The sequence below is a fragment of the Oncorhynchus mykiss genome, chromosome 16, assembly GCF_013265735.2.
Source record: "Oncorhynchus mykiss isolate Arlee chromosome 16, USDA_OmykA_1.1, whole genome shotgun sequence".
Taxonomy (NCBI): domain Eukaryota; kingdom Metazoa; phylum Chordata; class Actinopteri; order Salmoniformes; family Salmonidae; genus Oncorhynchus; species Oncorhynchus mykiss.
In genome coordinates, this window is record NC_048580.1 from 58,674,583 (window position 1) to 58,742,905 (window position 68,323).

The 68,323-nt window shown below is 42.4% G+C and overlaps 1 pseudogene; it reads right to left on the reverse strand.

Moving 5' to 3' along the window:
* Positions 1 to 1,155: 1,155 nt before the first annotated feature.
* LOC110491123 lies at positions 1,156 to 55,757 on the reverse strand (annotated as a pseudogene).
* Between the last annotated feature and the right edge of the window lie 12,566 nt (positions 55,758 to 68,323).

Genomic DNA, 68,323 nt, shown 5'->3' on the forward strand with positions numbered 1-68,323 from the left:
ACAAAATTGTAGACCTGCACCAGGCTGGGAAGACTGAATCTGCAGTAGGTAAGCAGCTTGGTTTGAAGAAATCAACTGTGGGAGCAATTATTAGGAAATGGAAGAGATACAAGACCACTGATAATCTCCCTCGATCTGGGGCTCCATGCAAGATCTCACCCCGTGGGGTCAAAATGATCACAAGAATGGTGAGCAAAAATCCCAGAACCACATGGGGGGACCTAGTGAATGACCTGCAGAGAGCTGGGACCAAAGTAACAAAGCCTACCATCAGTAACACACTACGCCGCCAGGGACTCAAATCCTGCAGTGCCAGACGGGTCCCCCTTCTTAAGCCAGTACATGTCCAGGCCCGTCTGAAGTTTGCTAGAGAGCATTTGGATGATCCAGAAGAAGATTGGGAGAATGTCATGTGGTCAGATGAAACCAAAATAAAACTTTTTGGTAAAAACTCAACTCGTTGTGTTTGGAGGACAAAGAATGCTGAGTTGCATTCAAAGAACACCATACCTACTGTGAAGCATGGGGGTGGAAACATCATTCTTTGGGGCTGTTTTTCTGCAAAGCGACCAGGACGACTGATCCGTGTAAAGGAAAGAATGAATGGGGCCATGTATCGTGAGATTTTGAGTGAAAACCTCCTTCCATCAGCAAGGGCATTGAAGATGAAACGTGGCTGGGTCTTTCAGCATGACAATGATCCCAAACACACCACCCGGGCAACGAAGGAGTGGCTTCGTAAGAAGCATTTCAAGGTCCTGGAGTGGCCTAGCCAGTCTCCAGATCTCAACCCCATAGAAAATCTTTGGAGGGAGTTGAAAGTCCGTGTTGCCCAGCAACAGCCCCTAAACATCACTGCTCTAGAGGAGATCTGCATGGAGGAATGGGCCAAAATACCAGCAACAGTGTGTGAAAACCTTGTGAAGACTTACAGAAAACGTTTGACCTCTGTCATTGCCAACAAAGGGTATATAACAAAGTATTGAGATAAACTTTTGTTATTGACCAAATACTTATTTTCCACTATAATTTGCAAATAAATTCATTAAAAAAACCTACAATGTGATTTTCTGGATATTTTTTTTCTAATTTTGTCTGTCATAGTTGAAGTGATGAAAATGATGAAAATTACAGGCCTCTCATATTTTTAAGTGGGAGAACTTGCACAATTGGTGGCTGACTAAATACTTTTTTGCCCCACTGTGTATACTCTCTCTTAACAAAAAATGGATTCAGTGGTCATACTCCACAAAATCAATATTTAGACATACCCTTGATTGAAATAGACATCTTCGTGTTAACAGTAGCTGACAACTAGGTCATCCAGGAGTGTAGTTTGTCAAATTCCTGAGTTAAAAAACATATTGTTGATTAACAATACAAATCTTCACGGCAGAAATACACACTGTATTTAAAAAGCAAAACTACATGTGCAAAGCGAAATGGCAGTATAAATCAGTTCACCTTTGCAGCCTCTCAAAATGAAGTATTAGTCTGAAATCAAGTACCATTTTTTTTTTATTATTATTCTTTTTTTTTGAAATCAGACCATTTATGCTTCGCACACATAGTCTGTTTGTGTCCTCTCGTCGCCTCCTTTTTAAACAGGTCAGAGGTAATCGAGGGGAGGAAACAAAAAATGGGCTTGTATGAAATGAGACTCCATTTACAGGAGAGGAATCCCTAAATATGTGTTAAGTGTTAAAAATACATTTTGCCTGTTGTGCCAGACATTTTATAGAGGAGTTGCGTAACAAAGAGGAGCAAACTCCTCCATTCACCTTTAACAAATATAGTGACCACTTTCCCGGTTTCCGGGTCACGTCTGAGAGGAGGAAGGACACACACAGCCCTACTCACTCTGGAAAATCCCTACTTGCATTTAAGAAGAATTGTCAGTCACATGACTAAGTGAAAATTTGACTTTGAGTTTGCCCCTATTTAAACAAACCACACATACTTTTGAACACCATACATCTGACAGAACTAAACAGTAAGATCCTCTGACATTCTCCTGAGTGACAAAAGCACCACTTCCCAATCCCATGTAGAATTAAAGCCGGAGATGATGTCAGAGGCTGGCGTGGGTACTAATGGGATATCTACTGGGAATAATAGTCTGGGGAGAAGAGTTGTGGCTGCTCATTGGGTCCGGGGAGGTCATCTTGTGGACGAAGGAGTTTGAGGTGAAACCTGAAACAGAGGTGTGAGTGAAGCACAGCTGGCCAAATAAAAATGTTGAACAGTACTGAAACTCAAGTATTTTCAGTGGAGCAGAGAGTATATGAGAGCAATGAACAGCTGTAATCAATGTCTCCAAGCAGCTATTAACCAAATGAGCAAAACAAGATTGCCAAACACAGACAAAATAAAATGTAAATGTATGCAGCTACCACTCTCTCCATTAAATTGTGTTGCCTATTAGAAAATGGTCAATTGAAGCAAACACTATTTAAAAGCGGATAAGTTGCCAAACAAAGTAAGCCGTCATCTCTTTAACAAGTTATTTCCTATACAATTCAGCAGAAATTCCATCTCAAATTTATACTAAGCCCATTAAGAAATTTGGTACTAATTACTTGTTTTTTGCTGTACAGCCTAAAGCGAAGGAATTGCATTTCAAAATATTTAATGGTTCCTGACTTCCCTGAACAGTTGCGTATCACGGGGACTATTCAATGCTATTGCAGTCCGCCACAGGATGTTTTTGTGCTGTCAAGGGCAGTCAGATCTGCTAAATTGTAATTACTTTGCTACTATGGCCTGTTTATTGCCTTACCTTCTCATGCCATTTGCACACACTGTATATAGACTTTCTTTTATTATATTGTGTTATTGACTGTACGCTTGTTTATTCCATGTGTAACTCTGTTGTTGTTTGTGTCGCACTGCTTTGCTTTATCTTGGCCAGGTCGCAGTTGTAAATGAGAACTTGTTCTCAACTACCCTACCTGGTTAAATAAAGGTCAAATAAAAATATGTTCTTTGGGAGAATTCCTTTGGCATAGATTCAAGTTTGATCACAATAACTATTTTGTGCCACAGAAATTGAAACATCATTTGTTTTTCCTTTGTGCTTGTAGAAACAAATTCTGGAGTGACATGCATCACTGGTTAGAAAAAAATCTTTCCCATATCCCACTTTACTAAAGATAATGTAACTTTCGGTATAATAATGGAAAATAATAACGTTACATTTCTATTGAAAGTTCTACTTATTTTGTGGTAAATTTTATATTCATAAAAATGCATAAAAACACAGCCTTTGCTTTGCTTTTCAGAAATAAATGTTTAAATACTTTGATTCATTGGAATGTATAAGGAGAAAAAAGTTGGCAAAAAGACTCCTGAAATTGATTAATGAATGAGTTGTGAGATATGTTGTACCCCTTGTGTGCTCGGTTTCCCACTGATTCTATTTGAATGCATGTTAGGAGCGGCAGGTAGCCTAGTGGTTAGAGCATTGGACTAGTAACCGAACGGCTGCAAGATCAAATCCCTGACAAGGTAAAAATCTGTCGTTCTGCCCCTGAACAAGGCAGTTAACCCACTGTTCCTAGGCCATCATTGAAAGAATGTGTTCCTAACTGACTTGCCTAGTTAATTAAAATGATGCCTTATTGTATTTGTACATTGGTAAAACAAAAACAATTTAAGACATATTGTAAAAAATGACAGGTTTCTACCTGAAGGGTAGAGTGTTACAATCTACTGCAAAGATAGCCTGCAGAGTTCTATCCAGGTCTGTACCCAAACAATTTGAACTTCTACTTTTAAAAATCCACCTCTAAAAACAAGTCTCTCACCGTTGCCGCCTGCTATAGACCACCCTCTGCCCCCAGCTGTGCTCTGGACACCATATGTGAACTGATTGCCCCCCATCTATCTTCAGAGCTCGTGCTGCTAGGCGACCTAAACTGGAACATGCTTAACACCCCAGCCATCCTACAATCTAAGCTTGATGCCCTCAATCTCACACAAATTATCAATGAACCTACCAGGTACCACCCCAAAGCTGTAAACACGGGCACCCTCATAGATATCATCCTAACCAACTTGCCCTCTAAATACACCTCTGCTGTTTTCAGCGATCACTGCCTCATTGCCTGCATCCGTAATGGGTCAGCGGTCAAACGACCCCCACTCATCACTGTCAAACGCTCCCTGAAACACTTCAGCGAGCAGGCCTTTCTAATCGACCTGGCCGGGGAATCCTGGAAGGAAGTGGCAACTCAACAATGATGATGATGGCCGTGCCAGCCAGTAGAGCGAAAATGGTGAAGAACATCATCTGGTAGGGGTCTATGAAGCGCTGCAGGAAATGGGCTCCCTCCATGGTAACCACGGGAGCAGCAGCTGGAGAGTGAAGGAGGACAGAGGGGTGGGTGAGACTAAGACCTGACCCTGCTCAATGCTCCCTTCTAGCCATTATGAACTTGGTCTTTGTAAAGCAGAATCCCTTTTGAATGTTTTGATACAACAACTACACAATGGTATGGTGCTAGTTGGAGCTGCAGAGAAATCCTAATGTGCTCCATTTCTCCAGCCAATTAACACCTAATGGCTTTATGGATGGCTGGTCAGAAGATGCAGGGTTCACACTGCAGTCTCCTGCTTTCCTACTGATGCAGTAATAATACAGCTCTAAGATGAGATGACAGGCCTAAACATTTTAAAGAAAAGTTACCCAAGTCTCAAACATTTGGGAAGTGTAGTGTCTAGATACTTTTCCCCCTTCTACACCGCATCTTGCTACCCTGCACCATCACAGCATTAAGCCATTAATATATCTTTAGCCCTGTTCCACTCAGAGATGACGTTGCTGACCTTGCATGGTGGTGCTGGGGTCAGCCACGTGGATGAGAGTGACTGGGATGACGAGGGTGTGGCCAGTGGATGAGCTGGTTATGGAGATGGAGGCTGCAGCCTGGGGGTCCATGGCACATGTACTTTAAGAAACTGGGGAAGCTGTGGGACACCTCTCTCTCCTGAAATGAGATGGACAGAGAACTGGACGATACCTAACGGACAGGAGGAGATGGTGGGTGAATCAGCGGGGTTATAGAGAATTAACATCCAGTGCCAAATGTTTTACATCCCTCATTGTCCATCATTAATTTCCTTTCTCCATTTTTATCTCCTCTAAAGTGTGATGAGACCCATGTCAAAGGTACTTTATATGAAAGTTGATTGACATCCAGACCTTCAGGCTGTCGAGTGCTGCGGCGGGGCCGTAGACGGTGAGCTCTGAGCTGGGCTGCAGGTTTATGAGCAGCAGCTCTGTCTGGTCAGAATTTAGGCCTGTCTCAGAGAGTATGCTTGTCCTCTACTATCAGTTGTTTGGAGAAAAGGAGCCCATTCAGCTGACTATATTATCCCTACACTGTTTATGGCCTTCAGTGAATTAATTTCATGAGAGTTACAGGTATTGATTATTCCCTAGTAAACACTACTTCCTTGCCCTCTTTGCCACTCCACACACACACCAGCTGGCCCACTGTGGGTTTAGTAAATCCCTGCATGCATTTTCATTGGATCTAATGGGCGGTTAATGATGTGGAGGTCATTTCCATTATACATAAGTAAACTGAAACTTAGAGCAAAGACCATACAGTGAACATATTGGCCAACATTCACCACATCATTCTTGAGGCCTAACAGGTCCTACCGGTACTGGGATCGAGGCTGGTGTTTGTGAGGTAGACGTCGTGTGCGGAGAACTCGACAGCGTCACTGGTCAAGCTCAGAAGGCAGCTGACGGAGCTCTCTGGGTGCAGCAGGGCGATGGACTCAGTCTGGGTCGAGGAACAGGAGCCTATGAGCTTGTTTCCATTCTCTCTGGTGGTGAGCTGTCCCCTGCTGTCCTTGTCCCCCCTCACCACCTCTGTCCTGGTGGCCCCCTCCACCACTACCTGGCACAAACACACACAGGGAGGCACAACACTGGCATCTCTTGGGGTGCATCTCAATGCAATGACAAAGGAACAGGGCTGGTAAAAGCGATTGCAGGGGTTGCCTCACCTATCCTGTGATGTGGCCCTTTACACTCGTACCAGTATACAGGTGGAAAATGGCAGATTTGAACACTGATAAATGGCTAAATTGGAACACAATGACTGTACAGTATCATGCGATACATGACGTCAGAGCTCAGGCTCTGCACTTCACAGCACTGTATGGGTTTCGACTGACAGCTGTTCTGAACTTCACCACCGAGCACGACAAGTTGCTCCCATCCCTCAAGCTAATTGGGCAACTTTTGCACATTTGTTGTTGTCTGAGTGAGGGTTGCTGTAAATGAAGAGGACTTGATGTATTTTGAAAGACGAGATGTGGAAGATTCTAATACAGTAAATAAACGCTTTGATGTCATTCAAAAGCCAAACACCCGCGAGTCCAAATGTGTCAACGCCTATGATCACTTTGTTTGATGTACAGTTACAAGATGACACACCCTGGGTTGTTCTGAACAGAATGAGCCTATTTGTCCACTGTGAACTAAATCTGCAGTGGAACACGCACCTGAATGGAGTCATGGCTGCTATGTGCACCAAAATGATGATCTGTTTCTCTGAATTGCCTTGTAAAAGCCTAACACTAAGATTGTATTGTATATTGTAGCTAGTCATGAATAGGCTTTCAAATGATGCCCACCTGACCCAGATTGTGATTTATAAATGGGCTGTTTTTAAATTGAGTAAAAAAAAAAAAAAACGTGTGTGATGGCAGGGATGCAGGGGTTGTATTCCAAACAAAAACAACTAGAAGTATGCTTGCTGGAGTTCCCCAATGGCAGAGCTAGGACCTCAAAAAAGCACCTTCATAAAAGTGCATTGAAATTACTTAGGAACTGGTGCACACTTTGGTTCTCTACTGTCTAATAATTTTTCCATAATCTCCAAACTGTTCCCTTTTAATTCCTACCATGCTTTTCATATTGTCTGTAAGAAACATTTCAATTTAGCCCTATAGGCCAATTCCCGCAACGTAAGTGAACAGCTGTGCATATTCATTTCAGTGTTCAGTACAGCAACATGGTATCTGTTAACATCTCCATTCAGAGTCATTCTCCTTTAAAATGTCATTACTGAGTTATCTACTGAGCCAGATAGCATCCATCTAATCCACACGGATCCTCCTCAGCCATTCACTCCCTGCTAATTGGGAAAGATTCATATGTAAATGCACAAAAGGCCTGTAGTAGCCAGAAGGAGGGAGCTGCCTGGAAAAGACAGACAGACTCTATCTATGTGTTTGTGTGAGAGAGAGAGAGCTCAATATCAGAGAGGAAGGCTGGGCTAGTAATGAATCCTTACCATGCTGCCTGCGTCATGTCGCTCTGCGGAGAATTGCCACATAAGGGGAGGGGCATCACACACATTACACCACTATGATCAACATCTACACATATTTAGCAGATGTTATTGCGGGTGTAGCGAAATGGTTGTGTTCCTAGCTCCAATAGCGCAGTAATATCTAACAATTCACAACAATACACAAATCTAAAAGTAAAACAATGGAATTAAGAAAAATTGAAATATTAGGACGAGCAATGTCAGAGTGGCATTGACTAAAATACAGTAGAATAGAATACAGTACATCATATGAAATTAGTAACGCAGTAGGTAAACATTATTAAAGTGACCAGTAATTCCATGTATATGTATATAGGGCAGCAGCCTCTAAGGTGCAGGGTTGAGTAACTTGGTGGTAGCCAGCTAGTGATGGCTATTTAACAGTCTGATGGCCTTGAGATTGAAAAACAGCTTCTGTCTCTCGGACCCAGCTTGCGGTGGGCAGACCGCACCACCTTCTGGAGAGTCCTGTTGTTGCGGGCGGTGCAGTTGCCGTACCAGGCGGTGATACAGCCCGACAGGATTCTCTCAATTGTGCATCTGTAAAAGTTTGTGAGGGTCTTAGGGGCCAAGCCAAATGTATTCAGCCTCCTGAGGTTGAAGAGGCGCTGTTGTGCCTTTATTCACCACACCGTTCTGTGTGGGTGGACCATTTCAGATCGCCAATTTCTGGTCTGGGTAGGTTTTAATAGTCACAGTGGGAACAACATCCCCTATACACTTCCTGATGAACTCAGTCACCGTGTCCATGTATACATCAATGTTATTATACAAGAACATGTCCCAGTCCATGTGATCAAAACAATCTTGAAGTAAGGATTCCGATTTGTCAGACCAGCATTGAATAGACCAGTGCAGTTGTTTGATGGCCATTGTGGTATCAGCTTGAGGGGGAATATCCACAGCTGTGACTATAACCAAAGATAATATTCATTGGTAGGTAATACGGTCGGTATTTGATTGCAAGGGATTCTAGGTCGGATGAACAAAAGGACTTGAGTTTCTGTACGTTATCATAATCACACCATGTTTACTTAATCATGAAACATACACCACCGCCCTTCTTCCCAGAGAGTTCTTTATTCTTATATGCAATGTACTGAGAACCCAGCTGGCTGCATGGATGGGGACAGTATATCTGGAGAGAGCCATGATTCTGTGAAACAGAGTATGTTACTGACCCTGATGTCTCTCTGGAAGGAGATCCTCGCCCTGAGCTCGTCTACTTTATTGTCCTGAGACTGAACATAGCGAGTAATATACTCTGAAGTGGTGGATGGTGTGCCTGCCTCCTGAGTCAGACCAGAAGTCCACTCCAAATACCTCTTCTCCGCCGGCGTCTTGGAGCAGCCTCTGGGATAAGTTAATTTTCCCTGGGGGGTGTGTGAACAAAGGATCCAATTCAGGAAAGTAGTGGGATCAGTTTGGACTACACACTAAAATAACCCCTCTATGGAAAGGTGAGACTCTCACAAACACATCAGTTGTTTTGCTCTAGGACATCATCAGGCCTCACAAGACTCGTCTGAATATATGGAGACTGTTTAGTGCCAAAAATAAGGGGTTAAATACTAAAAAAATCCTGATCTGTCTTCTACCTCTCAGATATAGGACAGACTCTTCAGAACAACCTTCTGAAGGGGGGGGGGGGGGGGTGTACGACTATCTGTTGTTCCATGTAGTGAATCTGTTGTTCAATGCATTTTTATTGGCTAAGAGCAGCAATGCCCAAAATGATGTCATCAAATAATTTTTGTATATCTTTTTTTGATACTACAAGGGGTCTTAAAATTCCAAATCTAATAGCAAAACGATCCTTGGTATGACTTTAAAACACTTCCATATAGCTTAGTAGTATCTCCCCCCTCCCCAGGCTTAGAATCTTGTGGGTGCCATGGTGTACTCATTTACTGTAGTTGTACTGCTGCAGCATTCAGATAAACGGACTGCGGCTGTGCAACGTGCAGTCACAATCACACAGACACTCTTTTTGTTGTACTCAAACAGCAAAACACAGACGAATCCCAGTCTTTCCACTTCTACATATCTCAATGTCCTGTACGGGTCAATATCATAAAAAAGGTACACCCCATACAGAGCATTAGAATGTAATTCAGAAAATCAATACTAGGCAGGGAGTCACTATTTACAATGTTTACTTTGCTGAGGGGCTACAAGAACTGATTGAATAAATGCATTCTGAGAGATTTAAGTATTAAATTAAAATGTTCTGTTCCACTGGTAAAGGCAATGGAAAGACATTAGTTTGAGGAAAGATGGAAGAGTTCGCGACAACAAATCACTCAGAGCAGCTTTGACACTACTTTTCCAGCTCATGATGAAAAAATGATGGCTCCACAGCCTTGGTCCACTCAGGTAACAGCCCTCGAACCCTACCATCCCATCTTAAATTGTCTGCCTTGCTGCTTTTCCCCTTCCTGTTTGCATTTTCTTCCCCAATAAGTACACATTCTGAATCCTGTACCTTCATATCTCAAGTACAAGTTAACTTTATTATCCCAAAAGTGGTAAATTAATTTGACTTTCAGATCTGCACAAAATAGTATTATTGTAAGGTCCTTAGTAACTTGAAAATGAATACCTTTAGGGAAATAGACAGAAAGCAACCATAATTAACCAGAACTAAGAAGTGTGAATTTACGGGTTGGTGGTGAACGAGCGCAGGGAGTTGTGACTGAAGGACCATTCCGGTGTTAGCATGGAGGTGAACAGTGAAAGTAGGGACCATGCCCAGAGGAATAGCAGACAGGCGGTCTCTGTGTAGAATTGGACTGGTGCTGAAACGCAGGTACGACACTGGGACCACCTGGAAAACCACAGAAAGGAGCAAACCTTTTTATGCGAGTAAAGTACATGTTCTATTTTTTATTTTTTTATTACAGGCCTGATGGAAACAGAAAATCTTTCGGCAAACTTTCCAAATGTCGACAAAACACGCTAGAAAACGGTGGGATATTTTTTAGTTGGTCAAATGAATTATGCGAGAAATGTCGGTGGAAACGCTTTTATGGGCAAATATTGATAGAATAACCATTATATCGAAGTAAACTTGGAGTCACACAGTGGCATGTATAGTGTAGTCCTCTCCCACTACGACTCAGGAAACCATGCAGTTTATTAGGCTACAGACTAAATAAGTTATAAACTTCAGAGTGGTGACAGTGCAAGGTGATGAGCTTGATGCTCCTTTCCAATAAATATCGATGGTCTTATTCTGGTGACATGATAATCGATGCTTGGCTGCAGTTTGTCCATATGAATAATCTTATCATGTAGGCTATTTGTGCTCTCTAGCCAACAGTGCACAGACAGCGGTGTTGGCTAGAGCGCACACTTGCTATATAACGCAATATTTTAACTTGTTTTATTCGGTACATGGGAATTTAACCGCAAAAGGTATTTTTCTGTACACTACATCATCATACTCAGCCTTTTATCTGCAACATATTGCGACACTTGCAATAACATCTGCTAACCATGTGTATGTGACCAATAAAATGCAATTTGAACCAGTCAATTTGATGGAAACATCTCATGGGAAAATCTGCATAAAAACTATATGCACATTTTTGAATATACAGTTGAAGTCAGAAGTTAACATACACTTATGTTGGAGTCATTAAAACTAATTTTTCAACCACCCCACAAATTTCTTGTTAAAAAACTATATTTTTTGCAAGTCACTTAAGACATCTACTTTGTGCATGACACAAGTCATTTTTCCAACAGTTGCTTACAAACAGATTAACTCCAGTGGGTCAGAAGTTCACATACACTAAGCTTCTGATAGGCTAATTGACATAATTTGAGTCAATTGGAGGTGTACCTGTGGATGTATTTCAAGGCCTACCTTCAAACTCAGTGCCTCTTTTATTGACATTATGGTAAAATCCAAAGAAATCAGCCAATACCTCAGAAAAAAATTGTAGACCTCCACAAGTCTGGTTCATCCTTAGGAGCAATTTCCAAACGCATGAAGGTACCACGTTCATCTGTACTGTTACGTTCCACAGTTTCTGTGTTGTGGGTTTGTATGTATACATTTCAGGATGGCTTCCTGGATCCCCCAAACAGCTGATTGGTCGGCCCCATCAACAATTGGAGCTGACCCCGCCCTCTCATCAGATACAGCTGTCTGCAATTACAAACGCCTTCTCCAACTGGATAAAAGCCTGTGTTCCTTTGTTAGGAGGGAGAGCTTCTTTGATGTCCTGTGTTGGTTGTTGCTCAGAGACAGGTTTTGTAAAGTATTTTGTAGCCAGTCCTGCTGAGGTATGTTTGTCAAAAGGACTGCGTTTTTGATTATTGAAATTGTTCACTTTATTTTAGTAATTATTCTGTTTCTATAAGGCACCTTGGGAGTGCTTAGGCAAGAGGCCTGCGGGCACACATATACCCGTAGTATGTACTCTGTCTATGCACACTAGGTAAGACTTGGGCGGACCACCCCCTGTAGTTTGGTTAGCGCGCCTGGTGGTGTTAAGGTTTGGTAGGTAGGAGAGAGGACTAACTTACTCTCTTTGGTTCCGTCCAGCCCCTTTTCCCCACATTACCATGTTAAGGAAATAAATTCCCAGTAAACTGTAATATTTTCTGCCTCTGTCATTCTTACCCGAACCTACAATCACATACCTCTTTCACTCCCAGGGGAGTTGAGTGTAGCAGGGTGTTGCGTTCCCTCCTCCAAGAGGCATGCGTAACATAATTGGGGCTCATCTGGGATGATCATTAAACCCACCAAACCCTGCTGCTCTGAGCTCTCTGTGTGGTGGTTGTGAGTTTGGGTGACTTGTTTAGTTTATGTGTGTTCAGTATGGTGCTGTGTACAAATTGGCTGCCTCAGCCATCTCCCAGTTTGAGGTGCCCTCTGTTGATCAGTTGGTGGGTTTGCGGAAAGTAGACCTTTGCACTATAGCCGACTATTATGGACTCTTCGCCACTGAGAAAGCCCTAAAGGCTGAGCTTGTGGTGCTAGTCAGGGAGGTTTAGTGAGAAAACAAATTCTCGTTGAAAGATGAGAGGGAGGCTTCAGGAGAGGAGACGGGTAGACCTTCCGATGCCGACGCGGAGGAAGGGGTTGCTCATACCCCCTTTACATTGCCCGAATTTGACCCTTTATCTTCTGCTTTGGGTAGTTCAGACGGGACTGGCTCCAGTGACTCCATAACCTGCCTGTCATCAAGCCCACTTCGATATTACTTCAAATATTGCTTTAGTCCCTCCATTCCAGGAGTTGGAAGTTCATTCCTATTTCTCTACATTTGAGCATGTGGCCGCTGTGCTGCATTGGCCGCCCCTGTTACAATGTAAGTTGTCTGGGAAAGCCCAGGGAAGTAGTAGCTGCTCTCTCCCTGGAAGACAGTTTACAGTATGATATAGTTAAAACAACTGTTGTGGGCTTATGAGTTGGTGCTTGAAGCTTAGACAGCGCTTCAGGAACCACAAAAAACCCTCACCGTACATTTGTTGAGTTTGCAAGGGACAAACAGTCTCTGTTTAAATGCTGGTCTTCAGCCAGCAAAGCTAACACCTTTGATATTCAGGAGTTGCTGTTGGAGGACTTTAAAAGCAAGCCCTGATAGAATTGTAGTTAATTTAAATGAACAAAAAGTGGCGACATTGGCCCAGGCAGCAGTGTTGGCAGATGAGTACGCTTTGGTGCACCTCGTTTTTAAGGCCGAACGATTGTCATCAGTGCCTAATTCGGGTCGCTTTTCCTCTAACAACCCCAAGCCTTCGCACGAGATACGTGAATGTTTTAACTGTCACCAATAGGGTCACGTGATTGCGAACTGCCCGGTTTTGAAAAATAAACCAAAACAGTCCCTGTCACCATCCCCTAAATTGAAAAGTGTGGGTTTAGTCCAGTCTTTGGCTCGTCCGTTGGACAGAGTTATTGATTCTGCATTTGGGAAACCGGATCCTATCTATGCTCCGTTTATCTCTGCCGGGTTGTGTTTCCTTAACTGAAGAACAAGCGGATCAAAAACCTATACAAATCTTACGAGACACCGGGGCGGCAAATTTAGTAATTGTTACTGATGCTTTACCCTGGTCCCCTGAAACAGATTGTGGCTCGCATGTCATATTACAGGGTATAGAGACAAAACCCGTATCGGTACCATTACACTGGGTCCAATTAGTGTAAGACTTGGAATCAGGAGGTTTACGTGTTGGTGTAGTGTCTACACCGCCAGTAAAAGGAGTCACATTGCTACTACGGAACGATATCGCTGGTGGTAACGTAGTAGTAGTAGACAACCCAGAAATCAATACAGATGATAAATTGGTTCAAGCGTTTCCCCATGTTTTTCCTGCTTGTGTGTTCTACCTCAACAATCTCACAAGCTGGGAGATGTGGTGGATTTGTCTAGTTCCATTTTTGAGAATGTTGAGGTAGAAGACAATGCACAGAGTATTCCTTCTGCAATGCCGACGGTTTTTACCCCCGTAAAAACTAAGGCGGGGGAAAGCGAAATCGCGCCCCAATTAAATGAGTCTGTCACCCCCAAGAAGGTGATTGAATGTCAAAAGGGAGACACCAGCCTTCGCAAGTGTTTTGCTTAGGTAATTTCCACTGAGGAAGCTAAAACTAGAGAGACCGCCTACTTTATGGAAGCAGGAGTTTTGATGTGTAAATGGGCAGCTCATGACACCGTCAGTGACTGGAGTGAAGTGTGTCAAGTGGCTGTTCCTACACCGTTCCGACAGCAGGTGCTCTCCATCACCTATGACCCGGCGTGGTCCGGACATTTGGGGATTACGAAGATTTATAACAGAGTCCTTCAACATTTTTTTCTGGCCAGGTTTGAAGTCTGTAATTTTCATCAACTATGACAGACAAAATGAGAAAAAAAATCCAGAAAATCCCATTGTAGGATTTTTTTATGAATTTATTTGCAAATTATGGTGAAAAATAAGTATTTGGTCACCTACAAACAAGCAAGATTTCTGGCTCTCACAGACCTGTAACTTCTTCTTTAAGAGGCTCCTCTGTCCTCCACTCGTTACCTGCATTAATGGCACCTGTTTGAACTTGTTATCAGTATAAAAGACACCTGTCCACAACCTCAAACAGTCACACTCCAAACTCCACTATGGCCAAGACCAAAGAGCTGTCAAAGGACACCAGAAACAACATTGTAGACCTGCACCAGGCTGGGAAGACTGAATCTGCAATAGGTAAGCAGCTTGGTTTGAAGAAATCAACTGTGGGAGCAATTATTAGGAAATGGAAGACATACAAGACCACTGATAATCTCCCTCGATCTGGGGCTCCACGCAAGATCTCACCCCGTGGGGTCAAAATGATCACAAGAACGGTGAACAAAAATCCCAGAACCACACGGGGGGACCTAGTGAATGACCTGCAGAGAGCTGGGACCAAAGTAACAAAGCCTACCATCAGTAACACACTACGCCGCCAGGGACTCAAATCCTGCAGTGCCAGACGTGTCCCCCTGCTTAAGCCAGTACATGTCCAGGCCCGTCTGAAGTTTGCTAGAGAGCATTTGGACGATCCAGAAGAAGATTGGGAGAATGTCATATGGTCAGATGAAACCAAAATATAACTTTTTGGTAAAAACTCAACTCGTCGAGTTTGGAGGACAAAGAATGCTGAGTTGCATCCAAAGAACACCATATCTACTGTGAAGCATGGGGGTGGAAACATCATGGTTTGGGGCTGTTTTTCTGCAAAGGGACCGGGACGACTGATCCGTGTATAGGAAAGAATGAATGGGGCCATGTCGTACCGTGAGATTTTGAGTAAAAACCTCCTTCCATCAGCAAGGGCATTGAAGATGAAACGTGGCTGGGTCTTTCAGCATGACAATGATACCAAACACACCGCCCGGGCAACGAAGGAGTGGCTTCGTAAGAAGCATTTCAAGGTCCTGGCCTAGCCAGTCTCCAGATCTCAACCCCATAGAACATTTTTGGAGGGAGTTGAAAGTCTGTGTTGCCCAGCAACAGTCCCTAAACATCACTGCTCTAGATGAGATCTGCATGGAGGAATGGGCCAAAATACCAGCAACAGTGTGTGAAAACCTTGTGAAGACTTACAGAAAACGTTTGACCTCTGTCATTGCCAACAAAGGGTATATAACAAAGTATTGAGATAAACTTTTGTTATTGACCAAATACTTATTTTCCACCATAATTTGCAAATAAATTCATTAAAAATCCTACACTGATTTTCTGGATTTATTTTCTCATTTTGTCTGTCATAGTTGAAGTGTACCTATGATAAATTACAGGCCTCTCATATTTTTAAGTGGGAGAACTTGCACAATTGGTAGCTGACTAAATACTTTTTTGCCCCACTGTATATGTTCCAGGATGGCTTCCTGGATCCCCCAAGCAGCTGATTGGTCGGCCCCATCAACAATTGGAGCTGACCCCGCCCTCTCATCAGATACAGCTGTCTGCAATTACAAACTCCTTCTCCAGCTGGATAAAAGCCTGTGTTCCTTTGTTAGGAGGGAGAGCTTCTTTGATGCCCTGTGTTGGTTGTTGCTCAGAGACAGGTTTTGTAAAGTATTTTGTAGCCAGTCCTGCTGAGGTATGTTTGTCAAAAGGACTGTGTTTTTGATGACTGAAAATGTTCACTTTACCTTAGTAATTATCCAGTTTGTTTCCAGGGGGAAAGGAAAGGCACCTTGGGAGTGCTTAGGCAAGAGGCCTGCGGGCATACATATACCCGTAGTATGTACTCTGTCTATGCACACTAGGTAAGACTTGGGCGGACCACTCCGTGTAGTTTGGTTAGCGCGCCAGGTGACGTTAAGGTTAGGTAAGTAGTAGGTAGGCAGGTAAGGTAGGAGAGAGGACTAACTTTGACTTTCTTTGGTTCCATCCAGCCCCTTTTCACCATGTTAAGGAAATAAATTCCCAGTAAACGGTAATATTCTCTGTCTCTGTCATTCTTACCCGAACCTACAATCACATACCTCGTTCACTCCACGGGGAGTTGAGTGTAGCAGGGTGTTGCGTTCCCTCCTCCAAGAGGCATGCGTAACATGTATAAACACCATGGGACAACGCAGCCGTCATACCGCTCAGGAAGTTGACACATTCCGTCTCCTAGAGATGCACGTACTTTGGTGCGACAAGTGCAAATCAATCCCAGAACAACAGCAAAGGACCTTGTGAAGATGCTGGAGGAAACAGGTACAAACATATCTATATCCACATAATCTGAAAGGCCGCTCAGCAAGGAAGAAGCCACTGCTCCAAAATCGCCATAAAGCCATACTAAAGTTTGCAACTGCACATGTGGACAAAGATCATACTTTTTGGAGAAATTTCCAAAATGGCTTAAGGACAACCAAGTCAAGCTATTGGAGTGGCCATCACACGCCCTGACCTCAATCCTCTAGAAAATGTGTGGGCAGAACTGAAAAAGCGTGTTCGAGCAAGGAGGCCTACAAACCTGACTCAGTTACACCAGCTCTGTCAGGAGGAATAGATCAAAATTCACCTTATGTGGGAAGCTTGTGGAAGGCTACCCAAAACGTTTGACCCAAGTTAAACAATTTAAAGGAAATACACTCAATTAGTATTTAGTAGCATGTAAACCTCTGACCCACTGGGAATGTGATGAAATAAATAATTCCACTCTTTCTGACATTTCACATTCTTAAAGTAAAGTGGTGATCCTAACTGACCTAAAACAGGGATTTTTTACTAGGATTAAATGTCAGGAATTGTGAAAAACTGAGTTTAAATGTATTTGGCTAAGGTGTTTGTGAACTTCAACTGCATGCATAAGAATCTATAGCCAATTGGATGGAAATCTAGCTATAGACAGCAATGTAAGAGAATACACTTAGACCAAAGATAAGTCAAATACAAAAACACTCCATCTCTCATTTAATAGTCTTAAAATGTGATGCCATTGGTAATGACGTTATAACGCCATGAAGTAAGACAACAGCATCAACATTTATAAACTTTGCTAAAAAAGTTACGTCCTCTGTCAACTGTTTTATTTTCAGCAAACGTGTAAATATGTGTATGAACATAAGATTCAACAGACAAACTGAACAAGTTCCACAGACATGTGACTAACAGAAATGGAATAATGTGTCCCTGAACAAAGGGGAGGTCCGGGCTCGTCGCTGGCCATGGCAGAACACTGACATTCCTGTCTTGCAGGAAATCACGCAAAGAACTTGTAGTATGGCTGGTGGCACTGTCATGCTGGAGGGTCATGTCAAGTAGAGACTGCAGGAAGGGTACCACATGAGGGAGGAGGATGTCTTTCCTGTAACGCACAGCGTTGAGATTGCCTGCAATGACAACAAGCTCTGTCCGATGACGCTGTAACACGCTGTGACACTGCCCCAGACCATGACGGACCCTCCACCTCCATATCGATCCCGCTCCAGAGTACAGGCCTCAGTGTAACGCTCATTCCTTTGACGATAAATGAAAATCCGACCATCACCCCTGGTGAGACAAAACCACGACTCGTCAGTGAAGAGCACTTTTTGCCAGTCCTGTCTGGTCCAGCGATGGTGGGTTTTAGCCAATAGGCAACGTTGTTGCCGGTGATGTCTGGTGAGGACCTGCCTTACAACAGGCCTACAAGCCCTCAGTCCAACCTCTCTCAGCCTATTGCTGACAGTCTGAGCACTAGTGGAGGGATTGTGCATTCCTGGTGTAACTCGGGCAGTTGCTGTTGCCATCCTGGACCTGTCCCGCAAGGTGTGATGTTCGGATGTTCCAACCCTGTGCAGGTGCTGCTACGTGGTCTGCCACTGCGAGGACGATCAGCTGTCCGGCCTGTCTCCCTGTAGCGCTGTCTTAGGTGTCTCACAGTACGGACATTGCAATTTATTGCCTTGGACACATCTGCAGTCCTCATGCCTCCTTGCTGCATGCCTACGGCACGTTCACGCAGATGAGCAGGGACCCTGGGCATCTTTCTTTTGGTGTTTTTCAGAGTCAGTAGAAAGGCCTCTTTAGTGTTCTAAGTTTTCATAACTTTGACCTTAGTTGCCTACCGTCTGTAAACTGTTAGTGTTTGAACGACTGTTCCACAGGTGCATGTTCATTAATTATTTATGGTTCATTGAACAAGCATGGGAAACAGTGTTTAAACCTTTTACAAATTATCTTTGAAAGACAGGGTCCTGAAAAAGGGACGTTTCTTTTTTTGCTGAGTTTATGAGATACGGTAAACTTATGATATGGATAGAACTTGAAGTTCTTTAAACTAAATAAAGCAAACTTAATCCAGAAATTGTGAAAGACAAAAACGTTACATGTACGAATGTCAGTTGAATGCATTCAGTTGTACAACTGACTAGGTATCCCTTTCCATTGATCTATTCATGGATTATAGTGTACTATGTTATTTCTCATTCCTTGCACTGTGTTTATTTGCCGTAGGGACAACAAAGATTCATAGAATTGAAGTAAGGGGCCACTGGGTCTCACTTTCACTGCGAGGACCAGTGTTTGATTGACACCGAAGGTCTCCTGTGAGGTCACCAGCAGGGAGGAGGAGCCAGTGAGAGAGCCAGAGGACAGGAGGCCCTTCTCATCCACTTGGGCGATGGTAGCCTGGTTGGGACAATCCAGTACCGGGTACAGAGAACATACACCGTCCCTGTTTACACACACCATGGGAGAAGACACCAGCGTTAGTAGACTTGTATCTTCTGGAGACAACTCTAATGGTTGTTTTAATAGTCAAGAGTAGAGGATATGGTGTCATTTGAGATGGAATCTAAGAGTTCATGTGTAGTGTTCAATGGAAAATGTTGTGTTCAAAGTGTCTTAGGTTAAGACAAAGGGGTGTTGGGAGACCCCTCTAACATTACCTGCTAGTCTGGAGTTTGAGCCCAGAGGTGGGAGCCATCAGTATCTCCTTAGCCTCCATCGCTGGGTTAAGCATGTGCAGCTTGTCATAAACCTTGATCAAAGGGAAGAGTTGAGAGCAATGAGCAGAGGTTTTTACCCATCCTTTGATGTTTGGGTTTTTGTGACACGACATAGTATAATGCAGTTTGAAGCAGGATGCACGACTCATCTGTCCTTATCACTTTACAAAGTTAACTACCACAGAGGAACTCAAGGACCACATTCAAAACTTCAATGATTCAGACTTCTCAGCATGTTGTTCTCTCTTGCAATGTTGGTTCACTTTCAGTTTGTTTTTAGGTGGGAGGGAACGCAAGGACAAGCGGAGGTCCATAAACAAGCACTATAAACCAAACCAGAAATATATGAGCCGTGTCATATATTTCTGAAACGGTGTGATCCAGCCACACAGAGTGATCCATCACAATGCGGTGTCCTGGGCTGAACCCTACATCCGGACCGCTTAGCTAGCAGTACTGCTGACTTGAATTCATCCCCTGACCTAGGCCAACAGGAGATTGGGATCTCTGGCCAAATCAGTCAAATAAGTACCAGGGAGAAAAGAAAACCAGCAGTATGTCGGACTTGGTATCTGCCTTCCTCTGGCATATTATAGGTATCTGAATAAGTATAGTACCTGGATCTGGAGTTCATCAAGGAGTTCATCCCTCTAGTTGTCCAGCCTTGGTGTCAGTGACCTTTAGGACCACCTTGATGCCGGTTCTTCCTTTAGTCTTCCCTGTCACACTCATCGCAAAGTTATGCTCCGGTTGGAGCTGGACGGAGGCCTGAACAGAGACGGGGGTTTTATCAGTGAATGAAAGCAGAAATAGAGTTAGAAATATCAGATGTTGTTTCTCTAGTGAAGGTGGAGCAACATTTTGTCCTAAGTCAGTCACTCTGATACAAAAGAATGAGAGGAGCTCAAAACAAAGACGTCTTATCTGACTCATCTATAATTGTAATCATACCAGTATAATTGTAATAATTTCCCATTATACCATTCATGGCTTCTTGTGGATTCAGTTGAAAACGATGGTGCTTGTGGACCCCAAATGTAATTTCAGCAGCCCTTCGCCACTCATCAAGGAGAAAAACTCTAGATGAAAAAGTGCTTCCCACCTCAGCGTGTCGTGATTGGAGTTCCAGGATGTCTCTCTTGGTGGTGGTCCAATGGAAGGTGAGGCCAGGCAGGGCGTTCCCAAATGAGAAGGGGGTCTGACTGCTGCTGAGCCCTATGACATATACAGGCATCTGGGTTAAGGGATAGGATGAGTCAACTCAGAGCAGGTCACAAGTCTTAATAGTCACAATGTCATGCATCTTTCTTGGATTGAAGAATGTCCTGTGGACACGGTCAGAGACAATTTGAGATTACAGTTAATTTGTCATGCGTTACCTGTGTCCCAGTCTTCATTCTGGTGATAGGGGCTTGGATGCGAATGGCCCTCAACTGCACAACTTCAACCTCTACTTGATCCTGTTCATAGAAAACACCAGCATAGAATTACATCACTTTCAATTTGTGAAAAACAGGATTAAACACACATTGTGTTTCAGCTGATGATGTACAGGTATTTTACATGAGACACCAAGTTTCCCAGGCTCGGTATCGACAGCTTGAATCAGTCCTGTCACGGTGACGTTGCCAATAGCGACGCCCCTGACGTGATCTATGCCGTTAACGGACGCAATCTCCTCATTGGCCATGGAGAAGAGGATGTTGGACTGGGGCTGGGGGCCACCCTCGGATGTGATCTACAACATGGAGAGATGAGGTGGTGTGTGTGGCTGTGTGTGTGCCATAAATATGCAGACTATCCGTTTCACATGACTGGCCTTGAGAATACCGACAGCGTGTTCATTAACTCTAGTCAATGTGAGGTCTTTAAATTGCTCAAGTCAATCAAATCCTCCATGGTCTGTTAGAATAATCAACACTGGAGAATTGGAGATTAAATCAACATGTCACTCACAGGGTTTGAGTATACCAAACATTAGGAACACCTTCCTAATATTGAGTTTTGCCTCAATTCGTTGGGGTATGGACTCTACAAGGTGTTGAAAGCGTTCCACAGGGATGCTGGCCCATGTTGACTCCAATGCTTCCCACAGTTGTGTCAAGCTTGTTGGATGTCCTTTGGGTAGTTGGCCATTCTTGATACACATGGGAAACTGTTGAGCATGAAAAACCCAGCAGTGTTACAGTTCTTGACACAAACCTAGCATCTACCACCATACCCTGTTCAAAGGCACTTAAATATTTTGTATTGCCCATTCACCCTGAATGACCCCTATCCACAATCCATGACTCAATTGTCTGAAGGCTTAAAAATCCTTCTTTAACCTGTCTTGTCCCCTTCATCTACACTGTGGATTTAACCAGTGAATCAATAAGGGATCATAGCTTTAACCTGGATTCACTAGGTCAGTCTAATGGAAAGAGCAGTTCCTAATGTTTTGTATGACTTAATGTTCAGCAATTAACTGGCATTTGGAGAGCTTCACAAATGACAGGAAGATAAATTAGCATTTGTTCCAACAGGTAAGCTGGAAAGACCTATTAGAAAGCATATGGAGATTCAAATCATCTTCACAACTGGAAATGATCCAGACATGATAAGGGTTTTGCAGAGGCCAGGGTTTTATCACAATAGTCCATATAACTGTAGAATCCAATTTACCTGGATCATTGCTCTGGTTATCAGACATTTTCCTGGGGATCAGTTTGAATGGTGGAAAGACCTAGAAAGACCGAAACAAATGACTGTCAACGACGTCATACACATGATTGGACAACAATGTTGAGTTATGTTCTTATGAAACCCTCCTACCTCTATTTTCTGAGGAGCAGATACAATCTTCCTTTCAGTTCTGTCTACTAGCATAGCAGAAACACTGGTCTGTCCAATAGCTAAGCCTTTGACCAAGAATATAGCGGGGTCCTTCTCTGAGAGATCTGACAATGCTCTGGGGTAAACACAACATGAATGGTGAACTCGATGTCAACTTCACTGAAATGCAGGCATAATATACGTGCTGCAGTGCATGCAGGAGTAATTCTAAATCTGTTTTTCCACGACCAGTTGCACAGACTGAGGCAATGTGACGGTGTGTGTTTATTTGCTCTAAGAAGAGAATATAACTTTATACTTATATGATTCAATCATGTAACCGTGACTTACTGCAGAGAGACGATGTCAGAAGTTACACTGAGTTTCAAATTCATAAAGTGGAAATATTTGGACAGGAAGGGCTTCTTGTTGTCATCCAAAACCCTGACATGGGCTCTCACAGATTAACCAATCTCCACCTGCAAGAAACAAGTCAATGTTGTGTTACTAGGAAAAACACTATTTGGGGGATCTTTTAATTTAATTTAATTTAATTAGTAACTTACATTAAACAAAGTATATAAGCAGCTACACTCATTCAAATTAGTTTAATTGGCATGAAAGGATCAACCAACATTCACAGCATCTTAATTCTATTTCCATTTCCTGAATACACACTTCACAGAAAACAAGGCTGTCCTGTTCCATGGCAAACCAGTGATGCACAACCTTTGGAATTTCAGCATGACACCATTTATTTATAAGGGCTAGTCATACCAGAGAAATGTGAGAGAGATAACAGGGATTACAGTCAAGCCGGGTGTCTGCCCTGCAGGATAAAGTATTGAGGCTGGCCACTGACCTTGTCAACCACTCGGACATAAACCTCCAGGATGTCTGAGATGTGGACCATAGCCGTAGCAGGGGCTGGGAAGGCCAGGCAGAGGTCATGAACCATCACCTGCACCGTCCCCGGCTGGACTGGAAGCACCTGGAGAGACCACAGTGATTAAAGGTTTTATATGACATGTTTTCACTGAACTTGTCTTTGTGTTAAAACAAAAAAGGCACAAGGATGTCCTGGTGCTTTCATCAATGCTGCATTCATTCAGAGTATCACGTCATTTACAATAGCATTAGAAAGTCAAATGTTAAGGGACCAAAAGAGGTGTAAGACCTAGGAAGGCAGTTATACAACATCACATCAGACAAATATGTAACCATGGTATGCTGATCCTATAGAAGTACATTCAAAAACAGAGTGATATGTTCAGCAGCATTGTCATTCTGAGCGTTCCATGTTCCAGCAGATCCCTGGGCCTCTTGGTGCACCACGTATGCTATCCCTCCAATACTGGCGTTGACAAAGAAATACCCAGATCCCTCCCACAGGGCCAGGTCAGCCTGGAGGACACAGCAGGAGAAGCCATAGATGAAAACGTGATACCACAATGGACAAGATGCCCAAGGCCCATCGCAGTATCAGCTGAAATGTACTGTAGCCCACGAAGTGTAACATCAATACATTGTGGTTCACATGCTTTTCACATCATAGGTCACAAGTAATAATAGTGAGATAATCCATGCTGATAAAACCTTGTGATGAAGGGCCACTGAGTGTAATATTTCAAGGCATCATAATCCAGTGCTATCAGCTAGATGGTATCTGTGAGCCGTCAGTGATACGGAGGGAGACTGAATGAGGGGTTTACATGGCAGGTAGTGACCTCAGTAAGAGGATTACGGAGCGTGAGACGGGTCAAAGGTCAGACAGGATTAAGATAGTAGTGGCCAGTGAGGGAAGAGTGGAGGCCCATAGAAATGGGATACATGGAGCAGATATCACTTTTGACAGTGACGGATGGGATGGGTCACATTGTTTTCTGTCAGCTCTATAACTTACATTTCTATCTATTTCTTCTGAACATTTCACACAGGCCCCAGTTCTTACCCGCACGTTAGGGTGGTTGTATATGGTGACGGCTTCAGGACTGACTGTCAAGTCCTCCACCAATAGGAGCTCCAGAGCGACTGAGACAGGGGTCAGAGGGTCAAACTGCCAGAAAGAGGGAGATAAAACAGGACGGGTGCCATGGTTACAGGTGTAAATGTCATGCCAACAGAGTAACAACAAGATGAGATTACCCTACATGACGGTGTTCTTACAAAGTTGAGTTCTGTTGTGAAAGTCAAGTGAAATCATAGTGTTAGTGTAAACGGCAAAATAAATATTATATATAATATTTGTACAGGTCTTTGAAGATCTGGCTTTTGCCTATCGTGTCTTGTGTAGTTATCGCACCCTCTAAACTGATTAAAAGGTTTATTTTCTGTGGTCACAGAGACAGACTTATTCAGCCAATGGCATTCTTCCATTAATTTATTTGAACCTTTATTTAACTAGGCAAGTCAATTAAGAACAAATTCTTATTTACAATGACGGCAAACAAAAAGGTCTGCTGTGGGGGCTGGGATTATTTTTTTTTTTAAATGTAGGACAAAACACACATCACGACAAGAGAGACTCCACAACCCTACATAAAGAGAGACCTAAGACAACATACCATGGCAGCAAGACATGACAACATAGCATGGTAGCAGCACAACATGGTACAAAGAGTGTCCATGATTGAGTCTCTGAATGAAGAGATGGACATAAAATTGTCCAGTTTGAGTGTTTGTTGCAGCTCGTTCCAGTCGCTAGCTGCAGCGAACTGAAGAGGAGCGACCCAGGGATGTGTGCACTTTGGGGACCTTTAACAGAATGTGACTGGCAGAATGGGTGTTGCATGTGGAGGATGAGGACTGCAGTAGATATCCCAGATAGCCAGTCACAGGAGGAAGTGAAAAATAATAAAAATGAACGAATGAGTTGCTTGTCTAACCACATAAGATAAAAGGTGTTGTTTCTCTGCTATAGGTTGTGTTTCTGTCTTACCGGACTGAGAACCGTAGCAGCCTCAAGGTGGCTGTTACTGTTACTGTTATAGCAGCAATCCCAGACTGGTGGTGGACAAGGACCGCCTGACGACCTGACAGACAAGATGACATTTCTGTTGGCCAAAGCTATTAAAATAGCCTGCAAAAACCTGGTATTTTAGATGAAAGAATAACGACAAAAGAAAACAAGGATACCATCATGAGCATGATCAAAGCCGTACCATGAAGTCTCTTCTGTTTGTTGCTGTCCTCTAGTAGTTCCAGATCCATAGGCATGGTGGGCTCCAGGCTGGCCAGGGACACCTTGGTTGACTCCCAGATGATACTCAGAGAGCTGAAGTTGTCAAACTTCCTGCCTTGCTCACCTGTTCTCCTATGGCTCGACAGGTGGCTCTGACCCAGTGCCGGAGGTAGCTACGGGAGGTGGACCCGGTCAGAGCCAGCCTAACACCGTTGTCATCCTCAGCCTTCAGGTTCTGGAAGAACTTGGAGGGCTCTAGAATCCATGGCTTGGGGCCGCCCTCAAACAGCATGACCTTAGAGGAGCCAAGGGTCACCAAGACAACAGAGGCAGGCTTCACAGCCTGGACAGGACAACAGGTAAAGCACAAGTTAGTGAATGGAGAAGTGGTATATTTTGTAAAGTCAAATTATATTTCATGAAACACATTTATTGCTGGTCTGCCTCCACATTTGTTAGATGTCTTTCAGATAAAGCCCTGAGGTCACTGCCAATTGTAAATGATTCAACTCCAGGAGGTTTTTCAACCCTCTCTGGGGAGAGTGGATGAATGTGTTAAAGTCAGACAGCCAAACTGGGTCAAGGAGGTAGACAGACAACATGGTGAAAGGTTGGTAAATGCTACAATATTTATGAGGGAAGCGTGAACTGTCAGAGCCGAGCCGTAGTTCTCGGAGTAAGAGTAAGGACAAGTCTGCCCAACTTGTTTTTCTTTACATCCCAAAATAAAACAACTTCCTGTTAGTGTCCTGAACTCTGTCTTAGCATGCACTCAGGTTAATGGGATGAAAACCCATGGGCATGGAATACAGCATGCATGACAGAATGATGCATACATGGGAATGGAGATGGCGTCTCCATAATGACTCTTAGCTTGACATAAATGGTCTATTCTATGGCTGAGTTGACATCAATTCCATTACAGTGCAATACTTGAGACAAAGCAGCAGGAAGAACTAAATCAGTGTATCCAGTACATGAGGGCATAATTACAAATGCACAGAACAGAGGAAACCCAGAAATAGGTTATTTAACACAAGCTCATCCTTGCTCTTCTGTACTGATTGCAGAGAGAGAAAGAAAGTGTGTGTGTGTGTGTGTTGTATTGTAAAAGTGTGTAAGTGTGAAACGGTTTGTGTTTGTGTGTGTGTGTGTGTCCCAATCTTGCTGATTAAGAGAAAGGCTAATTGCTGCTCCGGGGAGAGTTGGCGAGGGGAGTGACTGGAGATCATTGGGCAGACTTTAGACAGGATCATTCACAACACAGAGCACAGGTAAATGACCACTCATCAGGGTGTGTAGGTGCATTGGTTAAAAAAAATTCATAAATACAAAAGTAGGAAACACAGAAATCTTCCTCCGTATGATGCATTTAGCGTCTTATGATGCAAAATGCATTATACGGAGATGATTGCTGTATTTTGAAAGATACATGTCTTGAATACTTGATTGCTGACAAGCAAAACATATTGGGACCATGTCAACAATAGACTAATGAAACAAATACCAAAATACAGTCTTTGATTGGAATTTTCCTTTAAAAAACACTATTTTTGTGAACAAATGTTTCATTTTATCATTACAACAATGCAAGTAGAAACGTGAAAATCGTTTTTGCGAAATCTGGTGCAGCTCAAGTCTACTACATAACCCAGAATGCAATGCTCTCTCTCTGGGCTGGCTGCTAGCTAGCTAGAAAAAGATGGCTACACACAATAATACCAAAGTCAATATAAGCATGTGAAGTAGCTAGCTTAGCTGTAAAAATCGTCTAAAACTGCACTATCAATTTAGGAGTCTTACTCACGAAGTTCAACTTGCAGTTTATCTCTGTTTACTGAGCTATAAACGGCGTCTCTGCCCAGTGCAAGAGCACAGTAATGCTGCTTTCCCACAGAGATACTTTTGAGGAGATGGGAAACTCCATTAGAAACATACTAATGCCCATCATGTATGTTACCCATGAGTCATCAATGGGCCACACAGTGGCAATGGGCCACACACATTCTTGGACAAGGAGAGCTCTCCTTCAATGAGTCAATTGGGCACTAGCTCAAAAGCCGAACAATAGCATGAATTCTGGGAACAAGTTGTACAACATTGCAAATATTTTCCAAGATGTGAGATAATTAACTTGTTCTCTATAATATTGTATAGCCTTGGAATCGTGACATTAGGTACTTTCGAGGAAAATAATCAGGTTTCTCAACTCATACCCTGACTTTGAGAAGGGATTGCGTGACGATTATCTTAGCAACCGTGTGACGAAGAATGACAACATGAATGTGATCGGTCGACAGTCAGTTGGGTGGGAAGTTTCTCCATTCTTTGCCCAATGAGATTCCCATCTCCTCCTTTCTGTAATATCTCCGTTTCCCACAGACAGGGGAACCTGTGACATGGTACTTGGAGAAATATGTACCTTGTCTTGACGATATAAACGGATGGATGTGTTCTAGACAGTATGCCCAAACCATCTATTGGCTGATTTGGCAATCTGGAGTACAGGTAATCGTTTTAAAAGCCTGAAAAGTGATGTTATTTCCCCCAGCGACTACAATTATGTAGCTATGACGCGTTCCTACACGGTGTCCAGATTTTCACAGATGGACCACTTAGAAGTTAAATCATGGGGAAATGTTTTATTTTACCCACTGACAGAACATAGGCTTTCACCAAATTGACAGGAGTTTCATGATTTTTTTATATCTGGGAATGGATACCCCCTTTAACCTTAAGTTTCTTTGTGTGTCTTCGAGAGGGGAAAAGATTTAAGTAAACCAATATGAAATCCATGTGTGTGAATAGGCCATGCTCTCAGGTACAGGTTGGGGGGTATAGACTCACTTTGAGTGGTGGGTAGGCAGCGATGGTGATCTTGGCACTGAGGTAGACATCGCCGTGGGTGTAGCTGACCGTTAGGGCTGTGTGTCCTGTGGCTAGAGCCTGGGCCCTTACCCCACTGCAGTGGTTCTGCCCTGGAGCCAGTCTACCTGTAGGGAAGGAAGGAGGGAGGGGGAGAAAGAGAGAGAGAGTCTGGCTGCAATCCCAGTCCTAGAGGACCAAATTCTGCCATCTTTCATACACATCTCTTATCCAACACAGACACACAACCGACAACAACATGTCCCAGGCAAGCAATAAAATGTATCAAGGAAGGCAATTGAAGTGGTAGATCTTATGTTCCTCCGTGGATCAAGAGTTACTTTGAGGGAAATTAAAACCATATTGCCAATATGAGAAGGATAAACTGACCACTACAGAGGGTATTTGTGAAGGCTCTGCCCCTCAGCTAGGTACATTTAAAAAATAAATAAAAAATGTCATTTAGCAGAAGCTCTTATCCAGAGCGACTTACAGGAGCAATTAGGGTTAAGTTCCTTGCTCAAGGGCCCAAGGACAGATTTTTCACCTCGTAACTTTTTACGGTTAATGTTTGGAACATGTTAACATCGACTAACTAGTACAGTTGATGTAAGATATGTAACTATACAATTCACTGCATTGACCAGTGATCCTTCACATCCTGTAAAAATTAGTTAGGGGAGGGCTATACGGTCTCACCTTCATGGTTCCATAGTGCATTGGGTTGAGGGCATCACGGGCGTATACCACACTGACGCCAATGTCACTGACGGTCGTCATCACTCCTTTCACTGTCACCGTGGCAACAGCTAGGTTAGAGGAGAACCAGCTGAAATTCCCACTGCCTCCAGCTGCCTGGGACACAATGCAACATGGGTAAATATTGACACAGAGTCTGTAATACATCACATTTCGAGAGACACTCCAACTTGTATCTGTCACTCTAAGCCAGTGTCTGGCCTTATACAAATTAGTAGGTAATTATAAGAAGTAACGAAAGAAGATTCACAAAATGTCTAAATATAAAATTATACACAAACACAGAACTTGACAGAAGTGAAGTGTAATTCATTGTGGCTGATGTGAGATTCTTCAGCATGAGTTCCAACAGAAATAACAGTGAACATATGTTATATTTAACAGGGACAAATACCTGTATTGTGTACTGGTAGGCTCCAACCTTGGGCTGCCATGGAAATGTGAGGATACTGGGACTGAGGACTGGGTTTGCCAGCTCAGACTCCTCCATCCTAGAACACAAACACAACCTTGTTACGACATAGCCAGGCTGTTTCTAACTGATGATCATGATTTCTCACAATTAAATAAGATAGCATAAAGTATTACAGTAAGAAAAAAATCTGCAAATAAACTAATCCAAGGTTTCTACAAAACTCACTTGATCCACTACAGATTTGAGTGTAGCATCAATTAGTGTTATCCCGTTGTTCAAAGCCTTGACATGGTGGTAGGACCCATTCAGGGAGGACTCTAGAATCTCAGAGTACTCATCTGGAAACACAGCTTCGATCCGGATGTTCTGCAAGCACAAACCATCAAGATAGTAGCATTTAAAAATACTGAGGGGAATGAGAGTGAAGATCTGTTTTAAAGGCCCAGTGCAGTCTAAAAGCGTGATTTTCCTACGATTTATATATATTTCCACACTATTAGGTTGGAATAATACTGAAATTGTGAAAATTATGATAACGCCCTTTTAAAATGTAAGAGCTGTTTGAAAAGAGCGCCTTAATTTCTGGAGTTTTGGCCCGCCTGGGAACATCACCAGGCGGTAAATTAGTTAATAGACCATTAAGAAAGCTCTCTGCCAACAACAGGAAATTTTCCTTTTTCCCCCTCCACACTCAGACCACTCCCAGACAGTCCTAGCAAAATTCTTGCTTGACAAATTGCTTATTGCTATGAAGCCATTGTTGTGTATTTTTGACCATTTTAATTGAAAACATTCACAGTACGGTATCTAATTGTTACCCAGAAATCATTTGATATTGAGATTTTTAAAAACAGCTGCATTGGACCTTTTAAAGTGTGAGAAAAAACCTAACCATTAAAGAGAGGACAGGCCTTACAATCTGGCTAAGATGATAACATAGAAAATCCATAAAACATATTCAAAATCTTCCTTTCCAGTATTGGAATGTCTCCCAGCTATAGTTCAGTCTACAGTTGATTAGACATCAAGAGGGATATGCCAAACAAAAAATCTAGTTTCCATTTTATAAGAGGGAGAAGACCAGGGAGCGTGACAGTGTTTTGACAAATATAACAGACAATGGTGTAGAATTAAGACAACTTAGGCTGAGCTTACATCAGATAAGTAAATCCTACTGCTTGACTTGTCAAAAACTTCGATAAGGATATCATACACTCATCCTGTTTCTAGAACCCAGCTCTCTACAGGATTTATCTTAAATCCTGGTAGTAAAAGAGAAAAGCAAAACAAGTGATCATTTGAACTGAAACAGGATATGTAGTTCAGAAATCACTCAATAACTGACAATGGTTTACTTTAAATGCTTCACTAATGCACAAGGATGAACAAAACGCATGCAACCATACCCAAGCATCCCGGTTCCACAACATACCCTGTTGGGCATGCGAGACACCCATTGCATGCGAAGGCCTGAGCAATTGTTAAGGACAATAAAGTTAGGTTATACAAAGAGGCATACAGGGACCATTTTAAATCTTGTGTTTGTCAAATGCACAATACAACCTGCTGGGATAAGTCTTAAGTAGTGAGCTTTAGCTAGACATGTTCCCCCCCAGACTGTCAAGTCCTGTTATATTACTGCCTGTCTCTGCAATCCACTGAGAATTACATGAGAGAATGGAACACTCAAATTACAGTGGGGAGAACAAGTATTTGATACACTGCCGATTTTGCAAGTTTCCCTACTTACAAAGCATGTAGAGGTCTGTAATTTTTATCATAGTTACACTTCAACTGTGAGAGACGGAATCAAAAAAAAATCCAGAAAATCACATTGTATGATTTTTAAGTAATTAAGTTGCATTTTATTGCATGACATAAGTATTTGATCACCTACCAACCAGTAAGAATTCCACCTCACAGACCTGTTAGTTTTTCTTTAAGAATCCCTCCTGTTCTCCACTCATTACCTGTATTAACGACACCTGTTTGAACTCGTTACCTGTATAAAAGACCACACACTCAATCAAACAGACTCCAACCTCTCCACAATGGCCAAGGCCAGAGAGCTGTGTAAGGACATCAGGGGTAAATTGTAGACCTGCACAAGGCTGGGATGGCCTACAGGACAATAGGCAAGCAGAAGGCAACAAGTGTGAGAAGGCAACACGAGGTGAGAAGGCAACAACTGTTGGCGCAATAATTAAAAAATGGAAGAAGTTCAAGATGACGGTCAATCACCCTCGGTCTGGGGCTCCATGCAAGATCTCACCTCGTGGGGCATCAATGATCATGAAGAAGGTGAGGGATCAGCCCAGAGCTACATGGCAGGACCTGGTCAATGACCTGAAGAGAGCTGGGACCACAGTCTCAAAGAAAACCCTTAGTAACACACTACGCCTGTCACGTTCTGACCTTTATTTCTGTTGTTTTGTATTTATTTAGTATGGTCAGGGCGTGAGTTGGGTGGGCAGTCTATGTTTGTTTTTCTATGTTTTGGGGCAGTTCTATGTTTTCGGCCTAGTATGGTTCTCAATCAGAGGCAGGTGTCATTAGTTGTCTCTGATTGAGAATCATACTTAGGTAGCCTGGGTTGCACTGTTTGTTTGTGGGTGATTGTCTATGTTGATGGCTTGTTTCAGCACAGGTCTCATTTTGTAGCTTCACGGTCGAATTTGGTTTATTGTTTTTGTTACTCGTTTGTATAGTGTTCAGTTTTTCTTGATTAAAGATTTGCCATGGACACTTACCACGCCGCGTATTGGTCCTCAGATCCATCTCGTCTCTCCTCTTCGGATGAAGAGGAGGACGGCCGTGACAACGCCGTCATGGATTAAAATCCTGCAGCACACGCAAAGTCCCCCTGCTCAAGCCAGCGCATGTCCAGGCCCGTCTGAAGTTTGCCAATGACCATCTGGATGATCCAGAGGAGGAATGGGAGAAGGTCATGTGGTCTGATGAGACAAAAATAGAGATTTTTGGTCTAAACTCCACTCGTCGTATTTGGAGGAAGAAGAAGGATGAGTACTACCCCAAGAACACCATCCCAACTGTGAAGCATGGAGGTGGAAACATCATTCTATGGGGATGCTTTTCTGCAAAGGGGACAGGACGACTGCACCGTATTGAGGGGAGGATGGATGGGGCCATATATCGCGAGATCTTGGCCAACAACCTCCTTCCCTCAGTTAGAGCATTGAACATGGGTCGTGGCTGGGTCTTCCAGCATGACAACAACCCGATACACACAGCCAGGGCAACTAAGGAGTGGCTCCGTAAGAAGCATCTCAAGGTCCTGGAGTGGCCTAGCCAGTCTCCAGACCTGAACCCAATAGAAAATCTTTGGAGGGAGCTGAAAGTCCGTATTTCCCAGCGACAGCACCGAAACCTGAAGGATCTAGAGAAGGTCTGTATGGAGGAGTGGGCCAAAATCCCTGCTGCAGTGTGTGCAAACCTGGTCAAGAACTACAGGAAATGTATGATCTCTGTAATTGCAAACAAAGGTTTCTGTACCAAATATTAAGTTCTGCTTTTCTGATGTATCAAATACTTATGTCATGCAATAAAATGCATATTAAATTACTTAAAAATCATACAATGTGATTTTCTGGATTTTTGTTTTAGATTCCGTCTCTCACAGTTGAAGTGTACCTATGATAAAAATTACAGACCTCTACATGCTTTGTAAGTAGGAAAACCTGGAAAATCTGCAGTGTATCAAATACTTGTTCTCCCCACTGTATCTAATCATTAATCCCTACATGCACACCATTCATGGTACACACCATTCATGGTACACACCATTGCATGTCATTACATTAAAATGAACCAGTGGTTCCCCAACTTTTCACACGGTCCCTCTTCCATCATCGGGGAACATCCCACGCACATTTATTTTTTGCCATTTAAAAACTAAATTCCTGCAATTCTACACATTTTGTCATGGGGCAGATATACAGTGGGGCAAAAAAGTATTTAGTCAGCCACCAATTGTGCAAGTTCTCCCACTTAAAAGGATGATAGAGGCCTGTAATTTTCATCATATGTACACTTCAACTATGACAGACAAAATGAGAAAAAAAATCCAGAAAATCACATTGTAGGATTTTTTATGAATTTATTTGCAAATTATGGTGGAAAATAAGTATTTGGTCAATAACAAAAGTTTCTCTACTTTGTTATATACCCTTTGTTGGCAATGACAGAGGTCAAACGTTTTCTGTAAGTCTTCACGAGGTTTTCACACACTGTTGCTGGGTATTTTGGCCCATTCCTTGGTCCATGCAGATCTCCTCTAGAGCAGTGATGTTTTGGGGCTGTTGCTGGGCAACACAGACTTTCAACTCCCTCCAAAGATTTTCTATGGGGTTGAGATCTGGAGACTGGCAAGGCCACTCCAGGACCTTAAAATGCTTCTTACGAAGCCACTCCTTCATTGCCCGGGCGGTGTGTTTGGGATCATTGTCATGCTGAAAGACCCAGCCACGTTTCATCTTCAATGCCCTTGCTGATGGAAGGAGGTTTTCACTCAAAATCTCACGATACATGGCCACATTCATTCTTTCCTTTACACGGATCAGTCGTCCTGGTCCCTTTGCAGAAAAACAGCCCCAAAGCATGATGTTTCCACACCCATGCTTCACAGTAGGTATGGTGTTCTTTGGATGCAACTCAGAATTCTTTGTCCTCCAAACATGACGAGTTGAGTTTTTACCAAAAAGTTATATTTTGGTTTCATCTGACCATATGACATTCTCCCAATCTTCTTCTGGATCATCCAAATGCTCTCTAGCAAACTTCAGACGGGCCTGGACATGTACTGGCTTAAGCAGGGGGACACGTCTGGCACTGCAGGATTTGAGTCCCTGGCGGGATAGTGTGTTACTGATGGTAGGCTTTGTTACTTTGGTCCCAGCTCTCTGCAGGTCATTCACTAGGTCCCCCCGTGTGGTTCTGGGATTTTTGTTCACCGTTCTTGTGATCATTTTGAACCCCACGGGGTGAGATCTTGCGTGGAGCCCCAGATCGAGGGAGATTATCAGTGGTCTTGTATGTCTTCCATTTCCTAATAATTGCTCTGTTTGAGGTTGTGGACAGGTGTCTTTTATACTGATAACAAGTTCAAACAGGTGCCATTAATACAGGTAAAAAGTTACAGGTCTGTGAGAGCCAGAAATCTTGCTTGTTTGTAGGTGACCAAATACTTATTGTCCACCATAATTTGCAAATAAATTCATTAAATATCATACAAAGTGATTTTCAGGATTTTTTTTCTTCTAATTTTGTCTGTCATAGTTGAAGTGTACCTATGATGAAAATTACAGGCCTCTCATCTTTTTAAGTGGGAGAACTTGCACAATTGGTGGCTGACTAAATACTTTTTTGCCCCACTGTATATATTTTTTTTTAAGTTTTAAAGCTAACTTCCTGCAATTTTACACATTTTGCCATGAGTGAATCAAACATAACAAAATCAATGGGCTAAAAAACCTAGCTTAAAAACATTAGCTGACATGGACTAGTTGATCGGAACATTTCTTGGAAATAGCTCTCCAAGCAAGGTCTGCCATGACCAGAGGAAACCTGCTGATGCAATTTATTGTATTTTATATTTGTTTTAGTTGCTGCTAATTACCAACTAATGTTATAGCAGTGTAGAGGAGTCTCAGACCTAAACTAATCAAGATCATATGAAGTGTATGTTGTCTTAAAAAGGACTCATGTGATAAAGCAGCACGTTGATGTGTCCCAGCTGCAGGGCGTTAACAGTGGAGGTGCTGTGGTCCAGACTAGCCACAGCCAGGTCAGTGTTTCCATCAGCACCAGCCACACTGTCCTGGAGGTGCAGCTCATATTGATCACAGGGCATGGAGAACTCTGGAACACATTACCCTGGGTCAGCGCTTCATGATTTGTCTTCATTAACTATTTCCTACATAGATGGGATGGACAGTATACACCCTGAACTGTGATATGAATACCATCTAAATCATTCTTGATACTACATTACTGTATCCAATGACACAATTCAATACTTTTCTAGACACCCTTTTTTGTGACTATTGTCGTTACATCATTGGATTTGTAATTGCATAGAATGATATGCTTGACTGTATAGTGTAAGTTCAGACCCACCTGTGATCTTTCCCTGTCTGTTCTTCTGGACCTTCTATTGGATGGATGTGCCCACCAGCAGGTAGACATCACATGCAGGGCTCAGCAGGATGTTCTCTAGAATCAGCAGTTTCACCTCTGCTGCACCTACATTCTTTGTGAAGGTTAGATGTCATAGTTAAAGCACGGCGTACGAACGGCACATGCCATTTGCTACATCGAGAAACCAGACCAACTCCGTTGCAGTATGATTCGCACGCCATCAATAGCTACCAACCCTCAAAGGCACGCCTTTAATCAAATGTTTAATCTAAACTCTAGATCACATTTACTCCACACACAAAGGCATACAAAGCTCTCCCTCCATCTTCCTGATTCTTGCTTACAAGCAAAAACTATAACAGGAACAACCAGTGACACGCTCAATTCGGAAGTGGTCTAATGAAGCGAATGCTAAGCTACAGGACTGTTTTACTAGCACAGACTGGAATTAGTTCTGGGATTCATTCGATGGCATTAAGCAGTTTACCCCATCAGTTACCGGCTTCATTAATAACTGCATCGATGACAACGTCCCCACAGTCACTGTACATACATATCCCAACCAGAAGCCATGGATTACAGGCAACATCCGGACTGAGCTAAATGCTGGAGCTGCCACTTTCAAGGAGCGGGACACTAATCCGGACGCTGATAAGAAAGCCGGTGTGAGTAAGACCTTTAAACGGGTTAACATTCACAAGGCCACAGGGCCAGATGGATCGCCAGGACGCGTACTCGGAGCATGCGCTGACCAGCTAGCAAGTGTCTTCACTGACATTTTCAACCTCTCCCTGACCCAGTCTGTAATACCTACATGTTTCAAGCAGACCACCATCATCCTAAGGCTGGGCAATATGGCCTAAAAATCAGCTTGATTTTAAAAATGTATGGGCGATTCACAAGATATCTCCTATCTATACAGTGCATTCAGAAAGTATTCAGACCCCTTTGTCCACATTTTGTTACGTTACAGCCTTATTCTAAAATGGAGTCAATTGAGAATAAAAAAAGTAATAATAATCAACACACAATACCCCATAATGACAAAGCAAAAATAAGTTTGTAGAAATCTTTGCAAATTTAGGAAAAAAATCAAATTAAATTAAAATCAAATTAAATTTAATTCACCTTTACTGAAGAACCTTTGGCAGCAATTACAGCCTCAAGTCTTCTTGGATATGACGCAACAAGCTAGGCACACTTGTATTTGGGGAGTTTCTCCAATTCTTTTCTGCAGATCCTCTCATGCTCCGTCAGGTTGGAGGGGAGCTGCACAGCTTTTTTCAGGTCTCTCTGGAGATGTCCAAGTCCGGGCTCTAGCTGGCCCACTCAAGGACGTTCAGAGACCTGAATCCCCTCCTGCATTGTCTTAGCAGTGTACTGGGGGTCGTTGTCCTGTTGGAAGGTTAACCTTTGCCCCAGTCGGAGGTCCTGAGTGCTCTGGAGCAGGTTTTCATCAAGGATCTCTGTACTTTGCTCTGTTCATCTTTCCCTCGATCCTCACTACTCTCCCAGTCCCTGCCGCTGAAAACATCCCCACATCATTATGCTGCCACCACCATGCTCCACTGTAGGAATGGTGCCAGGTTTCCTCCAGACGTGACGCTTGGCATTCAGGCCAAAGAGTTCAATCTTGGTTTCATCAAACCAGAGAATCTTGTTTTGCATGGTCTGAGAGTCCTTTAGGTGCCTTTGGCAAACTCCAAGTGGGTTGTCATGTGCATTTTACTGAGGAGTGGCTTCTGTCTGGCCACTCTACCATAAAGGCCTAATTGGTGGAGTGCTGCAGAGATGGTTGTCGTTCTGGAAGGTTCTCCCATCTCCACAGAGGATCTCTGGAGCTCGGTCAGAGTGACCATCAGGTTTTTGGTCACATCCCTGACTAAGGCCCTTCTCCCCCGATTGCTCAGTTTGGCCGGGCGGCAAGCTCTAGGAAGAGTGTTGGTGGTTCCAAACTTCTTCCATTTAAGAATGATGAAGGCCACTGTGTTCTTGGGGACCTTCAATGCTGCAGAAATCTTTTGGTACCCTTCCGCAGATCTGTGCCTCGACATAATCCTGTCTCAGAGCACTATGGACAATTCCTTCGACCTGGCTTGGTTTTGGTTCTGACATGCACAGTCAACTATGGTACCTTATATGTGTGTGCCTTTCCAAATCATGTCCAATCAATTGAATTTACCACAGGTGGACTGCAATCAAAATGTAGAAACATCTCAAGGGTGATCATTGGAAACAGGTCTCATAAAGGATCGGAATAGTTATGTAAATTAGCTCTTTCAAATTAGTGTTTTTGTTTAGTTTTTTGCAAAATGATCTACAAAACTTTTTTCGCTTTGTCATTATGGGGTATTGTGTGTAGATTGAGAACATATTTTTATTTAATACATTTTAGAATAAGGCTGTAACATAACAAAATGTGGAAAAAGTTCAAGGGTCTGAATACTTTCCAAATGCACTGTTTATCTCGATTTTTAAAAACGTTCTAAATAAGCTTTGTTGCACAGTTACACTGCAGCTTCATATCTTGGCTGCCAGTTGAGGACTTGTGAGGTGTCTGTTTCTCAAACTAGACCCTCTACTGTACTTGTCCTCTTGCTCAGTTGTGCCTCCCACTCTATTCTGGTTAGAGCCAGTTTGCGCTGTTCTGTGAAGAGAGTAGTACACATCGTTGTACGAGAGCTTCAGTTTCTTGGCAATTTCTCAGATGGAATAGCCTTCATTTCTCAGAACAAGAATAGACTGACGAGATTCAGAAGAAAGTTATTTGTTTCTGGCCATGTTGAGCCTGTAATCGAACCCACAAATGCTGATGCTCCAGATACTCAACTAGTCTAAAAGGCCAGTTTTATTGCTTCTTTAATCAGAACAAACAGTTTTCAGCTGTGCTAACATAATTGCAAAAGGGTTTTCTAATGATCAATTAGCCTTTTAAAATAATCAACTTTCATTAACTAATACAACGTGCCATTGGAACACAGGAGTGATGGTTGCTGATAATGGGCATCTGTACGTCATTGTAGATATATAACAAATCAGCAGTTTCAAGCTACAATAGTCATTTACAACATTAATGTCTGCACTGTATTTCTGATCAATTTGATGTTATTTTAATGGACAACAAATTTGATTTCTTTCAAAAACAAGGGCATTTCTAAGTGATGCTAAACTTTTGAACGGTAGTGTATATGTATAGCTACCTCAATTACCTCGTACTGTATATAGCCATGTCATTTTTACTCGTTATTTACTGTGTATTTATTCCTCGTGTCACTATTTCTATTTGATCTAATCTTTACCTCTGCATTGTTGGAAATGGACCCATAAGTAAGCATTTCACCTTTACTCCAGACCTGTTGTCTACAAAGCATGTGACAAATACAATTTGATTTAGTCAACTTTGCAATCATATTTTGCATCATTACATTTACATTTCAGTCATTTAGCAGACACTTATCCGGAGCAACTTACAGTAGTAATTAAGGTTAAGTGCCTTGATCAAGGGCACGTTGGCAGATTATTTTCACCTAGTCGGTTCGGGCTTTCGAACCAGCAACCTTTCAGTTACTGGCCCAACACTCTTAACAACTAGGCTACCTATAATTGACTGTTCTACAACATTGCACAGTGGTACTGTCATCTCTGACTAATATTAGGTCCCTCTTTTGACCCTAGAGTTTTTTCATTTTCAGACGGGTGACCCCATAGCAAACCTGGCGACGGTCCAGATGGCTAGACCAACTCTACTAGCTGTGACATCACAGTAACGCAAGTCAGCCTGTTATTTATAGCCGTGTATACCCCTGGAGGGCTGCTGTCTGCCAGCCACGAGCTGAGATGATCGAAGGAAACTATTTTAAAAGGAGCTAAAGTTCTTCTACTCCTCTGATGTTCCTGTCCCTCGCTCCTAAAAATACATCTGATTGTGGTCCTTGAGCCAGTATTTGATTCTTAGCTATAGTATGATAATCCATCTCCACAGACTACTTCAAAAACAAGGTAAGAAATGTAGGAATTTATTAAACGGAAAACCTTATACAGAGATTCTTGTATTTTGGCCTTGAGCTTAGCCCGTTTTCAGTCCTGACAGCAAGATGAGATCTCCCTGTTTCCCTACTCTCTCCATCTCAGAGATGTAACCAGGTGTAAGTAGACTCAGAGAATTTAAGAAACCCTGAGGGAAGGAAAATGCATAACAAGCCTATTATTGACAGTGACAAACTGACATCTTACAATTAACCTAATATGTTGAACTTGTGATAAAATAATCTGAGGTTTATCATATGCTATCCTGGCACAAGGCAAATCATATATAAATGTATTGAAATAACCTGATAAATCACAGGTTAGATTGAATTTGTATTGGACTGCCATCCTTAAACCAGTTCTCGTTATAATTACATTGTTGACTAGCTACTTTAACGGTCACTCCCTACAGGCTTTTCTCCAGGGTTGAGTGCACGGCAACGTGGAGGAACTCACCGTAATGAGTTGTAGGAGTCAGGGAATCCATCCACGTCTGCATCTTTCACTATGGTCCAATCAAACACCAATCTCGCCAGAGCACTGAAGGTGTTTCCTGCACAATCAACAATTTGGGGGTTAAAGACATGGCTTAATACATGTGCCCATTGCTTGGGATTTGATTTAACGTACATAAAAATGTAGATGGCCCAATTTAGTTTAACTAAAAATATATATTATATGTGACATGCAAAACATTGTCTTGTGAATTTGATGTGAAGTGTTGAAAGGACAACCATTTACACTCGTAGGAATTGGCCTATATGGATTGGGCTAAATTGAAATGTTTCTTACAGAAGAAATATGAAAAGCATATGCACAACAATGGTAGCCATTGAAAGGGAACCGTTTGGATACTATGGTGAAATTATTAGACCAAAATGTGAGGACAACAGTTCATCTCACAAGAAAGAATCCAAACATTATACTGTTGAATTCATGTGCATTTTACTTTTACTCTACTGTTCACAGAATTTTGTGATAATGAAAATCCTTGAAAATGTGGGGTAGGTGCAACATAAGATGAAATAAATGACAAAGTGTGCAGTAAAGTCCTTTAAATGCACTTATGACTCCAAGAAGAGTCTTCAACAGCTTTCATGAGCTCTCCTGGCTGTGCCGTTGCGGAACTAAACCAAGCACAATTGTAATTATTTTGTTTGGAACACAACCCTGCATCCCCAACATCACACAATTACTGTTGTTGTTTACGCATATAAAGGATAAATCACTGTGGACAAGACTGAAAATAGAGCACACTAGTTTGACAAGTCCCTAAAGGTTGCAGTCACATAAGCCCAAACAAAACCAGCAATCCTCTCAAGACGATATTTTAGCTATTCTATTTGACAGATCTGAGCGTAGTACACATCAAGGCCAAAACAAACACCAAAATGCAATGCGCCTTTGGGGATGTCATCAAAGAGAATCAGGTTGTGGCGCCAGCTCATGTAAAAGAGTGTCTGTGCCTGGCCATAATGAAACCAGTGAGACAGAACAAACAGGGACATTAACTTCTGCCTCACGACATCACAATCATCACTACTGGAAAAGTCGTTAAACCCTTCTAGTGCACACAACAATGTGGATCTCTCTACGCATTTTACTGAAGCGGGTAGCACTTACAGTTGTTCTTATATCTCTGTAGAAACACTGCAATTTTATTAACATGTTGATACATAGCAATTGAGTAATTATATTGTCAAAAGAATACACAAGTGGAATCAGGAATTTATGATACAATGTTGATTCAATGTTATGAGTAATTAGTGTTACTACATAGGTAGTTGTTATGATGACAGCACATGCCGATGTAAAAGGTCTTTGTTGACCAAAAGGGAACCAATGACACAAACTGTCAAGTAAAACATAAGAGTGTATCCTTGGACACTCCCCCTCAGAGTCCAGTGCGTAGATCTTCAGTTCCAACGGTGAGTCCTCCAGGTGCAGCTCTCTGGTGGTGGACACTATCTGGATCTCACTGATTACGTCCACGATGGCATCACAGCACAGCACCTGTCCCCTTACTGAGGAGAGGGGAAACGAGTCACATACACAGGTACTGTATCAACATTTGAGACATCTACAGAACCAGAAGTGTATATTAAAGTCAGGAATCATCACACTGCCCTATCAGCAGAGGGAGCACACCCCCATCCACATCCACAGGGCTGCAGTGGAGAAGGTGAAAAGTTCCTCAGCGTCACTGACAAACTGAAATGGTCTACCCACACAGGGGATGCTGTAGAAATTTGGCTTGGCCACTAAGACCCTCAAACGTTTACAGATGCACAATTGAGAGCATCCTGTAGGGCTGTATCACCGCCTGCTACGGCAACTGCACCGCCCACAACCGTAGGGCTCTCCAGAGGGTGTTGCGGTCAGCCCAACGCATCACAGGGAGCACAATGCCTGCCCATCAGGACACCCAGTGTCACAGGAAGGCCGAAAAGATCAAGGACCTCACCCGCTATCGTCCAGGAGAGGTCAGTGCAGGTGCATCACAGCTGGGAGCGAGATACTGAAAAACAGACTGAAAAACAGGCCATCACTAGCCGGCCTCCACCCAGTCACTAGCCGGCCTCCACCCAGTCACTAACCGGCTACCATCCGGTTACGCATCCCTGCACCTTAGAGGCTGCTACCCTATGTACAGTTGAAGTCGGAAGTTTACATACAGCTTAGCCAAATACATTTAAACTCAACTCCTGACATTTAATCCGAGTAAAAGGTCCCTGTCTTAGGTCAGTTAGGATCACCACTGTATTTCCAAAATGTGAAATGTGAGAATAATAGTAGAGAGAATGATTTACTTCAGCTTTTTTTCTTTCATCAAATTCCCAGTGGGACAGAAGTTTACATATACTAATTGAGTGTTTGGTAGCATTGCCTTTAAATTGTTTAACTTGGGTCAAATGTTTTGAGTAGCCTTCCACAAGCTTCCCACAATAAGTTGGGTGAATGTTGTCCCATTCCTCCTGACAAAGCTGGTGAAACTGAGTCAGGTTTGTAGGCCTCCTTGCTCGCACACACTGTATGCTTGGGGTCATTGTCCATTTGGAAGACCCATCCCAACAAGCTTTAACTTCCTGACTGATGTCTTGAGATGTTGCTTCAATATATCCACATAATTTTACTTCCTCATGATGCCATCTATTTTGCACAAAGCACCCCCACAACACGATGCTGTCACCCCCATGCTTCACGGTTGGGATGGTGTTCTTCAGTTTGCAAGCCTCCCCATTTTTCCTCCAAACATAACGTTATGGCCAAACAATCCTATTTTTGTTTCATCAGACCAGAGGACATTTCTCCAAAAAGTATGATCTTTGTCCCCATGTGCAGTTGCAAACCATAGTCTAGCTTTTTTAAGGAGGTTTTGGAACAGTGGCTTCTTCCATGCTGAGCGGCCTTTCAGGTTATGTCGCTATAGGACTTTTTTTTACTGTGGAAATAGATACTTTTGTTCCTGTATCCGCCAGCATCTTCACAAGGTCCTTTGCTGTTGTTCTGAGATTGATTTGCACTTTTCAAGCAAAGAGGCACTGAGTTTGAAGGTAGGCCTTGAAATACATCCACAGGTACACCTCCAATTGACTCAAATGACGTCAATTAGCCTATCAGAAGCTTCTAAAGCCATGACATCATTTTTTGGAATTTTCCAAGCTGTTTAAAGGCACAGTCAACTTAGTGTATGTAAACTTCTGACCCACTGGAATTTTGATACAGTGAATTATAAGTGAAATAATCTGTCTGTAAACAATAGTTGGAAAAATGACTTGTGTCATGCACAAAGTAGATGTCCTAACCGACTTGCCAAAACTATAGTTTGTTAACAAGAAATTTGTGGAGTGGTTGAAAAACGAGTTTTAATGACTTCAACCTAAGTGTATGTAAACTTCTGACTTCAGCTGTAAATAGACATGAAAAACTAGTCACGTTAATAATGTTTACATAATGTTTTACCAATTTCATATGTATATACTGTATTCTAGTCAAGGCCATCCTATTCAACCTGTGCTGTACATACAGTGCCCTGCAAAAGTATTCATCCCCCTTGGCGTTATTCTTATTTTGTTTCATTACAACCTGTAGTTTAAATAGATTTTTATTTGGATTTCATGTAATAGACATACATAAAATAGTTCAAATTGGTGAAGTGAAAACAATTACTTGTTTCACAAAAGTATACAAAATTTAAAAAACTGAGAATTGGTGCGTGCATATGTATTCACCCCCTTTGCTATGAAGCCCCTAAATAAGATCTGGTGCAACCAATTACCTTCAGAAGTCACATAATTAGATAAATAAAGTCCACCTGTGTGCAATCTAAGTGTCACATGATCAGTCACATAATCTCAGTATACATATACATCTGTTCTGAAAGGCCCCAGAATCTGCAACACCACTAAGCAAGAGGCACCACCAAGCAAGCGGCACCATGAAGACTAAGGAGCTCTCCAAACAGGTCATGGACAAAGTTGTGGAGAAGTACAGATCAGGGTTGGGTTTTAAAAAATATCCAAAACTTTGAACATCCCACGGAGCACCATTAAATCCATTATTAAAAAATTTAAAGAATATGGCACCACAACAAACCGGCCAAGAGAGGGCCGCCCACCAAAACTCACGTACCAGGCAAGGAGGGAATGAATCAGAGAGGCAACAAAGACACCAAAGATAGCCCTGAAGGAGCTGCAAAGCTCCACAGCGGCGATTGGAGTATCTGTCCATAGGACCACTTTAAGCCATACACTACACAGAGCTGGGCTTTACAAAAGAGTGTCCAGAAAAACGCCATTGCTGTAGAATAAGCAAACACATTTGGTGTTCACCAAAAGGCATCTGGGAGACTCCCCAAACATATGGAAGAAGGTACTCTAGTCAGATGAGACTAAAATGTATATTTTTCGCCATCAAGGAAAACGCTATGTCTAGCACAAACCCAACACCTCTCATCACCCCAAGAACACCATCCCAACAGTGAAGCATGGTGGTGGCAGTATCATGCTGTGGGGATGCTTTTCTATCGGCAGGGACTGGGAAACTTGTCAGAATTGAAGGAATGGTGGATGCCCAAGGAATGATGGATGCAAGAATGGGCTGCCATCAGTCAGGATGTGGCCCAGAAGTTAATTGACAGCATGCCAGGGCGGATTGCAGAGGTCTTGAAAAAGAAGGGTCAACACTGCAAATATTGACTCTTTGCATCAAATTCATGTAATTGTCAATAAAAGCCTTTGACACTTATGAAATGCTTGTAATTATACTTCAGTATTCCATAGTAACATCTGACAAAAATATCTAAAGACACTGAAGCCGCAAACTTGGTGGAAATTAATATTTGTGTCATTCTCAAAACTTTTGGCCACGACTGTATGTGAACACCCCTTCAAATTAGTGTATTTGGCTATTTCAGCCACACTTGTTGCTGACAGGTGTATAAAATTGAGCACACAGCCATGTAATCTCCATAGACAAACAAACATTGGCAGTAAAATGACCTTATTGAAGAGCTCAGTGACTCAACGTGGTGCTGTCATAGTATGCCACCTTTCCAACAAGTCAGTTTGTCAAATCTCTGCCTGGCTAGAGCTGCCCCGGTCAACTGTAAGTGGTTTTATTGTGAAGTGTAAATGTCTAGGAGCAACAACGGCTCAACCGCAAAGTGGTAGGCCACACAAGCTTACAGGATGGGCCCGCCAAGTACTGAAGCACGTAGCACGTAAAAATAGTCTGTCCTCTGTTACAACACTTACAACCAATTTCCAAACTACCTCTTAAAGCAAAGTCAGCACAAGAACAGTTTGTCAGGAGCTTCATGAAATGAGTTTCCATGGCCAAGCAGCCGCGCACAAGCCTAAGATCACCATCTGGAATGCAAAGAATCAGCTTGAGTGGTGTAAAGCTTGCCGCCATTGGACTCTAGAGCAGAAACTCGTTCTTTGGAGTGAAGAATCACCTTTTTACCATCTGGCAGTCCGACAGAAGAATCTGTGTTTGGAGGATGCCAGAAGAACGCTACCTGCCTAAAAGCATAGTGCCAACTGTATCATTTGATGTTAGAGGAATAATGGTCTGGGGCTATTTTTCATGGTTCGGGCTAGGCCCCTTAGTTCCAGTGAAGGGAAATCTTAACACTACAGCATACAATGACATTCTAGACGATTGTGTGCTTCCACCTTTGTGGCAACAGTTTGGGGAAGGCTCTTTCCTGTTTCAGCATTACAATGCCCCCGTGCACAACGCGAGGTCCATTCAGAAATGGTTTATCGAGATTGGTGTGGAAGAACTTGACCGGCCTTCACAGAGCCCTGACCTTAACTCCATCGAACCCCTTTTAGATGAGTTGGAACACTGACTGCGAGCAAGGCCTAATCGCCCAACATCAGTGCCAGACCTCAGTAATGCTCGTTGCTGAATAGAAGCAAGTCCCCGCAGCAATGTTCCAATATCTAGTGGAAAGCCTTCCCAGAAAAGTGGAGGCTGTTATTTAATGCAAAGGGATGACCAACTCCATATTAATGCCCATGATTTTGGAATGAGATGTTTGACGAGCAAATTTATGAATGTTCTCAGCAAACATTGGAGATTAAATATAATTCACGTTGTCAACAATCTAAGCCAACCCTGTCTGTTTTGCCCCATAGTTGCTTACGTGTCTGTTTTGATGCTAAACACCCAACCCGTCTATAGCATTGGAGTAAACCGCTGATTTACACTATTACACAATGCCGTAAACCAGTGTTCTTCATTCCTTTTACTGGGCCCACAGGGATGTACTTTTTTGTTCTAACCTAGCACTACCAATCCTGATTCAGCTAATCAAGGGAAATGTTTCAACATATAGTTAATAGGGCTGACTTGTGCACTACACTGAGTAGATTGTCTGCTGAAGCCGTTAGGCTAAATCACCTCAACTTTCATTTACCGAAGCATAATAAGTCCTTATCATTAAGAGTTTAGAGAATCTATACAGCTCTTATCTCAACCATCATGAACTAGTTGATGAGCAAGTAGTGGCACTTTACCCTTTCATGTTAGCCTCATATCATGCTGCTTCAAAAAGGCCACAAAGGCTATTTGACCAAAAGCTTACCCACAATAAACTGACATTTGCATTGACACCAAGTAAGCAGATGTTCTCTCTTCATCCAAGCAGGTACTCTACTCCAGTGGTTCCCAACTTTTTTTTGTTGCTCTGCACAGAGTACCCCTGATGTACCCCCTCATGTGAATTTTACCAGTAAGTCTGTGGTTTCATGAGTCTTCAAGTATCCCCTGTGGATAGGCGAAGTACCCCCAGGGGTCCTACTACACCTGGTTAGAAACCCCTGCTCTACTCACCGACATCCTCAGCCAGTATGATGCTGGTGAGTCTGGAGGAATGTGTGGAGCAGGCCTGGAGAACAGCTCTCTGGGAACACTGTCTGCTGAGGTCAGCCTCTACAGCCTCGATGCTGGCCACCTCTGGTCTGGTGGAAGACCTGGAGGTACGAAAGGTACTGTATTCAGACACTCTGGGGAGAAAATAAGTGTATAGATAAATACTTATATTTATTCAAAACAAACACATTTTGCTTCATCTGGTTGCTTTCTGTCCTCTTCAGCAAAACCTGGTGAGCATAAATCGGTCTAATAAATCAGATTTTGCCCAATGACATGTTGGAAGCTGTTATCTAATGACAGGAAAGAATACAAATCTGTTTTGACAGGAAATGTATATGATTGATTAGGCACAGATTCTAAAATGAAAGGCATAAAGTTGATTGAGTATTTATAAACTTGTACCATCAGCTCTTGTACCGTCAGCTTTAAGTCACTCAAATATTACACAAATAAACATTAGACATGGAAAAAAGTATAGAATTTAAAGAAAATTAGCTTTAACCCGCAAAATGTTCTCTGCACCACATAGGCAAAATGTGTAGAATTGCAGGAAATAAGCTGGGGGGGTTCTCCAATGTAGGAAGGGGGGCCATACCGGACTGGTTATAGCGTTAATAGAGAACTTCACTTTCCATGAAACAAAATCTTTCTGATTTCAGATTTACTTGACTATACGCCACAATGTAACAGGTCATGTTGCAACGCGTCCCACACGACCTATGAGTAAGATATGAAAGACGATACCTGCGTGGACCAAGCAATACAGTTGTCTGTTTCCTAGCGGTAATCTTTTTTAAAAATTTTTTTTACAGATATTCACCTACCATCTGTAACAGCCTTCAGTTGCTTCCAATGTGAAGTTTATTCTGGTGCTTCGGGCAAGTGGTAATAACACGTTGGGGATATTCAACTTTGACGAGGCACTTGTGGTGTGAATTTAACTTGATATTAACAAAAACACTGATAGCGTATTCAGCGCAAAAATCGCGATTTCCGACAGCCAGATAGATTGCAGGTACTGCTATTATCAATATATAAAAAAATACAAAATAAAATATGTTAGAGGTTATAGCCAACTAGCCTACAGTGCAATAATTGAATATTTCTTCCATCCTCAATTATCCTAACGTTTCCGACAGTGATCAACACCGGGTAACCTAATCGTTACAACGAATTAACATGACTACTGTAACCATTTCCTTCATCAAACATTCGAACCATTGATAGTTACCTTAGTTTCAATTTCTGACAATAACGGAGAGCGGCAGCCACATAACTTTTTGGAGTATCTGTCCATAGGACCACTTTAAGCCATACACTACACAGAGCTGGGCTTTACAAAAGAGTGTCCAGAAAAACGCCATTGCTGTAGAATAAGCAAACACATTTGGTGTTCACCAAAAGGCATCTGGGAGACTCCCCAAACATATGGAAGAAGGTACTCTAGTCAGATGAGACTAAAATGTATATTTTTCGCCATCAAGGAAAACGCTATGTCTAGCACAAACCCAACACCTCTCATCACCCCAAGAACACCATCCCAACAGTGAAGCATGGTGGTGGCAGTATCATGCTGTGGGGATGCTTTTCTATCGGCAGGGACTGGGAAACTTGTCAGAATTGAAGGAATGGTGGATGCCCAAGGAATGATGGATGCAAGAATGGGCTGCCATCAGTCAGGATGTGGCCCAGAAGTTAATTGACAGCATGCCAGGGCGGATTGCAGAGGTCTTGAAAAAGAAGGGTCAACACTGCAAATATTGACTCTTTGCATCAAATTCATGTAATTGTCAATAAAAGCCTTTGACACTTATGAAATGCTTGTAATTATACTTCAGTATTCCATAGTAACATCTGACAAAAATATCTAAAGACACTGAAGCCGCAAACTTGGTGGAAATTAATATTTGTGTCATTCTCAAAACTTTTGGCCACGACTGTATGTGAACACCCCTTCAAATTAGTGTATTTGGCTATTTCAGCCACACTTGTTGCTGACAGGTGTATAAAATTGAGCACACAGCCATGCAATCTCCATAGACAAACAAACATTGGCAGTAAAATGACCTTATTGAAGAGCTCAGTGACTCAACGTGGTGCTGTCATAGTATGCCACCTTTCCAACAAGTCAGTTTGTCAAATCTCTGCCTGGCTAGAGCTGCCCCGGTCAACTGTAAGTGGTTTTATTGTGAAGTGTAAATGTCTAGGAGCAACAACGGCTCAACCGCAAAGTGGTAGGCCACACAAGCTTACAGGATGGGCCCGCCAAGTACTGAAGCACGTAGCACGTAAAAATAGTCTGTCCTCTGTTACAACACTTACAACCAATTTCCAAACTACCTCTTAAAGCAAAGTCAGCACAAGAACAGTTTGTCAGGAGCTTCATGAAATGAGTTTCCATGGCCAAGCAGCCGCGCACAAGCCTAAGATCACCATCTGGAATGCAAAGAATCAGCTTGAGTGGTGTAAAGCTTGCCGCCATTGGACTCTAGAGCAGAAACTCGTTCTTTGGAGTGAAGAATCACCTTTTTACCATCTGGCAGTCCGACAGAAGAATCTGTGTTTGGAGGATGCCAGAAGAACGCTACCTGCCTAAAAGCATAGTGCCAACTGTATCATTTGATGTTAGAGGAATAATGGTCTGGGGCTATTTTTCATGGTTCGGGCTAGGCCCCTTAGTTCCAGTGAAGGGAAATCTTAACACTACAGCATACAATGACATTCTAGACGATTGTGTGCTTCCACCTTTGTGGCAACAGTTTGGGGAAGGCTCTTTCCTGTTTCAGCATTACAATGCCCCCGTGCACAACGCGAGGTCCATTCAGAAATGGTTTATCGAGATTGGTGTGGAAGAACTTGACCGGCCTTCACAGAGCCCTGACCTTAACTCCATCGAACCCCTTTTAGATGAGTTGGAACACTGACTGCGAGCAAGGCCTAATCGCCCAACATCAGTGCCAGACCTCAGTAATGCTCGTTGCTGAATAGAAGCAAGTCCCCGCAGCAATGTTCCAATATCTAGTGGAAAGCCTTCCCAGAAAAGTGGAGGCTGTTATTTAATGCAAAGGGATGACCAACTCCATATTAATGCCCATGATTTTGGAATGAGATGTTTGACGAGCAAATTTATGAATGTTCTCAGCAAACATTGGAGATTAAATATAATTCACGTTGTCAACAATCTAAGCCAACCCTGTCTGTTTTGCCCCATAGTTGCTTACGTGTCTGTTTTGATGCTAAACACCCAACCCGTCTATAGCATTGGAGTAAACCGCTGATTTACACTATTACACAATGCCGTAAACCAGTGTTCTTCATTCCTTTTACTGGGCCCACAGGGATGTACTTTTTTGTTCTAACCTAGCACTACCAATCCTGATTCAGCTAATCAAGGGAAATGTTTCAACATATAGTTAATAGGGCTGACTTGTGCACTACACTGAGTAGATTGTCTGCTGAAGCCGTTAGGCTAAATCACCTCAACTTTCATTTACCGAAGCATAACAAGTCCTTATCATTAAGAGTTTAGAGAATCTATACAGCTCTTATCTCAACCATCATGAACTAGTTGATGAGCAAGTAGTGGCACTTTACCCTTTCATGTTAGCCTCATATCATGCTGCTTCAAAAAGGCCACAAAGGCTATTTGACCAAAAGCTTACCCACAATAAACTGACATTTGCATTGACACCAAGTAAGCAGATGTTCTCTCTTCATCCAAGCAGGTACTCTACTCCAGTGGTTCCCAACTTTTTTTTGTTGCTCTGCACAGAGTACCCCTGATGTACCCCCTCATGTGAATTTTACCAGTAAGTCTGTGGTTTCATGAGTCTTCAAGTATCCCCTGTGGATAGGCGAAGTACCCCCAGGGGTCCTACTACACCTGGTTAGAAACCCCTGCTCTACTCACCGACATCCTCAGCCAGTATGATGCTGGTGAGTCTGGAGGAATGTGTGGAGCAGGCCTGGAGAACAGCTCTCTGGGAACACTGTCTGCTGAGGTCAGCCTCTACAGCCTCGATGCTGGCCACCTCTGGTCTGGTGGAAGACCTGGAGGTACGAAAGGTACTGTATTCAGACACTCTGGGGAGAAAATAAGTGTATAGATAAATACTTATATTTATTCAAAACAAACACATTTTGCTTCATCTGGTTGCTTTCTGTCCTCTTCAGCAAAACCTGGTGAGCATAAATCGGTCTAATAAATCAGATTTTGCCCAATGACATGTTGGAAGCTGTTATCTAATGACAGGAAAGAATACAAATCTGTTTTGACAGGAAATGTATATGATTGATTAGGCACAGATTCTAAAATGAAAGGCATAAAGTTGATTGAGTATTTATAAACTTGTACCATCAGCTCTTGTACCGTCAGCTTTAAGTCACTCAAATATTACACAAATAAACATTAGACATGGAAAAAAGTATAGAATTTAAAGAAAATTAGCTTTAACCCGCAAAATGTTCTCTGCACCACATAGGCAAAATGTGTAGAATTGCAGGAAATAAGCTGGGGGGGTTCTCCAATGTAGGAAGGGGGGCCATACCGGACTGGTTATAGCGTTAATAGAGAACTTCACTTTCCATGAAACAAAATCTTTCTGATTTCAGATTTACTTGACTATACGCCACAATGTAACAGGTCATGTTGCAACGCGTCCCACACGACCTATGAGTAAGATATGAAAGACGATACCTGCGTGGACCAAGCAATACAGTTGTCTGTTTCCTAGCGGTAATCTTTTTTAAAATTTTTTTTTACAGATATTCACCTACCATCTGTAACAGCCTTCAGTTGCTTCCAATGTGAAGTTTATTCTGGTGCTTCGGGCAAGTGGTAATAACACGTTGGGGATATTCAACTTTGACGAGGCACTTGTGGTGTGAATTTAACTTGATATTAACAAAAACACTGATAGCGTATTCAGCGCAAAAATCGCGATTTCCGACAGCCAGATAGATTGCAGGTACTGCTATTATCAATATATAAAAAAATACAAAATAAAATATGTTAGAGGTTATAGCCAACTAGCCTACAGTGCAATAATTGAATATTTCTTCCATCCTCAATTATCCTAACGTTTCCGACAGTGATCAACACCGGGTAACCTAATCGTTACAACGAATTAACATGACTACTGTAACCATTTCCTTCATCAAACATTCGAACCATTGATAGTTACCTTAGTTTCAATTTCTGACAATAACGGAGAGCGGCAGCCACATAACTTTGATACTTTCGCCGGTTCCTAAAAATGTACGCCTTCAATTCAAATACCCTTCAAATATCTTGGAGAGAATATATAGCAGACCTTCCCCTACTATCTAAGTTTAGGATAAAAAGTAATTTCAACAAAAATTATGTAGAAATACCCGCCTTTACAAATAATTAGAGCTGCAGCGTGCATGCTGGCTGGGTGTCAGTTGACGTCATTTACAAAGTAAAGTAGTGGATGTGATGCGAGGATGACGCTTTGTTAAAGATGCAGTAGTGCTCAGCTTTTAGCCCACCAGCAACATGCAGCGACCTACAGTATGTATCATTACCACCACAACTGGCACATACTTCATATATTTTGTCATTTCCTACTCCCTATATATAGCCATGTTATTTTCACTCGTTCTTTTAATTCGTTATTCACTGTGTATTTATTCCTCGTGTCACAATTGTTTTAGTACATGTTTTATTATTTACCTTATCTTTAACTCAGCATTGTTGGAAATGGACCTGTAAGTAAGCATTTTCCTCTTAGTCTACACCTGTTATACAGGAAGCAAGTGTCAAATAAAATTGGATTTGACTATACAGCTGAGCCACCTATTGAGGGAGAGCTCAATCAGTTTGATCATCAGGTGAATTATGGATGTTTGTTATAACAACAGGGCTATAATGTACACACCTGTACATTTTGGGATGACTGGGATGGGTTACCATATCCCTAGTGTAGCCAATCTCAAGATATTCAACTACTGGTAGTCTGATACATAGAGTTCTACTGATACAAGCAATTATAGTGTGGTTTCAAAACACAGATTGTACTCATGTCTGTTTCTCTTTGACCCCAGACTTCTGAGGATCACCGTACAGCATTAGTTAGTGAGTAGTGAACGACTGTCAGTAACCCAATTATTCCTCTAACTACCAGCCTCTCTGTCTCTATTTCTCACCAGTCACCACCAGCAGAGGACTGAGTTAAGTACATGCATGTCCTATGGATTACCCATTTATATTAATTAGTGCCAATCTAAACCATGGCGTTAGTTGACACTGAAATGGGAACATAATATAGCTGGCCCCAACCACTTACGACTAGACGAGTTAAGTAAATTAGCTGGGAGCCAGAGAGGACGACTCATAATAATAATAATAATACATAAGACGAACTGTTTCGGCTGGGAAGCATGCGGAGGCCTTTAAGAGGTCTGTGTTTGATCTTATTGAACTATTTGCTCCAGTGGTGGCTGGTGGCACCTTCATTGGGGTGGCAGGGTAGCCTACTGGTTAGAGCGTTGGACTAGTAACCGAAAGGTTGCAAATTCAAAGTTGTTCTGCCCCTGAACAGGCAGTTAACCCACTGTTCCTAGGCCGCCATTGAAAATAAGAATTTGTTCTTAACTGACTTGCCTAGTTAAATAAAGTTTTTTTTTTTTTTTTTTTTAAACAAGGACTAAAATAGCACTTTTCAAGGACCCAAAACAGACCGAATAAAGAGAGGGGTGGGCTCAAGGAAGGTGTATGGGGAGGGTTTGGATACGAACCCGGTTTAGGATAAGGGGCAGATTGGGTTCAGAATACGAACCTGATTTAAGGTGGCCTGCTGGGGTGGAACAGAGTGGGCATGTGGATTGGTAGTGGAGAAGAACTACCTGCCCTCCAGGACACCTACACCACCCGATGTTACAGGAAGGCCATAAAGATCATCAAGGATCATCAACCACCCGAGCCACTGCCTGTTCACCCCGCTATCATCCAGAAGGCGAGGTCAGTACAGGTGCATCAAAGCTGGGACCGAGAGACTGAAAAACAGCTTCTATCTCAAGGCCATCAGACTGTTAAACAGCCACCACTAACATTGAGTGGCTGCTGCCAACACACTGACACTGACACTGACTCAACTCCAGCCACTTTAATAATGGGAAATGATGTAAATATATCACTAGCCACTTTAAACAATGCTACCTTATATAATGTTACTTACCCTACATTATTCATCTCATATGCATACGTATATACTGTACTCTATATCATCGACTGCATCCTTATGTGATACATGTATCACTAGCCACTTTAACTATGCCACTTTGTTTACATACTCACCTCATGTATATACTGTACTCGATACCATCTACTGTATCCTGCCTATGCTGCTCTGTACCATCACTCATTCATATATCCTTATGAACATATACTTTATCCCCTTACACTGTGTATAAGACAGTAGTTTTGGAATTGTTAGTTAGATTACTTGTTGGTTATTACTGCATTGTCGGAACTAGAAGCACAAGCATTTCGCTACACTCGCATTAACATCTGCTAACCATGTGTATGTGACAAATACAATTTGATTTGATTTGAAGTGAATGGACTGGAGACCGTTCCAGCCATTACTATGAGCCCATACTCCCCAATTAAGGTGCCACCAGCCACCACTGGAGCAAATACTTCAGGAAGATCAAACACAGACCTCTTAAAGGCGTCCGCATGCTTCCCAGCCGAAACAGTTCAGAAGAGTTTGTGCATATATCACGATGACATTTTGTGACGTTTTTGTTAGTTTTGGATTTCGGTAAGGGTTTTTTCGGCAGTTCGGGCAGACTAAACATTTGTAAAATAGCTTAAAGTCTGGGTAGGATGGGTGGGAGGTAACACAATAGGTATGTCTGCAAGAATACAAGGAGAGTGTAGTCTTTTGACCTTTTATTGAAACAGGTTTGTTGGTCTTTTGTAGGCTTCAAATGATGAGAAATGTCACCGCTGATGAATGATGGTGTGTCTAGGAACAAACAGAGGAAGCAATCACTTAACATCAAGGTATAAAGGTTAAATCAGCACTATTAAGTCAGGAGGTAACGAGAAACAATACAAAAGGATAACTTTGCCTTGGCCGCCACACTGCATTCATACGTTAATCATTGTCAATGAACGCAGCTCTGCGTTGGGTACCTGTTGGTTTGCCACATCAGCCTGCCTCTCTCGTACCGGACACTTCCAGTCTCCAGCAACATGGGCACCCCTACAGTTGACACACACAACTTTTCCCACCGAAACTACACAATCCTCTGTCCCATGCCCTACTGCACACTTTCTACATCTTGGAATCTCCCTCCAAACACACTTCTGTGACATGACCATAAACGTGGCACCAAAAACACAGCAGTAGATTCGGCACAAAAGCTCTAACAGGATAACTGATATATCCTAACATGACTTTGTTGGGTAAAGACTGATTCAGCACTTAAAAGGACAGACTGTGACACCTCTGTTTCACCACACTCCCCACCTAGCCTGTGTCACACCAAACGATGGGAGTCACAAACACCGGGAATCTTTCATTTCAATTGCTCGACCTTCACACTTAACGCAACCTGAGAAATCACTCCTTTCAATGGTGCCTTATTCCTAAGAGCAAGGTAAGAAACAGATCTTGACCGAGTTGCGTGGCATGGAAACAAACATCACAAGTCCACTTCAGGTTACCTTCGGGTTACCTTCCATGTCCATCGATGCAAGGCTCGTGCTCTGAGCTCCTCGCAACACCTTCCACCTCACTTAAATCTCCCTCATTCACTTCCATTTCACCTCCAGAGCTCGGTCTGGTGGACATCTCACTCTGTTTGTACTTGATCCCAGTCTTCTTCGACACACCATCTCCACTTTTAATCGCCATCTTCATCAAATTAAGATTCCGTCTCTTCTTCAATTCTCTTCTTCCTCTTCCATTCCTCCTCTGAAATCCATCTTTCCTTGTTCCTGTCCAAATGTTCCTCTTCTTCCAGATTTGCTAGCGGCCCTATGGCATGCCGACTTAACTCCATCTCCCTAGTCAGTCAGCTGACCGTCCATCAATTCCGGGACAGGGTTCACGTCTGGAAGCATGCTTTTGACTGCACCTACACTATTGACCCTTGGCACTCACATCTGTAACCATTAAGTGCTTTGAAAGGCTGGTCATGGCTCACATCAATACCATCGTCTAAGAAACCCTAGACCCACTCCAATTTGCATACCGCCCCAACAGATCCACAGATGATGCAGTCTCTATTGCACTCCACACTGTCCTTTGCCACCTGGACAAAAGGAACACCTCTGTGAGAATGCTATTCATTGACTACAGAGTTCAACACCACAGTGCCCTCAAAGCTAATCAATAAGCTAAGGACCCTGGGACTCAACACCCCCCTCTGCAACTGGATCTTGGACTTCCTGACGGGCCGCCCCCAGGTGGTAAGGGTAGGTAACAACACATCCGCAACGCTGATCCTCAACACGGGGGCCCCTTAGGGGTGCGTGCTCAGCCCCCTCCTGTATTCCCTCTTCACTCATGACTGCACGGCCAGGCACGACTCCAAACCATCATTACATTTGCCGATGACACAACAGTGGTAGGCCTGATCACCGATAACAAACAGACAGCTTATAGGGACAGCCTATAGGGAGGAGGTCAGCTACCTGGCCTTGTGGTGCCAGGACAACAACCTCTCTCTCAACGTGATCAAGACAAAGGAGATGATTGTGGACTACAGGAAAAAGAGGACCGAGCACGCCCCATTCTCATCGACGGGGCTGCAGTGGAGCAGGGTGAGAGCTTCAAGTTCCTTGGTGTCCACATCACCAACAAACTAACATGGTCCAAGCACACTATGACAGTCGTGAAGAGGGCACGACAAAACCTATTCCCCCTCAGGAGAATGAAAAGATTTGGCATGGGTCCTCAGATCCTCAAAAGGTTCTACAGATGCACCATCGAGAGAATCCTGACTGGCTACATCACTGCCTGGTATGGCAACTGCTCGGCCTCTGACTGCAAGGCACTACAGAGGGTAGTGCGAACGGCCCAGTACATCAATGGGGCCAAGATTCCTGCCATCCAGGACCTCTAGACCAGACGGTGTCAGAGGAAGGCCCTGCAAATTGTCAAAGACTCCAGCCACCCTAGTCATAGACTGTTCTCTCTGCTACCACACGGCAAGCGGAACCGGAGGGCCAAGTCTAGGACCAAGAGGCTTCTAAACTTTAATTAACTCTACCTACATGTACATACTACCTCAACTAACCGGTGCCCCCTCACACAGACTCTGTACCGGTACCCCCTGTATATATTGTTATTTTTTACTGCTCCTCTTTAATTACAGTGCCTTGCGAAAGTATTCGGCCCCCTTGAACTTTGCGACCTTTTGCCACATTTCAGGCTTCAAACATAAAGATATAAAACTGTATTTTTTTGGTGAAGAATCAACAACAAGTGGGACACAATCATGAAGTGGAACGACATTTATTGGATATTTCTAACTTTTTTAACAAATCAAAAACTGAAAAATTGGGCGTGCAAAATTATTCAGCCCCCTTAAGTTAATACTTTGTAGCGCCACCTTTTGCTGCGATTACAGCTGTAAGTCGCTTGGGGTATGTCTCTATCAGTTTTGCACATCGAGAGACTGACATTTTTTCCCATTCCTCCTTGCAAAACAGCTTGAGCTCAGTGAGGTTGGATGGAGAGCATTTGTGAACAGCAGTTTTCAGTTCTTTCCACAGATTCTCGATTGGATTCAGGTCTGGACTTTGACTTGGCCATTCTAACACCTGGATATGTTTATTTTTGAACCATTCCATTGTAGATTTTGCTTTATGTTTTGGATCATTGTCTTGTTGGAAGACAAATCTCCGTCCCAGTCTCAGGTCTTTTGCAGACTCCATCAGGTTTTCTTCCAGAATGGTCCTGTATTTGGCTCCATCCATCTTCCCATCAATTTTAACCATCTTCCCTGTCCCTGCTGAAGAAAAGCAGGCCCAAACCATGATGCTGCCACCACCATGTTTGACAGTGGGGATGGTGTGTTCAGCTAAGTTGCTTTTACGCCAAACATAACGTTTTGCATTGTTTGCCAAAAAGTTCAATTTTGGTTTCATCTGACCAGAGCACTTTCTTCCACATGTTTGGTGTGTCTCCCAGGTGGCTTGTGGCAAACTTTAAACGACACTTTTTATGGATATCTTTAAGAAATGGCTTTCTTCTTGCGACTCTTCCATAAAGGCCAGATTTGTGCAATATACGACTCACTGTTTGTTGTCCTATGGATAGAGTCTCCCACCTCAGCTGTAGATCTCTGCAGTTCATCCAGAGTGATCATGGGCCTCTTGGCTGCATCTCTGATCAGTCTTCTCCTTGTATGAGCTGAAAGTTTAGAGGGACGGCCAGGTCTTGGTAGATTTGCAGTGGTCTGATACTCCTTCCATTTCAATATTATCGCTTGCACAGTGCTCATTGGGATGTTTAAAGCTTGGGAAATCTTTTTGTATCCAAATCCGGCTTTAAACTTTTTCACAACAGTATCTCGGACCTGCCTGGTGTGTTCCTTGTTCTTCATGATGCTCTCTGCGCTTTTAACGGACCTCTGAGACTATCACAGTGCAGGTGCATTTATACGGAGACTTGATTACACACAGGTGGATTGTATTTATCATCATTAGTCATTTAGGTCAACATTGGATCATTCAGAGATCCTCACTGAACTTCTGGAGTGAGTTTGCTGCACTGAAAGTAAAGGGGCTGAATAATTTTGCACGCCCAATTTTTCAGTTTTTGATTTGTTAAAAAATTTCGAAATATCCAATAAATGTCGTTCCACTTCATGATTGTGTCCCACTTGTTGTTGATTCTTCACAAAAAAATACAGTTTTATATCTTTATGTTTGAAGCCTGAAATGTGGCAAAAGGTCGCAAAGTTCAAGGGGGCCGAATACTTTCGCAAGGCACTGTATGTGTTACTTTTATCTCTTATTCTTATCCGTATTTTTTAAAGCTGCGCTGTCGGTTAGGGGCTCGAAAATAAGCATTTCACTGTAAGGTCTACTACACCTGTTGTATTCAGCATTTCACTGCCTGTTGTATCTGGCGCATGTGACTAATAAGATTTGATTTGATATTCCATAAAAAATTTGCTGTTTCCAGCTACAATAGTAATTTACAACAATAACAATGTCTACGCTGTATTACTGATCAATTTGATGTTATTTTAATGGACAAAAAATGTGCTTTTCTTTCAAAAACATTGACATTTCAAAGTGACCCCAAACTTTGGAACGGTAGTGTACATTTTACCTAAATATTTTTTTTACTTATCTATTTTTCTTTTTTTATTCTTAAAACTGTGTTTTTGGTTAAGGCCTTGTAAGAAAGCATTGCACTGTAAGGTCTACTACACCTGTTGTATTCGGAGCACGTGACAAATAACATTTGATTTGATTTAACTGAATCACGGCCAAGAAAGAGAATTCCTATTGATGGCCCCATAGGGAAGTCAAATTTGATCTTCTTAGATCCTCTACTCAGAGAATGTGTCCACACTCTTAATAATGCAACATGAATAGGCGATCTGATAAACACCGTACAAAAATGTCCTTTTGTACAGTCACTGAACTATCTGAATCAACTTTTGGCTCTGCATGGGCATTATTATAGGATAAAGGTATTGCAAAAAGTCATTATTTTCCTTTCATTACTAGGCAAAGGTGAAGCAAATGTTTCAAGTCAAAGTACCTTGTGTACCATTGGATGCTGTTGAGGGGTATAATAATGGAATTAAACACAATTAAAATAGCTGTCAGTGACATCTAGGGGTGGAAACGGGTGCACTGCATGCAGTTAGACACCAGGTGGAGACTGCTGAGGGGAGGACAGCTCATAATAATGGCTTGAATGGAGTCAGTTCATTTTTTTTATGTATCCTTTATTTAACTAGGCAAGTCAGTCAAGAACAAATTCTTATTTACAATGACAGCCTACCCTGACCAAATCCTTACCCAGACAAAAGGAGGATACCTAGTCAGTTGTACAACTGAAATGTTCTTCCTCATGGCCCTCTGAATCAGAGAGGTGCAGGGGGCTGCCATAATCAACATCCACATTGGTGCCCGGGGAACAGAACCAGGGTCTGTAGTGATGGCTCTAGCACCAAGATGCAGTGCCTTCGAACACTGCATCACTCAGGAGGACAGGAATGATGTGTTTCCATGTGGTTGATGCCATTCCATTAACTCCATTCCAGCCATTATTATGAGCCGTCCTCCCCTCAGCAGCCTCCACAGTGGTGTAGACTATTATCACTAACCTTGCCATGTATTTACCAGGTGATGTATTCAACTACATGCAGTGCAACCCTTACCACCCCTAGATGTCACTGACAGCTATTTTAATTCTGTTCTTCAGCGCCTCCAAATGTGCAGGAATGGGTCATTCAGCACTCTCTGGGAGTAACATTTTTATGTCGATATACTATCTAGAGATACACCATTATATTATAAACTATTTTGTCTGAAGTTGGGTGCTTTGAAACATTGTTGTTCTTCTATTCCATTCAATTCTATTCTATTCAATTCTATTCTATATATCTAATAGATAGTTCATTTCCACAGCCCCTAAAGGAGAAAATACTAATTCTCAGGAGAAAAACAGACTCACTAATCATGGGGAACATTCATCTGTATGGCAGCAGTAATTATGTGTTTGTTTACTTATTTATATTTTACTAGAGGGTTGCAATTAAGGGATCTAATTTTTTATGCAAATCTGGCCAAGGGCTATACATTGGAGGAGAGGCAAGAGATTAGCAATTCTAGGGATAAAAAATGTATTTGTCACATGCTTCGTAAACAACAGGTGTAGACTAACAGTGAAATGCTTACTTATTTACCCTCCCCAACAATGCAGAGAGAAAGAGAAATAATAGAAAACATACTAACAATACTAACGATAAGCAGTTGTGGATAATGCAATGCTGTACGGTCCAAAACAGAGACATGATCACAGTGTCTAATTGCCACCTGTGCCAAAGAGGGAGACAAGAATTTGCAGTCAAGCAGTGAGAGCTATATTCAAGTCAGTTATTTTACAAGAAAGGTCCATCATACATGCACAGCGCGTGCTCTCTCCAAGGAATATCAGTCACATGACAAGACACTGGAAGAGATGATGGTACAATTCAAATGAGGGGACTGTATCTTATCACATCAATTAACCCTTGAGTATGAAAACAGAACTGGTTTAGTAAAATTACATCATGTTAGACACTGCCTTGACTCAGGGAATAAACAATGAGCCAGATGTTACCTCAATACACCAAGATGAGACCACTGTTCTTGTCTTTAACCTTAATCACAAGGTCACAATACTACATGTGTTCATTGTATGTGAACTCATTTGTTGGCATTGCAGCTTATGACTTCATGAGTTAACACTCATGGACTGATACCAGATTTTTATCAAACAGTCTGAATTCATCTCTCTATGTCTCCTCTGATTCCACAGTGTATCCTCTTTCTCTTTCATCCTGTTACCACAACGTTCAGCCCAGATTGTGTGCTGGTTTCTTGGACACTGACAGATGCACAGCGTGATTAACAGCAACAGTTGACTTGATGTGTTTTACATAATGCCGTGCCGTGCCAGAGATGACATATTGTATTAGTCAGAGAACATTAACAATGAGATCACATCGCTGACTGCTGGCATCGTTGCGTTCCAGTCAAAATGGTTGGTGAGATTGCAATCCTCCAGTCCAATACATGCTTAAAGGGGCCATCTGCAGTTCGGACTTTAATCAAAGTGTAACCCCGCCTCTGATTTGGTAAACAGCTGAGGCATGGGGCTGGAGAAATCTAACTACTCTCAAACTCATAGAGCTATGGATACAAGGACTAACTAAGATACTGTGTAACATTTTTTAGTTTTAACTATGTTTTGATGCTATACAGTGTTTACTGTAAACAATTTACAACACAGTTGTGGTACTGTATCCTTGGGCACATAACTTTGATCGTGACCAGACTTTATTGCTTCTAAATATTTGTATATTCTGACTGAAAAGGGAAAACATATTGGTGTTGGAATGGGTTTGAATGGTCTCTAGACAGCATGACAAGATTTGATAGAGGTATGGTAACACCTTAGAAGATGGTGAAACGTCTTTTACTTGTTTGACTTAGCATCTTTGTGAAGATGTAATTCCGAGGGGTGTGTGTGGGCAGTGTTGGTGCAGAGGTCTGGTACAGTGTGATGTAACGTCTTAGCAACAGGAAAACAATATCTAAAAGTCATGCAGTGTATCTGTAAGCAATTCCTCAGCGGGACTGCCCCTCACGTCTAGACAACAATAGAGCTGAGTACCAGACTGACCTCATGAAAAAACTCCTAGGGCCTGTGATGTGGGGCTGGTTCTTTGCCTTAGAGAGATTGGCCTGTGATCTCCTCAGTCCCATTCTGCTTGGCAGTGTTTGCAACCAAGCTGCCATGAACAAGATTCAAGGACAAAAAAAGGGTGAGGTCTCAAATGGCAGGAGAAAAAAACACTAAAACCTTTTTAGCAATGAGTTTCCTGTGTTTTTGATCATGTTTTCGGAGGGGAATTGGGGGTATAACTTCAACAAATGGCATGGTTCCTAGTTTCTGAAAATATATGTAGGCTGGTTTTAAACTGTAAGAGGTTGTCTGTCACAGAGGCAAATGTGGATTTGGTTGGGAGCACTGTGATTGAAATAATATATTTTGGACAAATATTTGGATTTGTTTAAATGACATGCACCGCAGAAATCAAATGTTCTCTAACACAGCCTCAAACCACAGGCCACCCATCCCCATACTGGACATTCTGATACTGTAACTACATGATTATTTAGCTCCTTCTGGCATTTGTAGCTGGAGTGCCTATAGGACTTTGTCAGTCCATGAGAGTAAATATCAAGCAGGCACTGTGGAGAGTGTTAGTCTAGGGAGGGCAGGTGTCCTAGTGGTTAGAGCTTTGGGATGGTAATGGAAAAGGTGCCCGTTTGAATCCCTGAGCTTACATGTGAACACTCTGTTGTTCTGCACTTGAGCAAAGCAGGTAAACCCCCTGGGTGCCCAATATGGCAGCCACCTGCACCTCTCCTCTTCAGAGGGGTTGGGTTAAAAGTGAGAGTCAAGTTTTGGTTGGATCTTGTGTGCAATTGATGATTAAAATAAATGCGTCCCCCATCACAACAGCTGCCTTGCACTTCTTGGTGTTAACAGGTAGTCTATATTTTGGAGAAGTATTTTGATTTGTTTCAATTACATGCACCGCAGAAATCAAATGTTCTCTAATACAGCCTCAAATCAAAGGCCACCCACCTTATTGGTGTTAACAGGTAGTTGTCATTGGTTACCATGCTTTGTTTACTTTCAGAAGGAGCTCCCAGGTTATGAGAAGTCGGAATAAACTGGAGGGCTTTAGATTGGTCGCCCCCCAAAAACGAATAGTTTTATGGAGTCTCTTTTTGGTGTCATCTCACTGTGTGCTGTAGGTTGACCTCATTAAAGGTGTTAAAATGCTGTGAAATCAGGTGTTGCCTCAGGGAGACATTATATGTGTTCCAAGAAAAGCTAAACAAGGTAGAGAGGTGGGACTACAGTAGCATAGGCGATCACCAATAAACCAATGGCAATGGTCAATGAAGAGGTTCTGATATTCCTTAATTTCTTTAGTTTTATTTTTGGGATTTGTTTGTATTGTTAGGTGTTACTACACTGTTGGAGCTAGAAACATAAGCATTTTGCTACACCTGCGATAACATCTGAAAAATAAGTGTACGAGAATAATTACATTTGATTTTATTTGAGATATGCCATAGATTTTAGCCAATAAAAGATGATTTCACATCCATCAAAATGCTGATTGTGACAACAAAGAGTTTACATCTTGATTGTCACATATACGTTCAAACCAAATACTGCAAGGCTCAAAACCATGAACACGCTGTTGTAATGTGGAGCTGTATTCTCTGGGACAGAAAGGTGGATTTAGAGAGCTACATTCAAGGTGTATAAATAGATTTAGAGAGCTGCATTCAAGGTGTTAAAACCCTTTACATGTACTTAGTTCCGTGCTTTGAATTCCCTTGCCATTTCCATGGTGCAGGCATTAAGTGGAAATAGCTGAAAAGCGTTTGTATTTTGCAGCTCCTTGCACATAGACAATAGCGGATAATCTCACTAAAACATTTCCATGTGTTCCCAGTGTGATATATTCAGACTTTTGTTTATTTAACAAATGTAAAATCCCATGAGATGTATTTCTTCATCTTCATCGATATAGGAGTTCACATAGGCGTATCAGTGGTAAACACTGGAAAACTATTGTGGTTCATGTTATATGCGGTGTAGAATACAGGCCTATGTCTCTATCTTGCCCTCTATCTGTTTTCATTCTGTTCATCCCATTCAGTAAAATATATTCATTGTTACTATTAAGACTGGAGGAAATATCACCCTTTATATTTCTGTCACTTTCGACAGAAATAAATGGACTAATGTGGGCAAAGTTAAAAAATGTAACATTTTGTAAAACTGTAACATCCTGTAAATTATATTCACTCTTAATTTCCCTTTGTGTAGGCCCCTGCAGTGCCACATTACGCTGTCTTTACTGGGCTGCTTTGAAGACTTCCTCCCCTCACTTCATCATTGACCTACAGTACTGCTCTCTCTCTGAAAGGCAAGGGGGCTCGCTGTTAGAACAGATTGAGGGACTTTTTATTGACCAATAGCCTACAGCTGTGTGTGGCAATGTGCCAGACCTGAATGGGACTGTAAAGTTACCCTCTGGCATTAAGAATTTGATGTACCTATCTCATTTACTTATGTTAATATTCATGATTTGTACTGTTTCGTGGGTGTTTTTCAAAAATAGTACAGTGTAAACAATGTGTATGCATGAGTCAGATTCTGCACACTCAATAGGGCCTAATGACGTTAGACATGCAATCAGGTGATAATAGACAACACTAAAAGGATGAGGCAATAGACATCTTACAACCCGACAGTATATGTGACTGTTGTGGACTTGCAGCTGGGGATCCCCTCTCCACCTGTTCAAACAGAGATGAGAGGTCAGCACATTGTGTCGCGCGGGCAGATAACATTAACACCTGCTGCACTCAGGGGGCCCCTAGCAGACAATGATGTCACAGTCAATGATGGCTACTTCAATTAAAATAATGTAAATATACAGATACTACACAACACAGCTCAGTTCTTCCCTGGTGAGAATTACCTAATTCGGGTCAGAAGAAAGTTGTTATAAACAGGTGATAAACCCCTCCCAAAGTTATTTGAGAAAATGTGTAATGGTGGAAAGTGCTGGAGAGTTTCCGGAGGGATCCCTGAGTAAACTGGCCCAATTAGGTGGATTATTAAGAGGCAGGGACTGAAGGCGGTAGGGTGGGTGAATTAGTATTGGCAGAAGTCACCATTCAGACACGCATGACTGGGTAATAACAACAGAGCGGGGTGCAATTACCTTTCCCAAATCAGCCCTGTGTCAGATCAGGTTACCCTGCGCTGAGAGGCTTTACGGCAGCCAGGTCGCCCACTGGGAGCCTCAGACGAGCATTCAAAGGTCAACTACAGTGGAGCAGCCTGCCTCTCTTGCCAAGGCTTGTTACATGATGACGTCTTTCATAAGTCACATGTGCCAAAGGTCGCAAACTTGCTTAGATAAATCTGAATTATGATGATGTCAAGGTTATTTTGAGAATTTGGTTAAACGTCCGGAATCTTCAGTCATTTTGGTAATTAACAGGTAATCAATCTATGGTAACTTTAGTTATTTATACTCAAGTAACTTCAAAAAATGTGATATATATAGTATATAGTATACATTTTGTATATCTGTGTCCATTTTGTCCATGAGTTTCTGCTGGATATACCATATGGTTCAAGAGAAAATAGCCTAATTCATGAAAAAAGCGTCTAATCAACAATGGCATTATTTTCAATTAAGTCTTCCAACTTTTGACTTTTTTCACAGCTGCCACCAGTTTGGCACCAAAACATTTACAACAAAGACATTTGGCCTTTTCTTGTTCAGAGAAAAGTCTCTCCTTTGTCCTCTCTTCTCCGTCCTTCTCGATATCCTCCATTTAGCAAGGTAGCACAAGTGTATCCTACCTCGGAAGAGTTTTGATATCTGACACACCCCTTTGAATCAGCTGTTGTATTGTCGGAGGAGAAAAGCATGCACATGTTTAAAAACGATATGCTACTTATCCTTTTATCTATAAAATGTCTTGCACAACTATCTAAATTCGTTTTATAACTTTACACATTTATTTAGGGATCCACCACTGAAAACGTCATTTGACCGATGAAGCGCAAGGGAGAAGGAGTTTCTCATAAAATAGCATTTCCGTCCACGTTCACTCCTGGCATTAATAATCATGATGAAAAGACAACATGATCAACCATTAAGTCTTTGGGGGGTTAGGCTACATATTGCTTGAAGTCTGTTCGCACTACAAAAGTTCAGTTAGACTTTATTACACAAATAGTAGGTGGTCTTGTGTTATACAATCTGTATCGAATGTACCATGGCTACAGAGCAAAAGCAGATTTAAATTAAATTTCCTCCCCTGGTGTGCCTTTTCATTTGTGTCATTATGCGGCTAAACAGTTCCTACTTCTCAAATCCCTCCCTTTGTGTCTCAAATCACAACGGACTCTGTTCTCCATACAGTAGTGCACTGCTTTTGACCACAGCCACATTTGGGGCCCTGGTCAAAAGTAGTGCACTATTTAGGAAGTAGCAGGGTAGTTGAGAGGCATTTGGTGTTGGTTTTAATTGTGGCTAGGGGTCTGGAGCAAGGAGTAGAGTGACACCGTGCAGGCTCCCCCAGCATTAGTGAGCTGAGCTCCACAGCCAGTTAGCTCATGGGCTCAGGTCATTAAAACACCAGAGACGGCATGGCTGCCAGGCACACCCCAGGCTGAGATCACAGTCCAGCTCTGAGCTCTGGACCAGAAGAAAATCTGTGTTTGTTCCCTGGGCGGTCACGACAATGGTATGTAGTCAGTCACAATATAAGTGGACACAATGTGGGTGGATGGACTCAACCTGTACTGGACAACATCAGTGGATGCTGGCAAGATAGACTATGGGGCAAATGACTTACCCAATTGCAGGATAGCACTGAACAACACTTTGGGTCATGGATTACACTTGTACGAATTTGTTTAGAACACAGTTTGACAGGTGATTTCTCAAAATGAGCTTGCCATCTTCATTGTGTGGGCAATTCATTGTGTGGGCAATACAAGGGCAATCTGCTGAGATTTTCTGTACAATACTAGCACTATACTATACTTTGTACTATACTAGTACTATACTAGCACTATACTCGTGGCAGGTAGCCTAGCGAGTAGAGCGTTGGAACAGTAACAGTTAACTGCCCTTGAGCAAGGCAGTTAACCTCCACAACAACTGCTACCCGAGCGCCGATAACATCGTAACATCGATTAAGGCAGCACCTCTCTGATTCAGAGGGGTCGGGTTAAATGAAGAAGACACCTCAGTTGTGCAACTGACTATGTACATCGTTTCCCTTTCCCTACTACATCAGATCAATAGTTCAGAAGAAGACATATGATCTCCATATTGTTTTCCCTTTTCAACAATGTGCACACAAAAACAAATGCTGGAACCATTGACTCATCCATGTCATTGATTTATAGTGGGGGTGTCCCTAAAATAAAGCCACCAATGGCACCATAAATCCCCTTGTGTTTGTCTGATCAATCTATCCATTCACTAAGGGGACTTTTGTCTCTAGGATCATTCTCACTGATGGCCCCCATGACCCCTAAATAAGATAAAACAGACTGCCTCGAGGTGTGTGTAAGACAGTGATGGAGTTGGTGGTTGCTGACCTCTACTTGAGGGTTATTTCAATCAATAAATCAATCAATAAAATGTATTTATTTATAAAGTCCTTTTTACATCTGCAGATGTCACAAAGTGCTGTACAGAAATCCAGCCTAAAACCCCAAACAGCAAGCAATGCAGATGTAGAAGCACGGTGGCTAGGAAAAACTCCAGAGGTTTCAGAGGTTAGTCAACATCACAGTGGTTTCCTCTCTGCTGCAACCTAGATGTAACATAGTAAAAGTAAATCCGTGACTTTCGATTAGTATGATATGTTCCCAATTTGAATTCCAATTTGTTTAGACTAACGTTAGCCAGGTGACTAGATTGCTAATGCTACTGTTAGCTAGGTGGCTAACGTTAGCTAGGCTAGTAGTTAGGGTTAGAGGTTAAGGTTAGTGTTAAGGTTAGGAGTTAGGTTAAAGGTTTAAAGTTAGGTTAAGGAAAGGGTTTGGTAACAAAGTAGCTAAATAGTAGTAAGTAGTTGCAAAGTTGCTAAATAGCTCAAATGCTAAAGTTGTCC